This window comes from Magallana gigas, chromosome 9, assembly GCF_963853765.1.
Source record: "Magallana gigas chromosome 9, xbMagGiga1.1, whole genome shotgun sequence".
NCBI lineage: Eukaryota > Metazoa > Mollusca > Bivalvia > Ostreida > Ostreidae > Magallana > Magallana gigas.
The window spans coordinates 12922919-12995007 of NC_088861.1; the positions used below are offsets into that span (position 1 = coordinate 12922919).

At 32.6% G+C, this 72089-nt stretch overlaps 4 protein-coding genes and 2 long non-coding RNA genes across 9 annotated transcripts in view; 3 read left to right on the forward strand and 3 right to left on the reverse strand.

The window, feature by feature from the left end:
* Positions 1-4099: 4099 nt before the first annotated feature.
* LOC136271341 (uncharacterized) lies at positions 4100-6267 on the forward strand. The gene is made up of 3 exons (XR_010709275.1): positions 4100-4236; positions 4886-4946; positions 5301-6267. It is a non-coding gene; the product is annotated as an uncharacterized lncRNA (long non-coding RNA).
* A 5680-nt stretch (positions 6268-11947) lies between these two features.
* LOC117691013 (tripartite motif-containing protein 2) lies at positions 11948-14284 on the forward strand. Of its 2 annotated transcripts, none has more exons than XM_066071200.1 (2): positions 11948-12001; positions 12239-14284. In XM_066071200.1, the coding sequence occupies exon 2, from the start codon at positions 12246-12248 to the stop codon at positions 13785-13787; it is 1542 nt and encodes a 513-aa protein (XP_065927272.1). In that variant the 5' UTR covers positions 11948-12001; positions 12239-12245; the 3' UTR covers positions 13788-14284. The 2 variants fall into 2 exon arrangements, with proteins under 2 accessions (XP_065927272.1, XP_065927273.1); XM_066071201.1 differs by having other exon boundaries at positions 12000-12141.
* A 7807-nt stretch (positions 14285-22091) lies between these two features.
* On the reverse strand, positions 22092-25614 carry LOC136271342 (uncharacterized). Its single transcript, XR_010709276.1, has 3 exons — positions 25575-25614; positions 25390-25476; positions 22092-24548 (listed from the first exon to the last, which is right to left on the reverse strand). It is a non-coding gene; the product is annotated as an uncharacterized lncRNA (long non-coding RNA).
* A 2314-nt stretch (positions 25615-27928) lies between these two features.
* Positions 27929-56680, reverse strand: LOC105321996 (neuropilin and tolloid-like protein 2). Of its 3 annotated transcripts, none has more exons than XM_011420498.4 (9): positions 56491-56680; positions 44369-44612; positions 38734-38908; positions 33933-34123; positions 33213-33410; positions 32054-32219; positions 31171-31244; positions 29403-29555; positions 27929-28936 (listed from the first exon to the last, which is right to left on the reverse strand). In XM_011420498.4, exons 2-9 carry the CDS (start codon positions 44469-44471, stop codon positions 28371-28373), a joined length of 1626 nt encoding a protein of 541 aa, XP_011418800.3. In that variant the 5' UTR covers positions 44472-44612; positions 56491-56680; the 3' UTR covers positions 27929-28370. The 3 variants fall into 3 exon arrangements, with proteins under 3 accessions (XP_011418800.3, XP_011418799.3, XP_011418801.3); XM_011420497.4 differs by lacking the exon at positions 56491-56680 and adding an exon at positions 50917-51260; XM_011420499.4 differs by lacking the exon at positions 56491-56680 and adding an exon at positions 50917-51257 and having other exon boundaries at positions 27934-28936; positions 33213-33395.
* Positions 56681-63469: 6789 nt separating this feature from the next.
* Positions 63470-67740, forward strand: LOC105321997 (uncharacterized). The gene is made up of 2 exons (XM_066071643.1): positions 63470-63602; positions 63708-67740. The coding sequence occupies exon 2, from the start codon at positions 63765-63767 to the stop codon at positions 66594-66596; it is 2832 nt and encodes a 943-aa protein (XP_065927715.1). The 5' UTR covers positions 63470-63602; positions 63708-63764; the 3' UTR covers positions 66597-67740.
* Positions 67741-68637: 897 nt separating this feature from the next.
* The window catches only part of LOC105321998 (oxygen-dependent coproporphyrinogen-III oxidase), a 19557-nt gene continuing 16105 nt past the window's right edge, over positions 68638-72089 (reverse strand). Inside the window, exons 11-14 of the mRNA XM_066072333.1 lie at positions 71562-71641; positions 70982-71061; positions 70535-70664; positions 68638-69955 (exon numbers count right to left, since the gene is read on the reverse strand). Of these exons, the coding sequence (XP_065928405.1) occupies positions 69869-69955; positions 70535-70664; positions 70982-71061; positions 71562-71641 (377 nt within the window). The 3' untranslated portion in view covers positions 68638-69868. The remainder of the gene's footprint in view (positions 69956-70534; positions 70665-70981; positions 71062-71561; positions 71642-72089) is intronic.

Below are 72089 nucleotides of genomic sequence, written 5' to 3' on the forward strand. Positions count from 1 at the left end.
GGACTTTGTTTTGAAACTATAACTCTTATGGGTTTAATGGGGGTTGGTTCCTGAAATAATAGTAATGTCAATCATCCAAAACCCTTTCAGATATAAAGAGGGGACATCAAATGTTCATTTATTTTATTTGTAATCCATTTCACATGCCATTTTTTTTTTTGGAAATATAGGGCTTCAAAAAGAAATGATAATTTTCCTGAAATTATTTCTAAAATTTCATAGAGAAATTAATAAATTAAAAAAATCAAACAAATATTTATAGTTTGAACAATTACTAGTCATGATTTTAATACAGTATGAAATTGGACACATAAAGTAGCTATAAAAGTAAAATCTAAGTCAAAGTATAAAAATTCTTGCTTTACTGGTGGCTTCAAAGGCCAGTACACAATGAACACATCAACAGAAAATACAAAATTTTGGAGTAATTAACTTATAACGCAAATAAAAATAATCATAGTGATGTCATCTTTCCAAAACTTTGTATACAAGTAGACATTCATTTAATGTCTAATTTAAAAGTAAAACAGCTAGGGGTCTCAAAAATTTGAGATATAGCATGAAATAAGCTAATTTCAGGCCCAAAATTAGAGTTAACATTTTCTTAACTTTTATGAAATACAAGCTCAATATGCCAACATCTACCCAAATCAGCGAAGCGTATTGTAAAAAGCCGTAAATTGCTCCAACCCAGGTTATACGAGCATAACTTGGGTAGATATTGAGTTCATTCCTTACAATTTAATTTTTGTAATTTGCTGTACAAATTGAGTCCGTTTTAATAAATTTTCTCTATCCAATCAAAGCCACGTTACAACAAGATTTAAATTATATGAATTTATCAGTTTGTAGTTTTCAATGCATATAATGCATTTATTAGTTTCTGTTTACCAGTGTTATATAACAAAGCATACATATGTAGTTGTTTGTGACTGATAGTCGTGTTTGTTTTCAGAGACAAGGCTTTAAAAGTGTATCAGATGAAGAGGAGTGAAAACAGCTGACTGGTCTGGAGATGCGCAGGAGAGGCTGCTGACATTCAACTTATCAGCTGATATTATTGCTTTCAAAATTGCGTTTTTAGCTTCAACCAGATAGTGAAATTCTACAAAAATATTATCCTGCATCTTATATTTTAAAAATGAAATAAAGTTGTCGCTAAAGCGCACTTATAAAATTTTCAATTTTAATATCACTGTCAACAATATTAATCATCTGAGTCCTCCAACTGTGCAAAGTAAAACTAGAAACAAAAGATAAATGTTGCACTCTGCCACTATTGTGACTTAATTTTAATTCCAAATAAAATAGATTAAACCAGATAACAATAAATCATTATGTAATAATCACGTTTTATAATATCAAAATCAAATTATGAATATTTGATCCTTTCTGCACAAAATCATATAACAACCAAAATAATGATTTTTAAGAGCATGTCTACGTGAAAACCATGCAACTATAGAAAAAAGTTGTGGTGGCAAGTCTCAAGAACGAACAGAATTTTATCATAGATTTAAAGGATACCCATCTAGAGTCAGATATATGGTGTTTGTTTTTGAAATTGATGTTTCTATTTATAGTAACGGCCAGTATTGCACTCTGGTTAATTAGCCTCTAAAGGCCGGAAAAGTTAAGAGAAAAATTGTCAAATTCAGTAATTAATTACAAAATGTATAAACGATGTTTGAAAAAAATGACTATATTCTTAAAGAGGAAGTTCTAACCTTTAACCGTTGCATATTTTTTCTATATTTCTATATATACCAAGGGTGTAAATATTGGCAAGATGCCAAGAAATGATAATTATACATTTTTTTTGTCAATTTTTGAGAAAGAATTTCTCAGAGAGTTAATATATATTATGACATTGAATGATTTTAATTGCATACAAATTGTTCCGTCTTGTTAGTGTTATTCAGTATATCACACATTGAAGTTTGAAGGAGGAGACTTGTATCTAGTCTAAACTGCTATTTTCTGTCCCAATATATTTAGGCAGCACATTTGGACGATTTTTAATCAAAATATAGAAACATGTGATAGAATTTCAATTAAAATAGATGAAGGGGAAATTCTCCAAGATAATCTCATTCAGATTATCATTTTTACTCGACAAAATCCACAGAAACGAGCACTGATTTCTTACAAAGATTTATAATGGGGTATGTTGACATCATTCGGAATTCACTATGGATGTCTCGTGCACTTTTTCATCGTTATCACCAGAGTCTGTAGCAATAGACATCACATTTCTGTAAGTGTATATATCACTGGCCATCTATAAACCACCCTGCAGGTGTTAAGGTTAGACGCCTATAAGCATTAATTTTGACTGTTTGAATTTATTACGCAAACAAATTATTGTACATCTTTTCAATGTGATTTGCATTTAAATTTTAAAATCATAATTAATCACTTTTATCAATTACAACTATACCTGTACGCAGTATCATTGCAAGTTCTGATCCGCCCAATTGAAGAATTTAATGTCAGCTATTGTTCATTTCTTTAATCGTTCTTTTTACATATGTTTTATGGATCAGACTTTTTTCTAAGTTATAATATTAATGGAATCTTGAAATGCCGGGGAAGGGGCCAGGGTTTTTTAGTTCTTGAGAATGTAACACAGTAAGTACATCTGAAATAAATTAAGAGCTCTACTCCCTACCTTTCTATTAACAGTTTGTCTCCTCTTGGTAAAACTTAAAGTTTGTACCTTTTTTAAAAATTAAAATATAGTTGTAAAGGAAAAAAGGAGGTGTTAGGTTATCCTTTCCCCCGGGGATCTCAACCTACGAAAACTGCATATAAAAAAAACATGACCTATAAAAAAGTTATCCCAAATATTAATATGGACATCATAACTTGTTTTTGTGGGATTGTTATTTGGGATGATATTTAATCATAGCCCATCATAAGAAGACCTGGTCCCAGAATTATGAAGAAGTCTTATAAAATAGTCAAATTATTTACACTCTCTTATTGTCTTGTGATTAAAAAAATTGAAAAAATGAAATGCTAATAAAATGTGTCTCTATATTATATTACGCTAATATTATGCTGATATTTACAAATTTTAAGTGTAATTTATGATGTATTATATTTTTATTAACGATTTTTTGGGCTTGAAATTGGGTCCCTCCACCCCTCAAACAATAAAAGTTCAATCCTTTATCCTGTCGGACAAAAATAATTACCAAATCTGCCTTATTCTATGATTATTTAATGTGATGGACATTCACTGGCAATGGGTTTCACACTACTTCCGCATTTTAAAAAATCGTTTGTTACATTCAACAAATATATGCTTAATCATTTTTTTTCATGGAAGTGATCTTTTTGGTTTATTGTTTTGTTTTTGTTTGTTTGCTTGTTTTTGGTTTTTTGTTTTTGTTTTATTTTTGTAGTTGTTGTTTTTTTTAATTTTTTTTTTGGGGGGGGGGTGTAAAAAATTTGGTCCTACTAGTGTATCTTGTTAGTGCTAACTCTAAATGACTTTTTAAATTATATTTAAACTTAACTTAGAATTCTTAACCATAATTTGGTGAATTATGCGCAATTTTATTCTTTAAAAAGTCAAAATGCTATTTTTAGTAACAGAGCTGCAGGACCTAGTTTTGACTGACGATATCAAAAAATTTTTTGTGGCAAATTAATTCATATAGATGCACATTGTTACACACAAAATATGAAGTTGATCAGAAAATCTTGCTCCTACCACCTTTTGCATGGTTTTCTCGTAGACATGCTCTTAAATAACTCAAAAAATTAATGACGTAATAGATTTTTAATTTTAAAAAAAACATTCCTTGTGTAAAATCCTTGTATATGAGAACGTTAGACCTATTTGTCGCTATAGCAACAAGAGTCCAGTGTGTATTTATTTTTACATAATGTGGCTAATACAAATCATCGGTTTTGTTCCAATTATATTTCATATAATGAAGTTCTGCTTTTAGCACTTCTTGGAATTAGACAATTATTTTTCACTATTTTTCTAATCCTAATTGATCATAGATAGTCAATGTAAAGTATTGCTCCAATTATATACATAATGTATTGTTCGAGAAAAGGAAATACATTTTCATAAAACCGTATTTAATGTTGGTTTTTTTTTTTTTATAGCAAACAAGGAAGACTTTTATTTAGAATGTTAAATGTGATCACAAACAAACGTTTTAAAGTGTAGACTTAATCAGGAATGTTCCATAAGTTCTCTCATCATTTATCAGCGTAAGTATAAAAACGAACATTTTTAGGACTTTTTTCAAGATCAGTCTATGTAGTGAAAGATTTATAAATGAATTGGAGCTTTTGTTTTTAAAATCTTGAAAAGCAGAAATATCGCATTTCTAGGGCCGACTTACCTTATACTATGTTTAAAAAGATCTTATAATACAGTTCTTACAAATTTTTTTCTTTTTTTTTTAAATGCCCGTTTGGTTTTTTATGTTGTATGTTCTCGACTGCTCTGTCTTATTTTGAATAGGCTTTTTGTGAAATGTTCTTTTTTATGCTTTTGAAAATGCATATTTATACTTATATCAAATATGGCAGAAAATGATAAATTATTAGATATTAATTGTTTAAAATTTTCTCAAAATCCAAATGCAAACATGATTTATTATTTTTTATGATCTTATCGTGAAACAACAAGATTCGAATTTGATACATAACTGCTTTAAGCATTCAAACTAACAGGTTTAAAAAAGTAAATTAAAAATTCAAAGGAACTCCCGACATAAAGTTTGATAAATCCAGTTAATTTTCATTTAGTTTCATTTAGCCTATCATTTTAGTTCTGATGTTCCGCTTTCGCTGCCCCATTTTTTATCAAAAAGTTTAACGTGTAATAAATTTTAATAGTATATTTTCTTTTTAGATTACCTCAAGAAAAATGAGATTTCCATATGTACTAGCTGTATATGTTATAGTCTGTTCAGGTGAGTTTGTTTAAAAGAATAAAAGAGGAAAAAAACTTTTATCCAACCATACTCTAAATAAGTCTTTACCACAATCATGCGTGCGTTGAAAGAATGGATATGTGGGAAGTTCAATCGGGTCAAAATTTGTAAAATTTATGAAATTCGTTCCTGAGTGGTCGTAAATAGGATGCTATTTGGCGAATTTGACTGAATAAAAAGACGCTTAAAATATCATTGTTGGAAATTAATTCAAAAATAATGTCAATTGCAATATGCTGTCTTTGAAAAATTACGTTTAGATGTTAGCAATGAGCCAAATGGAACACTTATTGTTGTATTAAATTACAGTTAAATATTTTATTATAATTTCAGGACTTCAGCACTTATTCCATCCAAATTTCAAAGCAAAACACGTCACATTCGTAATAGATAGTCATAATATTACTTATGACTTTCTTTCGAAAAAAATTCCATCTGGAGGAAGGTCGATGGGAAAGCATACCTATATAGTTGTCTTAAAGAGAAACAACAATGACGTCGAATTATTTTATCAGGAGTTAGAGTCCTTAGTATCACGTAAGATTACAAACAGAGCTTGTCGAAAGCAGAACAAAATGCCGAAGCAGAACAAAATGCCGAGATCCAAAGGCATATGCAAACAACCTAGGCCTCCATATTGGATTTGTTCTTTTCAAATGAATGAGTTGAAAACAGAATCGTATCTAGCCGAGTTCTACGTTCAAGACAGAGGGTCTTGTAAATTTTCAGTAAACGGCATGTTTGAGTTGGGAGGAGAAATGGTGACACAAAACAGTATTTATGTGGACCACCTCGAAAAGTCCTCGTTAGATTCCAATACCAAAAGATTTTGCGTTTAAAAAAGCCAAAACGGGGGTAGCTGACTACTACTTACTACATGTCTAAATGAATAATAATAATAACCCGTTTGGTAGCAATTTTCAGTTGGATAAAATAGACAGTTGTACTAATTTCTTATACTCTTTTCTCGAATATCATTTTTTGTATCATTCTTCATGTTAAAAATTCAACTCATCCATTTCATTCAATGTTTCTATTGTATTCTGTGCACAGGAGTGATTTATCAACATAACAGTAACAACATCGTCGGAAACCCACGGCCAGTCTCCCATATGCGAGACTGGCCTTGGGTTTCCAACGATAGCAAAAAGTGGTGGAAGCAAAAACTCGGGACAGAGTATAGTCTTTTTCATAAAAATAAAATACATGTATCATTTTTCGATTGAAAACTCATTCACCAGTGAATATTGCTTATATTATTACAACAATTATTCTTTGATGATTATTGTTTGTTAATTATTACATATTTTCCTCATTATTTATGTTTTTTGTTGTTGTTTTTTTAATTACGGAATGGCTTTGCAACAAAAGCAACACCTGTACAGATTTCTAAAACACACGTGTAGACCTGGCAATTTGTTGCCGAGGCAATTGCAAAATCGCGATAGAAGAAAGTTCAGCAAACTGTGCATAAATTTTGAAAATCAAAAATTGTTTTTGAATAATAAAGCTATATAAAATTATGTTAAGAATTGTTCATGGTTAAGTATCAAGTAATGTCCAGCAGATTCTATGCAAATGCAGTGTCATTTCGCGCCTTTTGTCGACGAGAGTTGAGACGAAACTGTTAACACTGAATTTGTGTCATTGTGAGCGTGTTTGTGTGTGTTTGCTACGGTAATGAAAAACTACATACAGCGATTTCTTTGTAAGTTCGGTGTTTATAACTTCAAAATCAGCTGAACAGATTGAAAATTCAAATAATTTTAAAGTCAGATATCTTGGATACGGGGTTACCAAATTCCATTCTTGCTAAAAAATAACCCCTGGGTCTTTTTTCTTCAGAAAAATCCGCTTATTCTACAGCAAGTGGGGTCATTATTCTACGTAAAAAAATGACCCCCAGTCATTATTCTACGGGGTTCACAATTTTTTTTTTTACACCGGCACCGATTACGTGTAATAAATATTGTTTATGCTGTAAAACGAGAAAATTTGGAGCAAACGTATTTTAACGCAAAAGCAAGTGCCAATGCACTGGCGCAATTAAATTTTAGCGCGTGCAACTTTTTAAAAACAGGTTAAATAAAATATGTTCTTGTTCTAGCTACAGCTACGCTAAAAATTTTATTCTATGTCACTCAAGCACGTAAACCCAACGATTTTTATTTCTTTTTTGCAAACGCAGTAAACTGTTGTTGAAAACACATGATACACTTAGATTTGCTTAAATCGTCATTAGATAGATATTAATAAAACTTCATTTACTGTCGATGATGTATATGTTTTTGTTGGTAAACAAGTTTGAGTTATCGAACCATATTTACATTCACTTTCTTTCCCTCTATTAAATTACATTGGTTGATTTGAGTGATATTTACGCATAACACAGAAGACCCATTCACCAAATCTGGTGCGCAGGAATACTTTCAGTATTCCTTCAGTATTTCTCGAAGAACATGAGTTGACTCTTCTCGCGACTTCAAACCGGATCACGACCTGATATTATACTTACGCTGATTATAATATTTCATTGATGTAAATATATTTTGACGGTTAAATAAATTCAATTGATTAATTTCTTAGTGTACAAAAAGTAAAATCATTAAATCACAGAAAGTGAATAAGTCAGAGCTTTGTACAAACAAATCATATTTACGGGAAAGAAATAAATGTTTAAAAACGTAAATATAAGCATTGAATCATTATTCTTTTAAAGATGTGGTCTCATAACTGCAGCGGTGTGTGCAAACAAATTATCTTAACGCGCTAGCGCGCGTTATTCATTTCGTATGCACACACCGTTGCAGTTATGAGACCACATCTTTAAAAAAATAATGATTCAATGCTTAATTCAATTTAATGTACCGACTTAGATATCACAAAAAGAGTTCGGAAACTAAAGGGAGGGAAATAGAATGCTACCACTATGTTTTATATAAGCGAATCTTTTCACAGTAGTTTTACATTTAAATAACACAAACGGAGGTACTCTTATCATTTTTTAATTCGCTAAAAAGATCGCTAGAAATTAATCAATCATGTATTCTTAGCGTGGATGATCGACATTATTGATGACATTTTCACTTCGAGGCATACAATGGAAAAGACACGGCGAGAAGCCCAATTTTACGGGTGCTAAATAATAGATAATAAAATACTTACAATAATAAGCAATAAACTTGTATTATTCAATTCCCGTTTTAGTAGAGCTTATTCGATTACGCATGATTTCTGACACCAAAAACTGTACGATTCTTTAGCACCCTGTCAAATGCAAATTAGCTCACAGCTTTCCTGCCCTCTGTTTAATTGACGAATAAGTTTTAACAAATACGAAGAGGAAAGGGAAGAGGGTTACCTTCCTTTTCCGAGTTCTCGTACAAATCGTTTCGTATTCCGGATCTTGAAAAGATATGACTAAATTCCATGACCTCGTTTTAAAAAAAAATATTAAGTCAAAATCATATCCGCCATTCAATAATAATTAAAATTCCAGTTCAGTTTATAGAAAAAAAACCTTTTATGTTACACAAGATAAAAATAACAGTCACTTGTAATCACCACCATTAATTGCATTTTTTTTTTAATGTAGGAAGGTAACTGTAGTGTTTACAACTGGCAATCACACGTTTGTTTAGTTAAAAAGTTATATGCATTATTTGGTACATGTATACTTATTTTCATCATAAAGTCGCCCATATTTTGATAATGAACCTAAGCTTTCGCGAGTCTTCCGGGTTTTGGTTAAATTAAAATAAAGCGTTTAGAGCGTATAATGCTAACCGCTTAAAATAGGTTATAATTGATGCAGATTCATTCAGTGCCAATTAAATGAAAAATTAAAAAGCACGCACTTAGGTATTTAACAACAGTATACACTAAGAAGAAAACATAGTTAATTTTTCAAAAATATTGTTCATACCGAGTTACTTTGTTTATAATCTTCGCTGTGTTGGTGAATGCGTTGATTTAGTGTTTCATTTGTATGAGTAATCTCATGGCGTTAAAATTCAGTGATATCTTCTTCATTTCTTACCTAGCTAAAATAAATACTGTGGCTAAATTTTGTATTTTAAAGGTCAAAAAATGTAGTTAGTCTTGAATCACGCTGTTTTTCATCATGATAACACCCAGTCTAATTAAATAAAATCTTTGATCCGCTCCCGGTAGATCGTTACACAAAGTGTAGCGATCTACTATACTCTGTCCCGAGTTTTTGATTCCACTACTTTTTGCTTGATATTTTGATAATCATAAATACCTTTGTGCTCAAACTATACGTTCATCCACTAATATGAAAAATGTCCAGATTATCGTTTTGAAACGCCCACTCTACCGCTTCAGGTTTCAAATACACATTCAAAAATAGAAAGTCTACGGAGATTTTGCATTGCATCAGCCATTAATAAGCCCAGATTATAACGTTGAAAAATTGCGCGAGGTATCTCGAATACTTCCGAATGGAGAAAAGATGTAAACATTTCCCATTATAAATCTCTGTAAGAAATTTTTTTTCGTTCCCGTGAACTTAATGAGTAAAATGTGATAATTGCTCAATGAAGATATCTTGGATATATTCCCTTTTATCGATTTCAACTGTATTTTCTTTTACATGTATGTGTATTTTTTAATAAAAAAATCATTGAAAAAGTGATGGAAGCAAATAACTTTGGACAAACTATAGGTGCGGATCAATTTATAATTTTATATAGATTGGGATATATGCATCACTCCATATATATACTGCAATATCATTTAATTGAAGATAATCTATTTCATTTACTCTAGTACAATTTCCAGCCATTAAAAGATGATCGCCAGTCTGGATGACTGTTGAGATTTCCAGAGTGGTTACCTGTAGGGTGAATCCGAACAAATACTATATCACCCTGGTTGACCTCGACAACCACAATGCCAGTTGAGCTTCTGATATTAGAAGCACCCTCTCCGCTTGAAAACATAGCTCCAACTACATTGGAGTTCACAACAATCTGAGAAAATATGTATCCTCCCGTATTACAGTAAATATTCCAGGTAAACACGTACACACCGTGTTGTGGCGCGGTGAATATTCCAGAATGCCTATTATAATGGTTGCCGATATTTGTAACAATGGTGTCAAAGTGAATGGTAGAACCCTTGGATATTTCCGTTGTATGGACATACATGTATGCAGAAAATGCAACGTCATCTGGGAATGGCGTTGGGGTTGACTGAATTCCTGAAATACATCAATGAATTAGAATAGCATTACAGTGTGGTAAAGGTAGTTCCCGATGTTCTCAATGTTATCTGTAAGATGAAATATTGTCGAGTACATGTATATGTTGGTATTTAATATATAGTTTACCTGTCAGGAGACGTTTTTCTTGCGATACACTCGGTGTTTTCTCTAACTGCCTAATTTTGCGTTTTACCATTGAAATTTGGAGTCTTGTCTTCATCTCATTGCCGTGAGTTGTCGATGTTTTGGTAGTCGTGCTTTCTTTCCGTGAATAACTTGCTTTCAGATTCCAAAATAATGAACTTAAATAGTTTTCATCAAAACTATAGTTTTTGTTCGCTGTTGTCAATCTGGATTTCAGAAACCAACTAGAAGATTCTAAATCTGCGATCCTAGCTTCAAGTTTCTCCGTCCTGTAGGTAGAAGTAAGAACAATTTCTTCTAAAGATTTCAGTCTTCTTTTCAAATAACTATTTTCGTCTTGAATATCGCGTCATCTTTGGTGCTGTCCGTTTGATGGTTTTCGAGTTTCTCATTCAATTTTGCTAAAAGTATCTCATGATTTATCAAGCCTCTCTTTGCAACTTTCATTTGACGACAAACCATAGACATTCACATCAATTTGAAAGAGGACGACTACAAGAGTTATAGTCTTTGATGTTGCCATTTTTCTTTGCACTAGCTTCGCACTGTGTGAGGTTTGGTTCGGTTTGATAAGCATTCATGAACTTTATCTAGATTCGTTTTCCCAACTTGCCAAATGATAACACTAAAGGGGGTCATTTTTTTAAAGTTGAATATTGAGATCAAATGTATTCATGTAATTAAGACTCTTGTCATTTGAAAAATGAGGCGCGTCGTTGAATTTTATTTAAGGAAATGGTTCTAAATCGAACAAAAAAAAAACCCTGATGAGTTGACATTTTTACTGTAATTAATTATTACAAGATACGCATTGGCCACATTGCTCACCTAAACACAGTTTTCCAATCTTTTTCAAAATTTTAAGAATGTGAAACTCTAATATATTGTACAGGTCACAAACATTCTCAAATCGATACTACTAAATTAAAATAATAGACTCGAAATTTTTGGCCTTTATACCGAGATATCAGAATAGTACTGTCTTTTGTTTTAAATATTTTTAATATTATTGGTATTTGAAGATTACCAATTTATTTTTATTTTTCTCAATCAGGCTTCGCTAATTAATAATCAACGAAAATTCCTTTAAAAAATCCGGAAATTGTCTGAATTTTTCGGATTTAGAAATCTTGTGCATGTGCATTACATTCACGCTAAATCACGGGATGCTCTTTAGTTTATGTTCCCACAATATTACATTTGCATGGATAAACTAAAAAACGATAATACAAATACATCTAAATTTTCATTAAGAATTTTCTATATAGTCTGTTCATGAAAGAGAGTACGGTAGATAACTCTAACTCAGTGCGTTTCATATGAAAAATTCGGAGAGTTCTGAATGTCAACATGGTCTGCAAATTTGATGTATCTATTTCGTAAATGCCAGACATAATCGCAATGTCAACCCGTGCACGCACGGGTCAAAGTCTAGTATTCATAAATGAAACAATATATAACAAATTTAAAGTTAATAATTGATTGAAATACAAAAAAATCCCATTTTTTTCGGCATGACAACAGTATACACATACCATATTACAGGAGCAGATATTAAATATTAATTCATCAACACATTCCACAATGTGTAGATCATTCCACACGCCATTTACTCCATACATTCATGGGAGACTGACTGGACGTGAATATGGCGACTCCACTGGTAATGTTCTGAAATGTTTTTGCATGATTTTTATTTTAAGAGGGCTGAATGGCAGTGACCAGTTTTAGAATATATATCATTCTCCTTGAAAAGAAGAGCTTTGAGCAAAGATAAAAGAAAAACTAAAATCCTTAAGTAAGGTGTGTGTTTCTTTTCAAATGATATGCATGTATATATAGAAAAACCTAATTTTCAGATTTGTAAACGGAATTGTTATTGAAAGTATCTATATTGCAGTTATAGAATGGCTACTCCATCCGACAGAAGTCGCCAAATGCAGAAAACTGCCACCAGTACGTCGTCTTCTGGATATCTATATCATCAAGTATGCAAGAAACACCCCAACTTTCGTGCTTGTATTGGATGTCAAAAATGCGACGTTCCAGTCTGTGAGAAATGCCTTGTTGGAGAGCACAATGGACACAATCTGATAGAATTAGAAAAACTGTATCAAAACAGGAAGGAAAAACTAGAGCAGAAGCTACCAACAGTTCGCTCTGAGCTTACAAAATTTGAAACTGAGTTAGAGAGGGTAAAAAGGAGACAGAAAGAAGTGTCCGAAAACATTGACACAGTTAAAGGAGAAATTGAATGTCATTTTGAAAGTGCTACCTCTGCTTTCGAAGACTTCAAACGACAACTTTTGAACAGAGTTGATTTGAAAACTTCAACATCCCTACATTTGCTGAAAGATCAAGAAAAACATTTACAAACATGTATCCAAAAAATGCTGGAATACATAGTCAACTTTCAAAATGCAGATTTAGAAAAGAAAATATCATTTATTTTATACAGTGCATGTTCTACAGAAGAATTTATACCGGAACATTGCCCCTTATCTTTTAAGCCGGGAATTGTAAAATACTCAAAAGGCTGTATAGAGAAAAGTGTTATGCACAAACTTTCTGGATATGTTTTTGAAAAACAAGATAATGCCACAATTCTGGAGAAAGAAGCAATACAGGTGATAAAAACTATTAATCTAAACCAAGCAGATGTGTTATCACTTTCTTCGGATTCAGGCTTATACTGGGTCTTTTTATCAAATAAAAATCATTTTGAGAAATATAACGAGAAAGGCGTTTGCGTTGAAGAAATCAAAGTTGATCTTCAGAGCACAAGAAACAAGCCATTTTGCATCGTAGACAACACGGGTGTACATGCAATTTACAGAACCGAAACTAATAAACTCTCCATGTTGAAACATTCACAGCAGAAATCGTTCATTGATGTTGCACCTTTGAGGATTACGTGTCTTTGTTTAACCAGAATTGGTGAAATATTGGCAGGATTAGTAAAGCTTACAAAAGAAAACTATTTTGGAATTGCTCGTTATAGTCTTGAGGGTGAACGCAAACAGTTTATAACACAGATGATGAAAAAATGGGAACGAGAACCCATTCTGGAAGGTTTAGTTTACCGTACATATATCACGGAAAATATTAATGGGGACATTTGTCTGTCAGGTGAAACATCCTTGACGAAAGTTGTGAATATTATCCGACCCAATGGAGATCATAGGTTTACCTATGAAGGAAAAGAAGCTTCTATGTCTCAGCCGTTCTTACCCCGTGGAATATGTACCAATGAATTAGGTAATATTCTTATTGCAGACGAGAGCAACCATGGGATCCATGTTTTAAACAAGGACGGTGGATTCCTGACTATGTTAACCATTCCTGACGATCCACGGGCCAGTCCAATTTCTTTGTGCCTAGACCATCATAACAATATCTGCATTGGATGTGCAGATGGAAAAATAAAAATCCTGAAATATTTGGGCTAACCTTTGATCGGCATTGAAAGTACATAGCCGGTACATATCTGGCATTGCACTCTATGAATGTGACACAAAGCACTGGCTTTCCATTCGTTTGCTAATTAAATTTTGCGTGATATTATATATTTGTTTTGTTAGTCCTGATTTAACTTTTCGATGAAACCATATGGATGTGGTAGTACATGCTTACATACGTGTTTGAATGTTTTTAGCAGTGATTAATGTGAATCTAAAATACATGCCGGTACTTTCAGAATTCATGTCCTATTACTGTACGGCACAGAAAACAAATGTGTAATGTTTTATATTTTTTTAATTCATCTGCAAAACACATTATGTATTATCTTATGCTTAAATTAGGGTTGAAAATCATTGTTAATTTTGAATTGTCAGTCGATGACTAATACTATCACACGATACTTCATATCAATATTGCATGATTTATAAAATTTGTAATCAACGCTGAAGTAACGAAGACTTTAAATCTCAGTTGCAAAACTAAACCAGGGGAGTGATCTTGATTCGTGAATAATTACAACGGTGTGGAATATAACCAGCACCAATTAAAAATTAAACTGCATTTTTGTGCAATTTCATGGCAAAGATGGTACAAAGTTTAAGGTAACAATAAGCTTTTGATAAACACTAGACTTTGACCCGTGCGTGCACGGGTTGACATTGTATATGTTATCGGACATTTACGAAATAGATACATCGACACACCGTTTTGTTGCCATTTACATAATAAAGCTTAAAGCCTACAATAATGCTATTAATTTCACTACACTCTGCTTAGTTAGAAAAATCTAAATGTGTCTCGGGACAGGCACATACCACAGTTAATATGCCTCCCATATACCAATGTATACCCGTAAAGTAGCAAAAAATTGTAGAATCGCTCCGAAACGATTTTAGAGAACATTAATGAAGCTGCATTGAAAATATAACAGTCAAACCATTTTGAGGTTGTAAATACCTTTCATCTAAAAATTTAATTTATATATTAATGAAGAATTCAACACTTTCTCCAGCAACGTTTTTCACTCGCTTCGAGTTGACATTCGGAACTATTGGGATTTTTCATATTAAATGCACTGAGTTAGAGTTATCTCCCGTATTTCCTCTGATGAACAGAATATATATGTGACAAATTTTCAATGAAAATTTACACGTATTTGTAATATTGTTTCTGAGTTTATCCATGCAAATGTGCAATTGTGGTAACAAAAACTAAAGAGCCTCCCGTGATTCAGCGTGAATGTAATGCGCATGCGCAAGATTGTAAAATCCGAAAAATTCATATGATTTCCGGATTTTTAGAAGGAATTTTCGTTGATTTTTAAATTGACTGAGAAAAAATAAAAACAAATTGGTAATCTTCAAGTGCTAATAATGTTTAAAATATATAAAACAAATGATAGTACTCTTCCGATTTCTCGGTATTAAAGCTAAACAAGTATTCCTTTTAAAGGAATGATCGGCAATAATGATATATAGATAGCTAGAAGCAATCAACATGATCAGTTTGATGTAAAATTTAAAAAAATACTGTATTTTATCAAAATATATAATATTCTGAATCTGTACACCATAATTTCATCATTATAAACCGTGAACAAATTTAATTTTGAAATAAATTTGGGGAAACCCGTACGTAAACTCATTGTCTTGTTTTTATATTTTTAACGTAATTATTTAATGTTAATGTATCTTCTTCTTCTTCAGAATACTAGGTAGGGCTCTTCAAAGAGCATTAATACGTATACAAAGAAAGAGTTGTACATGTATTAAAATAATTTATAGCGACTGAAAAACATTCAACGCCATCATAACTTGCTATTGAGGTCGCATTATAACGTAACCTTGTTTATCAATCAAGCCGTCTTCCTAGCTACTATTATGCAACATCAATAGATCGAGGTCAGTTCATGGAACATCTTCTTATGATCGAGGTCAGTTCATCGAGGTCAACTGCATTACTGAATGAATCTTTCGATCGTAATTCTTACGCGTGAGACAAAATGTGCATTCTTGAATTAACAGGTCGAACTCTATTTAATGTATGTTTGCATCTCGTAAGGTAAATGAATGGAAATAAAACTGAGTAAAATGTTATCTAAATACTAAACCAAAGCTTCAAGTTTTATAAGAACTACTTGTGCAAGCGGAATGTGTGCGCACGTGGAAGCATTTGCCGGATGCCTCATATGGACACAATAGTGATCGGCCGAAGCTGATCACAAAAATTCTATTATTTTAATATAGTAGTATAGATTATTACCATATTATTTTATATCTATAGATATCACTGAATTTTGTTCAATATATTTCATGAGGAACAATTTTAAAATGTGAAACACATATACATGTATTTAGCTTTTGTATTTACAATTTAATATATCGATGTATTTTATGTAAGAGAGAGAGAGAGAGAGAGAGAGAGAGAGAGAGAGAGAGAGAGAGAGAGAGAGAGAGAGAGAGAGAGAGAGAGAGAGAGAGAGAGTTTTTTTACGGGTATCACTCTGGTTTTTTTCAACTGTGAGATGGTTTAATTTCTTTATCAAACTTATTCAGAAGGCTGGATGGTTGTGGTCATTTTTAGACTATATATATTTTCTTGAGAAGAAGAGTGCTGTATAAAAATATAGTAGATGTAATCAAATTTACAAACTAAAATGTATGAAATTTTTCCCCCCAAGGAATAGCTCATACCGTAGCTTAAAACAGCAAATCTAAACAAATTTAAGGTAGATCTGATAGTTATGTGGAATCATTTTGTGAGTGCTCAATTTCCGTGGTATTCGTGGGTAGCCCCCCCCCCCCCCAACACGAATTTAAATCCTCAACGAAAAGAATTTTAGAAAGAGTTATCTTTGTTACTGAAACAGTTTGACGCATCCACGAAATAACACCCCCGCAAATGAATAAAAAACTCACAATCCACGAAAATTGGCCCCCACGAATTTAAATGATTCTACTGTAGTTATTTGTACAACTAGCCTCCTAACAACAATTTATTATTTTAAAAAAATTCAATCTTATATTGTCAAAACTTATCAATGTCTACATGTAAAAGTATAGGTAGATAATGCGTGCAGGTGGTTTTTTTTAAACATATTCTTTGATGTATCCAAATTATATCCCCACGTGGCAAACTGCAATGAGTAAATTTTTCACAAGGAATATGAAGAAAACAAGCAAACGGTCCTCACAGTGTAATAATTGTATTGCACCATAATTATTCGTTTCCATATAAGTTCGACCTTGCCTTTGTGACCTCAAAATTAAGAAGGGTCATACACTTCTTATTGAGTTTTTGTATACTAATTTTGAACTTATTGTTGATCGGACAACAAACCTAGCAACCGATTGGCGCAAAACATTATGCCCCCCTATTTAGACAAGGCCATAAAAGCTGCTTTCAAATTATAAATATGACATGCAAATTATTTTTGAAAATTAATTAATTGTTGTACATGTATTTCACTACAGGTATATAGCAATATATTTTTCTTATTTGATAGTGCATGACATCAAATATCTTGCTTTTAAAATTTTTCAAAAACAATGTTATCTTCTTTTTTCTTGTGTACTCAATAGATTAGAATTTAAATAAATAAAATAATAAAATACTTATGAAATATGTGTTTTACTTTGATTTACACTCTGTGTATAGACCAATCCAAACTTTACAAACGTTATGTCCCTTGGCCGCCATCTTTGGGGAAAAACCCATATATTTCTCACAGTAGCCTTTGTAGTTTAGAGGGTTGTAACTTCGTCATTTGACATTAGAAATCCGTTTCCACTGTGAGTTTGGATTGCCCCAAGTTAGGGCAACCCACACATCGAAGGAATAAATCAAATTCCGAGAGATTTCCTCACAGGGCGCCCAAATATTTGGTTGCATAAAGAAAGGAAAAGTTGTTTTTTCCCTTTTGACCTTTGGGTTGACCCCGCAAAGGGGAACAACTTTTGCAAAGTGCTGATTGGACTATATTGTCATTCAGTTATAATCTAGAAGAAATGCAACACCGTGAATAAAATGGGAACAAAAGGCCCATGGGCCACATCGCTTACCTGTGCAACAGACATAATAAAACCAGCTAGAGGCACGTGGGCCACATCACTCACCTGTGCAACCGTAATCATAATAAAACTAGCTCTATAGAGTCATATACAAATTTTTGGTCAATGTAATAGAATACATCTTGTATAAAATGATTTCTAGTTTTTCTTCGGATATTCTCATGTTAAATATTACGCCCCTTTTAGGATGACCTGTGGCTCCCGGTATGAAAAAATTCAGATGGACGACCTGGGAGCTACAGTGCAGCCCATAATAAACAACTGCAATTTACAGCGCACAAAAATTGCGTTAGTTTTGGATTGAATAACCTTATTTACAAACAAATTCTATGGGGGGAAAACTGGGACCATTAAATTCTTCATTCAATTTACTACTGATATCGTATCTTTATTTGCCTCAGACTTTCTCCGAAACATGCTAACGGACCTTGGAAAATGAAATATGTTCAATTCACATCGAGATCGTGAATCGCCAATTTTACGTGTAAACAAAATGCACCACTTTTCTTTACGGGGCTGGTGATGGTGTTTAAAAGAATACTATTGGCAATAAAGAGACGTTGTCCATCCGATTTTTTTTCAGACCGGGGGCACAGATCTGCAGCTAAGTCATATCACATATTAAGCATTGCAGTTCTCGAGAAGATTTTAAACATAAAACTACATCAAACTTTGAACCCCTTGTAGGGCCCAAAATTTGTACAGGGGCTACAGTCTAAACAAATAAAAATCAACAAAATGTCAAGATGACAGCATATAATACCATATTATTTAACATTTGAGTTTATGAAAATGATTTTAAAAACTTTCCTATGTAAAATTTGACTCCCTAATGTGGCCTCCATGCACATTACCTCCAAAGATCATGATTTTGACAAACATAAATTTACACTCTCTGAGGTTGCTTTAATTGAAGTAACAGATTATTTTATGCACATGGTTTTTAAGATTGAAAAAAAAAAAACACTTTAATATGAATAATTTGAACTGAATGTAAAACCAATCAATGGTTGTGAGTTTCCAGCACAGCAATTGCTTCTTTGACCTTCGCCTCCAAAGACTCTCGGGATTCCAATAAATGCAGCAACTCTAAGTTATCAATTTCTAACATCATCCCTGTGATTTTACCAGCATAGTCCGGACTTATCTTAGAGATAAGAGGAAACAAGCGTTCTCCAATCATCTGCTTCTGTTTATCTGGTGGAACAGAGGCCAACATGGTGGCTGTTAATGCGTCTTTGCTTTGATCCGTGACAACATGTTCCGAGTGCATAGTCCAACGAGCTTGCAACACAGCAACCGCTTCTTTTACTTTCGCCTCCAATGATTCTCGAGATTCCAACAAATGCAATAACTCTGTGTTGTAAAGTTCTAGCAACATTCCAGTGATCTTTGTAGCAAAAGCAAGTTTCGGTTGCATTTGGGAGACGAGAGGGTACAAACGCTCACCAATCATTTGCTTCTGTGCCTCGGATGAGTCGGTGGTTGACATGGCGACTGTTTATGGGTTTCTGATTCTGGCTTGCGAGAATTCTGCAGCTTGATGATCTGGCTTCGAAAAAAATGTATTTTTACACTTCGATTTTTAATTTTGTTGCTTTGTTTGTTAGAAAGAAAATTAATGAAAGAGGGTTTTTTTTTAGCAATCATATACTTTTACTAAACTTTAAATAAAACAAGAAAAGTTCCAATTTAACTCATTTTTTTATTGTGTTGCAATCTGTAAGAAATAAATTTTAAAGTTGTATTCAATAAATTATATTTGATAAAATAAAGAAAAAAGATGCCTTTATTTCACGAGAAATATTTAAATTACTGTATATTGTATGCAAAACAAAAATTTAGTCGGGATCGGTTGGGGGTCCCCCCTTTTCAACTTATTGGGATCGGGTTCGTCCTTTCAAATCATCACTCTGGGCTGAAAACATCCAAAAAAGGTGGGCAATGTATTTTCCAAAAACATTAAGATCATTTTATGCATCTGTCAAAATCCCACCCTCCCTTTCCGGAAAGTCATATTCTCCCCTTTTCTGCTGTTGTGTTCTTTATGTATATTAGGTCATAGATGAGGACGAAGATGTTAAATTTGAAGAATTTTAAAAAAAGACAGTTTAATTAATCGTCGTGGCATATACCAGTGTATCGTTTGCGCGCACCAAATCAACTGATGCCTATGTATTGTTGTGCTGACTTATTGAAAAACATTGTGACAATTGATTTGTGCATGTGAAGTTGCTGAACTGTTGAACCAGTGAATTGTGTAAAGTTGTACTTGTCTTATTATATAATTTTCATTTAACAATAATTCAACATATTATTAAATAAGTTTAAAGTACTTAAATATGTGGTAAACCCGGGGTGGTCAATTTCAAACTATAATATTTATGATGTGTTGATTGTTGATGAATATTTGTTGTGACTTTTGTTTGAGTGGGTTTGCCCAGATGTTGTCGATGGCATCCCACATTTCATTTATGCCACGGCCAATACTCGCCAAATAAAACTTTTAACATAATATATTTTTGGGATAATTTTTCTTTGTGTAAATAATTTATAAATATTTATTAATTAACGGAAAGCTTTAAGAATAAAACTTGAACTTGATACACTGTATAAAAATACACAGAGAATACTTTTTTTAATCTTTCAAGTTTAAGTCATCTTAAAATTGTTCCCTATCATAACCATCCCGGTTAGTCTTTCCCGAAAGTTTGATGAATCTGTACCCAAATATTGTTCCAATAATAACACACAGACTGGCTTAAAATATTTTTATCAATATAAGTTTTATGTGTTATATTTCGTTTGTATTAAATTAGAATAGACTTAGAACTCATCAGTAAATATCTTTTTTTTGCCCTTATCTTTTTTAATAGAATTTATCTTTGTTATCAAGGTTGACAAGTACAAAAACAATGCTTGATAAATGATTGTTTTTTTTTAAATGAAAAAAAGAAATGACTGTAAATTTTAATGAAAGTGTTTTGCAGTACCGGTAAATGATTCAAATCTATGGAAAAATATATACATGAGAAAAAACAAAGATATAAATGATAATAAAATAGCTGAATTTATTTACAAAATGCTACATAATATTCTCAATGTCATTTTGCAATACCGGTAAATGATTCAAATCTATGGAAAAATATATACACGAGAAAAATCAAAGATATAAATAATAATAAAATAGCTGAATTTAATTACAAAATGCTACATAATATTCTCTGCAACAATGCATATCTAAGCAGATAGATAAAGGACAAGGGGGAAAACTGTGCTATATGCAAAGCAATTGAAAACACTAATTTAAAACATTTATTATTTGAATGTAAAAATGTTGAACATATTTGGAGAATATTAGGATCCTTTTTATTTATTGATATAAAATGGAAACATATTATTTTAGGATTTTATTTAGAACAAAACGACAAGATTGAGTCTTTGAATTTATTAATTTCTTTGATTGCTTATAAGATATATAAATACAAAATGTACTGTAGAATTGAATCTCTACAAGAAACTGAAATAGATGTCTTTAAAAGTGTCAAACATGCTCTTATTCAATATACTTCTATGTTACGTCTTATGAAATGTGACAAACGACTTCTTTTCTCAAAATTTGCTGATACATTCTGATATATACATGCATTTACATGTTTTGTTTTCAATTTGTAAATTTATATAAAGTAGTTAGCTACTTTGAGAGAACAGTCTCAAATAGCATCATCCACCGGGGAATGTTTGGACTTTCTGTGTTGAAAGGACCTTGGTGGACCATAATTGTCAAATCATATTCCAGTGCTTATATTTTATATTTATACAATGTAATACTTGGATAATAATATAATTTATCCATTATATGATTATTCATTGTTTAAAAACAAAATATATTCGACATAATATACAAGCTATCAATGTATAAATCGTCAAATTTAGATTTATGTTTTTCTAACTTATTCCTGTATTGTTAATGTATTATTGCTATCTGTATAAAAACAGAATAAATATTTTAAAAAGTGTTTTTGATCTATCTACTAACCAAAGGTTAAGGATATTTCATACAAATGGTATGCTACATAAAACAAATATATAAATATCGTTTTCTTCGATTTTTATTAACATCATATACTCTTTTTAGGCTTTTTTAAAATTTACTCATACATAGCTGAAAACTATTTAAATTAAATATTGATTCTATATCATTCTCTTAGGGATGTTTTGGCCACATTCTTAGGACGGATTGATCAGGAATTGGGTATTTCAACACATATACTCAAATAATTCAGAGACAGTTTAAAATGTTCTATCGTTAAAATGATAAATGTCCTACGGACCCGATTTAACGATAGAATGCATTCCGTGTATTGTCTCCGTAGCAAAGAAAATACGGGAGATAACTTAAAGACAGTGCATTTACTATGAAAAATCCCGAGAGTTCCGAATGTCAACATGATGTGTAAATTTGAAGCGAGTAAAAACGTTGGTGAAAAAGTGTTGAATTCTTCCACTATGGATTACATTTTTAGATGATATTATTAAATTGACTGTTATTTACAGTGCAACTTTGTTAATTTTCTCCAGAATAGTTTCGGACCGATTCTGCAGGGTATTGCTACATTATGGGTATATTGGAGGCATTTAAACTGTGTTGAGGGCCTTTTCCGAGACATAGTTACTAGATTATTCTAACTAAGGAGAATATAGTTAAGTTAATAGCATTGTTGTAAACTTATAGCTTTATAATTTAAATGTCAGCAATACGGCGTGTCGATGTATCTATTTCGTAGATTTCTGATATGCTATGTCAACACGTGCACGGACGGGCCAAAGTCTAGTTTACTTCTTTAAAAAAGTATTAGTTGTGTACATAATATGTGTAATATGATCAAATACATTATGCATTCAAATCGACAAAAACAAATGTTTTGCTCTGATCAACTACAACTACAAGTATATTTTACATTGTAATATACAGCTTTATTACCCCCCCCCCCCCAAAAAAAATTTAAAAAAAAATGGCATACTATCTTGACTGCATGATTTCAGTAGCATTTGAGTAGTCGATGAATCTAATCTTCCCATCATATCCACCGACACATAGACAACGGTTTCTATCAATTGTCAAAGATACCTGTTCGTATGCATTTAGTCCAGGTACTGTTAAAATATTCAGAAAACTGCCATTTATGTTTAAAATATGAATCTTGTTGATATTTTCTGCAATGATAATATTTCCAAAACCATCGGTGCATATATCGTGAGGGATGAACACTGAACCTTTCGAACCGTTGTAGGAAAATCGAATAATAATGTTTGAATCATACACGTCTACAACTCTATTAGAAAAACAAATGTCCCCATTTACATTTTCAGCTATATTATAGTGCATATTCGTCCACTTTTGTGATGAAATAGGAGGGAAGTTTCTCATGTCTCTTTCTATAACAGCATTTTCTGTGAGCCAAAGTAATCCACCATCTTTTTTATCTTCATCAAAATATCCTACTAATATTCCACCTTTTTTTCGCGCCCACAAACACAAAGGTTTAATGTTTCCCTCGGTAAAAAACAACGATCTGTGACCACCTTCCAAATTTCGTTCACCGAGAGTAAACTTTTCTTGTCTGTAAATAACGCTACCTAATTTGGTAACAGCGATTGGTTGCTCATTAAAGTCTGGAAGGTATACTGAAATTTTATCCAAGACATTACCATCCCGATCAATTTGCACTATTTCTACACGGGTATGTAGCCAAAACGTATCATCTTGCCATCTGTAAGCTAAAGACTTAAGTTTTCCGTATCCAGTGCCAATTGCTTTCAAGCCTTTTGGTATGTAATTAGGATGAACTATAATTCCTTCATAGAGACGTCCACAGAGAGAATTCAAAGCAGCAGCCATATTCAAATCTCTTTCATATCGAAGTAATTCTGGAAAAACCACTTCTGGAAAATGTTCGGGCATTGCTGTAGCTAAATTACAATTCCCAGACAAAATAAAACGAAGTTTTTCGTTTGGTAACCAGTTTTTGTATTCTTCTAACAATGCCTTCATGCTTCTTACGCTTTCTTCAATTTTTTCTTCAACTAAAATCAGTTCATCTGTTTTTGATTTTTCGTTTTCATCTATATCTTTTACCAACTTTTTCTTGTAATTTTCAATTTCGCATTCAACGGTAAGAAAATAGTTTTCTATATCTTTTCTTAATAGACAGCTGTTTTTTACGACTTTAAATCTCATGTCTTTAATTTCTTTTAGTTTGTCAACATATTTAGGAAGTAGAAAAGAAATTGCTGAATATTTAGCATGAAGCTTAGGTTCCATTTGCTTTATCAGATCAGTAATGCTTATCACCCGGTGTCCACTGTGTTCAGGTAAAATACATTTTTCGCAAATTGGTTTTTCACAATCACCGCAGCAAATGCTTATGCAATCAACAATGTGCTTGCTACAAACCTGTCGAGATATAATCTTATTTACAACTGACACAGAAAGAGTAGTAAAGCTCAACAAAACCACTTCATGGTCTGATAAAGCCTCATTCTCGCTGTGAATTACTTTGCACTTTAAACAAAGTCTCTCTTGGCACGCTTTACAGAAATGCTCCGCCGTTTCTTCGCAAAAAGCACAAGTCACAACACTCTGCATCTGGTCTTCCTGAGATTCTGCCATTGTCGCTGGAATAAAAATAAATGAAACTGGTTTAATGGTTTTAGTAAGGATTCATAGTTAATACTGACAAAGTCAACAGATGCAGCATATGCACCACTGTTACTGGTGAAATGGGCGGAACAAATTTATTGCATAAATTTCTTCGTGATATTAAACCTAAAATGAAACAGTGTTCTGTTTACTCTACCGAACATGGAGAAACAATGCTCAAAAGTTTCGAAATAAATTGGGAAAATGCTGAAAACCGACTATTATTGCTGTTTTTGAAGTCACTATGAAGAATTACCTCCCCAAAAAGAACAACATTTCGAGCTCGGAGGGGCGAGTATTGTATATCGAGGGTAGCTTAACATTGTACTGAACAAAAAAATAGCAATAGTTGATATGTTGTATGATTCAGTGACATATAAAATTGAATATTTTTAAGAGAGGAAAAGCGTGTCACCTTTGTTAAGATTGTCAACGTCAGGGAAAGTTGTTAGCGAACACATTCTTCCGAGACGCAAAATTTCAAACGACGATAATAATGATAACTTATTGTAGCAATGTAAAAAAATATCATCAATGTTGTATTCATCTCGTATGTTACGTTCAGGTTAATACAACGATTTTTTTAATGTGGATATTAGCCAATTAGAGAGCTAGAAATCAATTGATCATATATGATTTAATTATTGTGCATTTGAAAACAATAAATTCGTTTCAACGTTTGGTTTAAATTGACTGCAGCTCTGTTTTGAATAACTCGGAATATCAATTATAAAAATATTTTTGTCTGGTGTTTATTTGTATGCAAAAAGTTTCTCCATAACATAAGTTTGAAGATTAAGAAAAAATAGAACCAACCTTTTCTTGATGAATAGATCAAGAGTCTTCGACAATATCAAGTCATAGTAAACGTAAATTTTGAAGACGTGAAGAAATGGCGTAGTCCTGATTTTACGAAAACATTGGAGAAAGTTAAAATCATTTTATACGCTTGCATGTTTTGGTCTACTTTACTATTTCTTATAAAAACCGCGATTGCTCACCATAATCATGATACCAGTATGCGTCAACTTTCAATGAAAATGCCAGTATACTGAGTATATATAATAAGGGAACATCGTTATCTTGTCTGCATTCACTGTAGACAACAAGGTTATGGGAAAAGTCCATATTCCTCAGATGTTTACCCTTATCTTCCAGCTTAGGGCAAGGTTGCATATAACCAACTTGTTAATATATCCAGATTATCATGTCACTGGTTGAGATGAGTAATTTGATGTGTAATGTTTACTACCACTTTTAAAAACATGCGAGACAGAAAAACAGACAGAAAAAGCGAAAGAAAAGTTAGAGGAACAATAGTTACTATGAATAAGATTATATTTGAATTAAAGATTTTGGATAAGATATGTAAAAGATATAAATATAAAATATCAATATTTTGACCATGAACAACTCCAGGCGTAGTACCTGACATATCATCTTGCTACAGTGTACGGCGGCTGTGACTGGCTTTTGAAACAGTGCCTCTAGAAGTTGTAGCCGCGCCAGGTGGAAATTTTTTGTTGTCGCTTAGCCTCATGCACCATAAGTTGCGTAGAGGATCGAGTGAGAGATTTCGTTTCATTATTATGTAAAGATAACTCAAAAGTATCGATTATCTTTAGTCAGACATTTACATAGTAGTTAGCTATTTTATGTGATACCTGCACATATGATTCATTATGGTATCTTTTTGGTTTCTAACACTAACTAATTTTGAGATCTAAACAAAATATATAGAATTTGGAATAATTGGATGATATATGTACTTTAGTCTGCACCAGCCAAACGTTTGTTTTTTAGCCAACACAACGTCTGGATGATGCAGACTAAATCATCTTATAGAAATTTATTTAACGTGATTTTGATACCATGTAATTCTTATCTATAATAAGTTAAAATGGGAAAAATTTAGAATACTGACACTGGTAGCAATAAAAAACCTGAACATTTACTTTATCTAAATATGAAAGCAAAATGAAAAAAACTTTTGGAGGCCGACTTTTGTTTTCATTTCGCACGTTTTTGCGCATTATAGAAAAATACAGAGTATATTTACTTTTAATGAAATTTTCTTCGATGTCATTTATAAAATTGAACCCATTAACCAAAGATTTTTCCGTTGTACGGTAGGAGAGCGTTGCCATTGTGCTTTTATGACGTTTTGATAAAATAAAGCTTTGTAGGAGTGCGTTATAAGAAAATATTTACACTTTCCAGTGCCTTTGCCTGTGATAACACTACGTATCGATTTTGTACTATATAACCTTTAACTTCAAATGACGTATAATTGGGGCGCCAGTGGGGTTTGTTTATTTATACTTAAATATTTAATCGCACAATGGCTTAAAATTTTATAAATATAAATAATAAGAAATCATTCTTTTAATATTATGAGGTGATAGTTTTCGGTCGAGGTGATCAAACCTATTATAAAGCCCTCCGGGCTTTATTGGATTTGATCACGTTCCGACCTAAATTATCACATAATACTCAAAGAATGATTCCTTATTCCTTAATAACATTAAAAGAAAAAAAGTAAAAATCGCATGCCGTTGGAAGTCTATACACAGAATAGTGCTATCCTCGGGGGTATTTTCTTCATTTTTTTTAAAATGAATTCATTATTCCATTATACATTTGTAATACTTCAAATATACAGCAAAATACGGCGCATTTTTGTATAGATGGCCCCCACTAAAAACCAGACGGTAGAACTCAGTGATTTTTATATATAAGGTAGAAAATTGTTTTACTTATCACATATCACAATTTGAGAAAAAATGTATCGTTGTATTATTAATATATTTTATTTGCTTTGAATTGCGGAAAATGGTAATTTCCTATATATTCCTATTGTAAATGTACCTGTATTTTGAGATGGCCCCTAAAAAGAACCAAACTGTCGATTTTCTTGAAACTTTGCAAATAAACTAGGGTTGGTATAAATTACATGTAGTTAAAAAAAGAGTTTTGCTATTGTATTTTCTTCCCCCAAAAAATCGTCCTCCTTAAATTTAGCAATCTTTTAACATTTCATTATAATTGGTATGAAAACAACCATGTCATTTATCTATTGTATGTTGCTTTTAAAATAAGTTTTCTAAGTCTGTATTGTATATGAAAAAAACCTTTCAACCGTTCAATTTATATAAAGACACACAATAAATAATGATTTTTTAAATAAAATGTATGCATTGTATTTATTACTAAAATGTTGAAATTTTGTACAAAATTGCAAATATACGTAAAACACAGTTGAATAATAAATAAGGTCAATTTCGCAAATTGTTAAGCAAACAATGGTTATAATGTAAACAACTGCTATTGATTTATTTAGTATCTAAATTTTTAATTGCTCAAATAAAATAGCTTTCATTGCAGAAATAAAACCAATTATAAATATACTTTTGAAAAAATCGTTTTATTTACGATTGATATCTTCAATTATCAGTTTTATAGGTTATTGCATAAACCAGGAACGTAGATTGCAAACAAGTTCCTGCATCAATAACTATATTTTCCTACGTAAAGTAATAAAGCAAGCAAATTCTCTGCAATATTAAACTTATTATTTATGTAACCTTAATTTGAACATTTTAAATTACCATATTGTATATCATTTTGAATTAGACACAAGTTTGAAAATATCTATTAAGTTCTTACAATCAAACTGGTAGATTTTAAAAGATATATTAGATAAAAATATGAATAACAATATCCTTACAGACAATTTGTAATTCATTAAATTGAAATAAATGGCACAAAGAATAGCAAAAAAAAAATGAATGAAATCTTCATTGTAAAATATCCGTTCCTTCCATGTTAAACTCTTGCATCAAATGATAAGATGGTCTCTTCTGATGAGTTCTATAATGTTGTGGTGGCGTCCGTAAAGCGCCATCCACGTGAACACGAGTTGCTACCTCATTGACATTATTTTCACCGCAAGGTGTCACTATATGTTTCCTGTCTCTACTGGCTTCATGAAGCTGAACGCCTCCATTCACATTGTGTCTCTCTGGAGAACGCTTGAATTCTTCCATGTCAAGATGATCTACGATGGTCACACGCTTGCTGTCTCGTTTTGGAGACGACTCGGGGTTAGCGGAATGTTTGGATGTTACAAAAGAGGTGGTATGAATCAGCGGTGATCTGTTAGTGACTGGACTGTTTTCTAAGCTTCGGATGTGAGGAGAAACCCAGTGAGTTTGAGGAGAAGCGACGCTCTCCGTAGATTTCACAATGTGGAGCTGTTTCCGCTTGTGGCGACGATAACAGTACACCACGAGAATTATGATCAAAATTAGTATCACAGACGGCACTGCAGCATATAACACTATCATCAGGATCTTGTTCACACCTTGGAAAAAAGACAAGTCACATTGAATGACCAATTTAATTGTTGCTTAACGTTGTGAAGATTTCCTTCATTCAATAATCATTTATGCAATTTAAAATTGGCCTCAAGTTAAGATGTACATATGGTACTGTAAATGGACAAATAATCAAGATGGTTTTAACCTCATTATTTAAGAAAAAATAATTTTAATATTTGTTTCATTTATCAGTCTTACTGCAAAATTAAACACATCGTAAATACTATCATTAGTTTTCAAAAACGTGCCAATGCCTATATTTAAATTTGAATTAATTTTCTCACAGCGTGAAATTAAAACCATCTCAATTGGTATTAAGAAATCGTGAAATTTTAACATCGTGGAATTGAAACGACTTACATTAATAACCTTCTAAAATTCATCTTTTGAATTTCATATTGTAGAAGAGTTAATCTCAATAAAAAAAAATTGAAATATAATGTTATTTACATTTTTCTTCATCACTTTTGTCTGAGTATCCACAATTCGGTGCATCATTGCATTGAAGAGACTTGTCAATACAGACTTTCAGCTTCGACGTGCAAGACTGTGAATCTCCATCCTCGCATGGCTCTCCTTTGCACAGAAATCTTGGACAATTGTCTGGGGGAAAGTTTGAATAGAAATAGCTAAATGGTGCACACAATTTTTAATCAGGTATTCGAGCTAAGTGTATCAATAGGAATGGTTACTCAGATTGCATATTCAAAATGAATTCTTTTAAAGAGAAATGAACAAGTCATGTGTAAGTGATTTTCCCCATATATTTTTGTTTTTCTAGCATCATTTTACAAATAAAATTTATGTTTAAACATCACTAGTAAAATTAATTAGTAAAAACGCAAAACACAAGCTGATGTTAATCATTTTTTTAAATTCTGATTTCTTTCTATTTGAATTGGGGGTGAGCGGTGCCAACCCACCTCCCCAAAGAAACATTTATTACTATGCAAATATAGAAAATAAACTTGATATCAGATACATCTATACTACTATATTAAAATAATAGACTCGATTTTTGGGGCTTTAATACCGAGAAATCGGAAGAGAACTGACTTTTGGTTTATATACTAGTATTTTAAACATCATTGGTACTTAAAGATTACCAATTTGTATTTATTTTTTCTTAATCAAGCTTTGCTAATTATTTATCAACAAAAATTCCTTTAAAAAATCGGTAAATCATCTGGATTTTTTTGGATTTTACAATCTTGCGCATGCGCATTACATTCACGCTTAATCATGGAAGGCCCTTTAGTTTATGTTTCAACAATATCACATTACGTGTAAATTTTCAATGAAAATTTGTCATATTCTGTTCATCAAAGGAAATATGAGAGATAACTCTAACTCTGTTCATTTCATATGAAAAATTCCGAGAGTTCCGAATATCAACAAGGTGTGTAAATTCGAAGCGAGTAAGCACGTCCGTGAAAAAAGTTTTGAATTCTTCATTTATATGAATTAGATTTTTAGATGAAAGGTATTTACAGCTTTAAAATGGTTTGTTATGAATAATTTGACTGTTATTTTCAATGCAGCTGCATACATTTTCTCCAAAATCGGAGCGATTCTGCAATTTTTTGCAACATTACGGGTATATGGGATTGATTTTTAACTGCCGTAGAGGCCTGCCCCGAGACATATTTAGATTATTCTAACTAAGCAGAGTGTAGTGAAATAGCATTGTAAAATTGTAGGCTTAAAGCTTGGTTGTATAAATGTCAACAATACGATGCATATCTGTCGATGTATCTGTTTCGTAAATGTCCGATATCATATGCAATGTAAACCCGTGTTCGCACGGGTCAAAGTCTAGTCTATTTAATCATTTATAAAGTGATACAAATTATATGAATTCCAAACATGGTATATAGAGTTCTACTTAATGACACTTATTGTTCACTCAATGAGCTTTATATTAGTAATCTTACGTTTTCTTTGCAAGTAATCATCGCATAATTTTTAAGGAAAAACGTCGATGTCAACAATAGAATCCTTTTTTTAGTCCAAAATTTGGTTGCTTTAGAAAAGGTAGATAACTCTGCTTTACCACTTTATAATTGTTGAATAATCATTTAAACATTGAATGTAATGAATGCAAACAATAGCTCTTAACATGACAATATGATTAATAAGGGTAAAAAAACTGATTATGAAAGGATATGTTATATCATGTGAAATAAAATTCATCTTGGATGAAGTTCATTATGCCTACCATTTTCAACTAGTTCAACAGCTGTCCAAGATAATTTGAATGAAAGCATCGGACCATCTATATCTGTTTCAAATCTAAAAAAAAATGTTAAACCTTCAATCAAAAAATAAATCTAAAATCAGTTAACAGAAACTCATTTAAAATTATCCAATAAACACTTCCATCTTGCTTTGTAAACATTTTCATTAAAAAGAACTCCCATTGTAGCTTTAATATTTTTTTTCTTTTTTTTTTTTTTTTTACAAAATGTTGATTTTATCTTTTAAATCATTATAGAAACTTTTTTTTAAAGGAATAAGGATGGGTTGACCCTCAGGTAATCAAACTATCCACCAGATTCACCTTGAAAAGTTCAATTCGATTCTTCTAGCAATTTTTTTTTACATAAAACATCAACAACTTCTACCTTTAAGGACCTCATAACACCTATACTTATACTTTTTAGGACGTTACGTCACAAAATGGCGATTAGAACGTTTAGTTCAATTGTTTGTATCAATTATTTTGGTTGAATAACGTCATAGCTTATTAGTTAAAGTATTTGGCTTGTGAACTGCAGATAAGGAGGTCGAATCCGCCTGGGATTTTTGTTGAATGTATAATATATATGAATATATAATTATTTTTTTTTCAAAATTGCACATTTTATTCGCCTATTTGACTAATCTACTTCTTATCCATTATACTATCTATCATAAAGTAATTGCCTGCTTTTTGAGAAACTATATCAAGGTGTAGCGAACCACCTTAAACTTCAATTAGATATTTCAACACTACTAGAGAGCTCTACTTTTCCAGGAGGTTTAAATAGCGTCAGACATGGCTATGGCCATTCGAATTCATCCCTTTGAATACTATTAGAATACTTATTAGGGACACTGACCGGACAACCACTCTGCTGGACGAGGACCAGTACTCCCTCTTCCCGTAATAGACTTCAGCCATTGGTCCACAGTACGCCCTCTCTGGAAGCATCCCGGGTACAGCAAATCCGTTATAGAAGGCTAGGCGAGATCGTCCACATAGATGCTCCTCAGTACCTTGATTATCTGTAGATTTTTATTTGGAAAAAAAAACCTTATCATAGTTGACTGTGTTATGCTTTATAAGTATAAAATATCAACAAATCTGAATCACAGATGAATAAATATAGTTTTTGACGACGGATTATCCCTAAACGTTTCAAAAATAGAAAATCTTTGCATTAGGATGAATTTATATGGGTGCAATAGTATACAATTATTTAATGCTTGAGCAGTCAATAGACCAGAATATTTTCCCGAGGTGCAGGGAACAGCTCAGTATGATCTATTGCCCGAGGCCAACGGCCGAGGGCAATAGATCATACTGAGCTGTTCCCTGCATCAAGGGAAAAAATTCTGGTCTATTGACTGTTCATGCATTAAATAATTGTTTTATTACCTAATTGCTTTTTTAGTTTTCGGGGTTTACAATTTGCATATTGCAGATGGTTTTCGTGCCATTATTCAATATACTCAGATTTTTTTTCCATCTTTTACATGCACAAAGCCTGTTGCATGCATTACAACATCTCAATTTAATATTAGTTTACTCAAAGAAAGGGGAGTCTTCAACCCATTAGATTTTCATTAGTCTTTAACCTCATATAAAGCTTTAAACCTGTTGATTATTTGATACTCCATTTTGATAACATTTTCTTTGGTTTCACCAAGTACTAAAAACAGCGTCTATGTAAAGGAATATACATTCCCTGAGAACTATCGAAAGGATATAACATTAACATACCCGCGTTCTGAAATACGTTGCCGGTCAAATAGATCGCAGTCTATTGACCGGCGGTCTAATAGATCGCAGTCTATTGACCGGCAGTTCAAAATAGACGCAAATATTTAATTTGTAATAAAACAACAAAATCCCTTTGATTAGGTAATAAAGATATTTGTTATCATACAAGTTTGTATACAAACAATATACCTATTTATTTGAAACATGTATGAAAAGTTTTATTTTGATTCATAATTAACATTTTAGACATGAACATAAGACAAGTAATAACCTACTACTACTGGAAAGGTCAACAAGGGTCAACAGAACTTTCTCTGTGTCCTCCACAATGATGATCCAAGTACAGCTGGATCTTGGACGGGCGAGGCTGGGGTACCCCGGGGACTGGATGATTCCTCCTGACCCAAGGAGAAATTCCGGCCCACAGCCCATTGTGGATGGTCCAAAGTAATGCCAGTCTGCGGTAGAATATTCTACGATATTTGTATTAGGCTGTTAAATAGGCAAAGCTAGGGTTACTGACTATTGATAATGCATATTTTAGCTTGGTATTATTTAAACGTAATTCATTATCCTATTTAATATTGACAAACGTTTTTCCAATTTAATCAGGGTTTTTTTGTATTTAATTTTAAACATAAAAAATAAGAACCCTCTAGAAATCTGTTTGTTTGATGCTTCGAGTTACTTAGCTGTTATTAAGAAAAAAAAAAATTTCAATTCGCAAAGATCGTTTTTTTTTTTTTTTTTTTTTGGGGGGGGGGGGGTCAATACTTAAGGGATGCCCTTTTTCATAAATTCCCACAAAGGATTTCGAACACTTTAAAAAGATAAAGACAACATTAATCAGTATATAAAAATTCATCACAAAGATTTACTAACACATTGGAATCAATATGATAAACTTAAAAGCGAAATTCATACATGTACGTGGAGAACAAATACCGGTACATATACATGTATTTTGTATTTCGTCGTTATCCTTGATTACTTACTGTCTCCTAGAAAAGTATAGTGAGCCAGAAATCCGTTAGAGTGCTTGGTGAAATCGGATACAAACAGTATCTCCATTTTAGGGTGATGAGAAATGAAATCTTTCGGAGTGTTGGTCCCACAGAATCTGTCGATCAGGTCCTTGAAGCCGTTGTTATTGACGTAGTATATTTCCAGGTAATCAAATGTACACCTGTAATTAATTAAATTAAAACAATCAATCATTGGACACGTTACATGTAAGTAAAATTATATATCCCATTACCATCACCATCAATCGGAACTTGCATGCATTTTACATTTTTTATTAGAATATTAAACGTAAGGTTGAAAAAATACGTTTATTATTCCTCTTTTTGTGTGTTACTAGTTCGTCCAGTGAATATAAATTATATGATATAAAAAAAGTAATTTTGAATTAATTTTTTTTTGTTTACAAAGGTAATTTTGTTAAACACGAATGTATATGTAAGTTAAGATTTACTCCGTTTGAAACTCGACACTATATATTTTCATCCTAACTTATTGAGAAGAATTTTAATAAATATGCATGTATGTTTTTTGGTGTTAATTCTATGCAATAATGCGTATGTAGAGGTACATTGCCAAGTTTTTTTCCCTGAAAATCATTATTTCTTCCTCTTTCGGAATATAAATACATCTTCCTTTTTTGTATCCAATGATTTCCCCCCGACATTTGTACTATTAACTTTTGGTGATTTATAACATTTTTTTTATGATCCTTTTATGATCGAACAAACCACAAAACCCAGAGAACATTTATTTGTCGATTTTTTATCGAGTTCTGTCAGTTTTTATTCCCTTCTTTTAAGTAATAATTCGGGGAAAAGGGAACAATATCAGAAATATAATGATGATGGTTGTCAATAGAGTCACCATAAATATGCTAAACGGCACTAGAAAATAATTTATGGATTGCATAACAAATAGAATCACTAAACAGCTGTTTGTCCTGATGTGAACAAGTATTTTCATAAAAGACTAAGAGGGCTGGATAGTCGAAGCAAATTTTAGGACTGTTTTTAACTCCAGGGATGAAGAGCTCCGTTGAAAAACATAGGGAAATATTACAATTCAATTATATTTTTAATCATTATTTTTTTTCTCTCTCTTCTTTGTGATAGTTTATTCACAGCTAGACAATCGTATCAATATTTTTCAACTGGATCTAATCTGTTAGCTGATCGTCCAGCCTTCAAATGTATTTCTTAAAATAACCCTTTTTTTGTAACGATGAGAGATATATTATTCAGGTAGGTGGTGTACATTGATGAAGAAAAGTCTATTGCTCTAATCATACAGAAACGTATTCTTATATCCGTGGTTTCGCGGGTTTTACTTGTAATAGAATACATGTAACTAATGCTCATGTACTTTTCGAATCACAACAATATAATTTTTTTTTGTTCTAAACTGGTTACTTGCTGATTATCCTTTGTTTGGTAAAGCTATCTGTATCTTTTTTTTAAAAAAAGCCATCAAAAAACTCAAAGTGGTTTCGTTTTTTGGTTTCTTTCATCTATCAAATTATTTAGGAATAGGAAGCAATGTCATATATGTGCCCGTCTTAATCCATTATTAAAAAACAAAAACGTTAATAATTTTTTATTAGAATTAATGGCAAAGTCGACTGACTGCATTTTCCGGGGGAAAATGATTAATATGACTCTGAAACGTCCGATTTGTAGACAAGTACAAAAATTCATATTGTCTAGACCATTGAAAATGAACTTTCCGGGATGATGCTTTTCGAAAATAACTAACGTTGATAGAGTCTGCCACAGTTTTTCATTCCGCTAAGCCGATCTTTTTTAATATACTTCTACTGATTATAACGCTGCGTAATAGATTTTTGAGCAAATGAATTCTGAATATGGACGCAGAAAATGAATTTTTTTTAAAATAGAGATCAATAGCAATTCGAGTTCTCTCGACTGGAACTACAGTTATCGAATAATAAATTTAGTATCTGATTTTGAGTAAAATTTCGACTGGACACGAAAATTGAAATATTGATCTGTAAACACCAGGATTTTAGTATAATTAATCAAATAAGAAATAAAGATGCATTTAATTTGATTTTCCATAGCAATGTCAATTAAATTTTCTATTAAGAATAAAAAATGTAATTTCTTTTATGTATACATAGATAATTTTGGTCCTTTCTTGTGATATGATTGCAACATAATTATCGCAAACTTCTCCACAATTGATAATAAAAATAAATGAAAATAAGAAAAATAGGGGAAAACCGTATAACAAGTAAAATCAAGGGATAAAGTTATGTCAACCAGAGTGGTGGATCTTTTAGTTTAATGGTAAAACATGCTTTGAGACATAAAACTATTTCCGCCAAAACCTTAATCAATTGAAATAGATATGCATGACCAACTATACAAATCTGTGAATATTCTATGATCTATCAATGAGGGATACCTGAATTTCCTAATAGATTCATGGTGTATAACTTATTATGCAAGAACACTGTTAAACTGTCATTAGTCAAACTTAACCTTCAGGGTGGATGACTCAGAATGATGATACTAATGATACTATTAGTTGTAATGTTTCAAAGGTACGCCAAGAAAATGCAATTATTTAATACTGGATCTAAAAGAACATTAATTCGCCCACTAGATGTAAAAGAATACCGATTCCTTCAGAAGACAAGACATTAAGGCAAGATCTTAATCTAGTTCGGTTTGAAATTAAAGTCAGTCAGGAATTATTTTTTGCCAGACAAAGTGACCCATTTCAGAGGCTATACATTTTGATGGCGAATTATTCGAACCTTTTGTAATAGACTTTATGGTAATAAGATGATAAATTGTATCAACTTTGGACAGATTAATGAATATGTCTGACGCATCTGCCTATCCACGTATAACAGGATGTTGGCATTTTTCAATTTTGGCCACAGGAACCTAGAAAATAGTTACCATAACGTACATAGTGTCTATGTTTTAGCAACATTCACCAAAATGTTTACTTTTACGAATATCATCGTAAGCTCATTTAAACAAAATGACGCTATCATCGTAATAAAATAACAATATGTAAACCAGCTTTTATTCGCGTGTGGCAACTTTACTTCCTCTGTTTTTGATAATATATATCTTGATATCTTGACTCAATATCGGTTTTACAGTTAAGTCACTGCGAAATACATGTAAATATGCGACAAAAAAGTTGATATAATACAGAGAACAGTGTATTACTAGACTAAAGGTATCGACTCTTTAAGTATAAACCATCTGAATTGACCAAATACATGTACATGTATTTTACTTGTTGAATTTTTCATTCACAAACATTCATTCAAAGCAGACAATATAATTATTCTTTTGCTTCTTTTTAAATTTTATCTTTAAAAACTTTCACTACCGTTCCAAATCGAGAGAGAAAATAATTCATTCAAATTGAATTCATGCCGAAGAATTATTTAAATTAAATAAAATTTGTTTTATGTAGAAACACTCCTAGCTAAAATTTCTATATATTCAGGAGAATACATTTGTATCGTTTTAATTTTCTCCTTCAAACGAGGAATATACCATGGAAGTAAGATATGTATACATGTACAGGGTTATTTTCGCCTTTCTACACTTGCAAACAATTTTGCTCCGTCCTTAATTCGCCCAGACGCAATTGTGTTTAAATAGATAGTTTGATATACCGGTATTGGAATTTGTCCAGTCTTAAATTCGCCCGCTGACAACGAGGGCAAAAGGGGCTAAAAAAAGACACAGGGGTGTCGATTTCCCTGTATACAGTACATGAATTATCCCTATCAAAATAAGAACTTAACACGGACAGAAGTCAACACAATACTTCTCCTCTATACTTCGTAGAATGATAGTTTGTGAGCAATTTGTGTGCTCAAATTTCCGGTTATGGTATGGATCATTGAAGTCCCAGTCCATTCATATCGTTGTGGTTTTTATTGGATATCATCGATTGGTCAATTTATGTTGGCTAAACATGCATCCACGACCTTGCGTGCATGTTATGAAGCAATGTAACATAGAAAATTATATCACAGGATTCAAATGTTGTATGATGTTTGTTATCAAAAAGATTATATCATTGCTTTAACTGCTCGGATGAAAAATATTCTCTTCCATGCAATGTTATTGATACCAAGTTAAAACGACCTTCATATGAAATAAAAACGTTTAAAGGGGCAAGGTTACGATTTTGGTCTAATTTTACTGTTTTAATTATTTACATTGCTTTAGGGTTGTTTTACAAATGGACGTGTGAGAGACAGTCATAGAGTTATAAGCAAGATACTCAGTACATGGCTTGCAATTCTTTGTCATGTAAACAAGGCTTGTATCCTGTTTTTGTTTACATAGGTTCAATGTACCAGTAAAATACTTTTTCATGCTGATTTGTCTATCTTCTTATTCTCCATAGACATAGATAAACAGTTCCTTTCGTTTAACACATTTATTTTAGGTATAAAAGTGGAATTTCACTTCAACGTTCAAAATGTAAACAAAAGCTTTGATTACATAGCAGGAATTGTAAGCACTGTTACTCGCTTCAAACTCAACAAATGACAATCAAATTTTGGTTGCTTATTAAAATGCTTTACTGATGCATTGTAAACATTGAAACATTATAATCAGAAAAATAATTGTTGACCAAAATTGTGACCATGCTCCTTGAATATCTATGTCGTCTGCTTATAGAATGTTGTTGTGATGCACTGGAGAATCTTAGTCAAACCAAAAACCTAAGGTAACTTTTACTCTTTAACTTGTATAACAATTGTACCCTTTGTCCGAAGGTTTCTCCAGACTGAAGAAATCGAAAGTGATCTGAACTCTCCCACTTGCGGAGGCATGAAAGAAGTAGCTACATGTGACGCTGTCGGGGTATTCGCTGGGAAATCCTGGGGATGCAAACATCCCCTTTGTGTCCGTCTTATAACTGTAGGCAAAGTGGCAGTCTGTAAGAAGAAAGAGACATACAAATACGAATACGGACTTTTTTGTTTTTCAACTAAATCGGGCTCCAACAGTTTCATTAAAATTGTAAAGTTTTAATCTCAGTTTTACTTTTAAAAAAAGTTATATTTCGAGGAGGGTTATGAAATAGGATCAAAAGTATCTTCGTTTTTTGTTCTTTCTTAACAATTATTTTCAAAGGTGATGATTGATTTGATTATTTATCAAACTACTCCTAAATCTTTTGATTATTCAGATGATAATTGACAAGAATTCCACAAAGGATATATATATATCACCTTTCTAATGTAATAGCTTAAGGAAACGTAATGGTTGGTGTACATTATTAATGTTTCTTTTCTGCAAATGCTGCGTCAAATCATTTCGATGACTGAAATCGTGTGCGTGTTTATAATTAGAAGAGAAGCAATTCCATTCATTTCATTTATTTTAACTTGAAAGACTTAATAAAGTTTGGTGTTAAATGATCTCTCCTAAAGTTGAAATCCTTGATCTTATTTTACATTTACGCAATAAACAGTATACTTAAGTGAACATTACTTTATGAATATTATTGCAGTACAATTCATAAATTGCGAGAAGATGCTATGATGCATGCTAACGCATGCTGAAAAATAATGTCTTTACTTACTGAAATCTGTAGTTTATCATATCTAAATATTTTGCTAAAATATTAAAATTGAAAAAAAGAAAAGAATATACACTGCATTTATGTAGTTATGAATGCAATGGTGGCTATTTCTGGCTACAGGTTAGCCACAGACTGGCTACAGATTGATCAAAGTCATAAAACACGTCTTTGATCGAAATCATCAAAAAGCAGTGTCCATATTAGATATCAGAACATGCTGAAACATGAAAGGATGTCTGAAGATTTGGACAGAATTATCCGTTCAATAGAGGATTAGCGAATTAGTAGTTCAAACGATGAGCATGTCGAGAGATTTGATAATCGCTATCAAATAAACTAGTTATTGTGTAACATGCTCTAAGTAACATGCTTAGAGCATGTTACAACATATTACTACAAGATGGCATCAAGCATTTATTTACATGATTCTTTGATGTTGTGTTAATTGCTCTTTTGGAGTTTGTCCTTATTATGAATGATTGGATACTGGTAACAAGCATATTGAATCATCGTCATTTGATTAGAACACAATAAAGCGATTGTATTTTGAGCATTAGACGTATCTGAATACTAGTTATCAATTTACAGACAATTATAATACGTAATACACACAGCAGGAGGAATGAGTAGAAAGCACTCTGCCTAATAATCCCTCAGACCAACTACAAAAATATGACAACATATACGTTGTCATCGAACTTCATAGGGCCAATTTGTAGATGTTATAAAAAAAAAGCTGTATAATAAAGAACAAGTATAGTATTAAGAATAGTTATAACCAGCGTATGTACTGTAAAAAAAAGAACTTTCATCTATACATTTACTCTTTCCTTTGGAATCATTTAGATTTTGCGAAAATTCAGTATAGTACGATGTGATTGAAAGTAAGAAATGAACGCTGTAAGAATGACAAAATGATCTTGAATCTTAATTTAAAGGGACTTGGACACGATTTTAGATCAAAATTTTAATTTTTTTATTTTTTAGATATAAAATGGTTTACTTGCAGATTTTGAATATGATTGACCAACATTTGAATGTTATCATTTAAGTTATAAGAGAGATACAGAGGTAAGAATTCATCAATATGTAAACAAAGATCGAGTCTCATATTTGTTTACAAATAATTTAAAATATGGAATTACCATTTCTTTGACAAATATCTCGTAAGAAACAAGGCAAACCTGTTCAATGTGTTTATAAAATATATAATCAATAGAAGAAAGCAATACTTGATTGAAACCAATAAAACACATATGTAAACAATAACAAGGCTCGAGCTTTGTTTACAAAACAAAGAATTCCAAACTCTGTATCTTGCTTATGACTCAATATATGACTTTCAAATTTTGATAAAGCATTAAAAATACTCATATTTACCTTTCTTAACATTAAAAATGGAAAAATGAAATTCAAGATATTGAGCTCAAATCGTGTCCAAGTCCCTTTAATAGACAAGGAAAAAGATTTTATGAACGCACCCTATTTATATAATAACTAGATAAGTCACTTAAAAGAGGAAAAACCGTTATCAATACAAACAAAAATGTGCCCACTATTTCTCTATTTAATTTCACCCTGGATGAACGGTTCAACAATATGTTCTATACATCTTGATCTAATTCAAGCTGTTTCATTTCTTTTTTAGGTTAAAACGAAAATCAATCATCTAGATAAGACGTCTAGCTATTAAAAAGACCTATTTCAAGAACACATTGTAACATATTACTTAATTTGTCAGGTTTTCACCAGTACATAAAGTACATGAAAGAAAAAAAAATACCTAAATACTGACCGATATCTTCTATCGAAAAAAAACCCCAAAATAGAAATCTTTCTTCTTTAAATTAAGTTACAAATACAAAAAGTTTCTAAGTATGTACATCGACTTTTAGAATAAAGCTTAACTTAATAAGTGAAACAGAGACCAAATATAGGTGCATTGGCTGGGATCAATAATAGTTAGCACCTCCCCCCCCCCCCCCACCCCAAGACAAGATGAGCGATGTTCCAGCGTATTCAATCGTAATGATTCTTTGGTTGTAAATTTGTACATCAATTAAGATTTAATGCCCTTAACCCGAATTGACAAAACTTAAAAAATATTGTTAGGATGACGATGCCCTGGTCTATATATCAATGATTTATGATTTCACTACCAAAATTTGTTCCTCAGAGAATATAAATATGATAACGGACTATTTCTTTTTAAATTGACATGAGGCAACGAGGGTGGGGGGGGGGAGGGGTGGAGATGGCATTGGCGTTTGGGAAAATATCTCTCCTCTTATTTGACATTATATATTTTTTTAATATCGATGAATACTTCGTCCCCTTCTGCTGGAGTTAAAAACGATGGTAAGAGTAAGTGTTAAGTAGATTAATTATCAAACCCGAAAGAGATGACGAACCTACTCCTTATCATACCAATTCTCATAAATTAGGAATTTTATATTTATCAAAGTCTGCATGTATATTGACTTTATCAACAACAAAGAAAACTTTATTTTTGCTTTTCAAATTTTTGTAGGTCTGCCATCAGCCTTCACAATTTTGAAAAACATGTCCGTTTTTTTAAAAAAGAGGAAAATTAAGACTTGGGTTTTTTAATTCTTCCTACAAGTCATTTTGAACTGCAACAAGTGAAAGGCGATACATGTAAGAAAGTATGGCAACTGTTTCAAAACTCGTAGGTCTGGATAAAAAAAAAAATCCGAGCAAGGTTCAAATCTTTGCGGTAAAAGCTGATACTCATGTATAACATGTCGGTCTCTATGCCAAGATAAATTCTGCATTATACCGTATATAATGTACATGTGCTGAACATCAAAGAACGTCGGCCAATTAGGCAACATTATCTACTGAATAGTGATTTACTCTTTTGAATTTTCGCCTTTTTTTTTGGTAACAAGGGAATAATAAACGGCACATTCACTATAGGTTTTTCTTCTTTGACATTATGAAAACATTTGTCCGTTATCGCGTACTTTTTCGATTGTCGTAATATTTTTACGGCATTACTAAACAGAATCCTTGAAGATGATGGCCATTTATGGTAGGCCAGGATTGATTGGGGTTGATTCTTGTCCGTTTGCCTTGGGAATAGATGTCAGATGTGATTATAGACTCCCTCTCCGGAATAGTGGTCTAATATTCAGACTGTCAGAAAACCTCCAACCAAATAACCTGTATTTGCCAAAACGAAATCAGTTGATGGTTTTTTGGCGGTCGAGAGTTTTTTTGTGGTAAATAGTTTAAGTGTTTCTATGCATACTGCATCTTGCTAACATTGATTTATATATTTCGGTATATTTATATATATAATTCTAATAAAAACAACTTGCATTGATGGTACATCGATGAAAAATGGAATAAATACATATTTATATTTTTTTTTCAAATCGAGTTTGTTATTTAAGATAAATCAATGCCTTTGTACTTTTTTTTCAAATCGAGTTTGTTCTTTAACGAGGCCGAGTACAGAACGAGTACGCACGCTTTCGCGCAGCGTTTGATTTGTATTGTGACGTCATCTTTTTGCTTGGTTGACGCCATGGCGTGATAGTTTCAACTGCAGATATTCAGCGAAATTTGTTGAAAATGGCTCGTTTAATGCGTAAAATTAATGTTATATTGTGGAATAAACATAACTGTCTCGAACTATAAGCTATAGTTGGGCTCGGGTCGAAAACCTGAAGAGGGTTCAGCAGACCTAACCATCTGTCACGTTTTCTTAACCCGCCTAAATATAGCTTAATTCATATATTTCAAGACAGTAACCATGTATTTTATATTAATGACCCTTAATATGTGATGTTATATATTTTTTTATTACTTAAATATGTCTGAATGCTTTAATTATACTATAAAGATCACCTTTTCCGCCTTTCTCAAATAAAAAATAGCCATTATCTGACAAATCTGGGAAATTGGGCATACGAAAATCAACTTTGATAAGACCCCTGGAACAAACCAGGAGGTAAAAGGGTTTTTTTATTTGACCATTTGATGCCTTTTAGCAATAACTTTAATATGTAGAACAGAAAAAGAAATCCCTAGGGCAGAAGTTTAAAAAATGTGCAAAATTGATACATTTCAAGCGAAATTCCATAGGGTCCTATGTTAAAGATTAACAAACTTTGAGATGACCCCCTAAACAAACGGTCTGGTAAATGTTTTATTTTTTAATTTTAAAATAATAATTATATAAATAGAAATTCAGGTAAAAAATTTCATTAAAAAATCTAGGGCAGAACTAATTAGACCCGGCCTCGTTAAGATAAATCAATGCCTTTGTACTTGAGTTTGAAAAGTATGCATTTTCAACATGATGAATACAGATTCACAAATATTGACAGCCACTCGTCACTAACTAATTTCCTTTTTAAAAAGAAAGAAAAGAATAGGGGTAAACAGTCTCTGTTTGGACGGATAAGAAACTGAAAATGGCGTTAAAATTTTAAAGAACTTGTGCCAAATCCTCTTGTCAACATCTGGACAAGAAAATTTGCTCAAAGCAGAGCATTAGCAATGCTCTGGCATCACAAAATTGACTTTAAAAAAGTTGAAATTTCGATACCATTTTTAGTTTTGTGTTCTTCGATTCGTATTTGTTTAAATAAAATAATAATTAAAACCGGCTATACATGTAGTTGAAAGGTTTGCTCTTTCCATGTGCATATTTTTTTTCCATAGTATTGTTCTCCTCTTCAACTTAAAAGTAGCATTAAAGTAATGATTTACTATTGTTAAAGTATAAGTTTAAAAATAAAATTAAGACTAGTGTGATATAAATAGAATCAGTACGTACCCGATGAGTTTTTGATCGGCGGGTGATAATCCCCCATAGGTAATTCAGGCGGCGGCCCAATGGAGGCAACCATCATAGTCTGAACTAATAAACCAAATATCATCTTTCCATTTCAGATCTATATCCGATATATACCACAGTTCATTATCTCACCACGAGTCAAACCTTGGGTCAGCATCTTCATTAAAATCGACCTTGGTATGTGGTCCATTGAGTTATACAAGTTGTCAGTGTTGAAGACGATCTGAAGCGAAAGAAGACGAAGAAAACTGTAATGGCAAGCTCTCTCTCACTCTCTCTCACTCTTTCTTCTCTCTAACGATCAAGATGATAAGCAGTCTTGTAATAGAGTCCAAATGATGAACGAGACAATAAGAGTTCCTAGACGACGTAAGTATTAGACGTGTTAAGAGAACAGAAGAGGAAAAAAAAAACGAAATTTGCGGCAGGCTTAATGATGAAATGTCAACAAGCAAACCAAAAATGCAATTCTGTCAGAAAGTGGAGCGAGGGATCGGAATATACATACAGGAACTGCTTTTTAAAAAAAATCAATATAGAAGAGTAGTAAAGTTTCTGGAGGTGATATTCGTCAATAGGGTCTCTAGCTTGATTTATTGACAACCACCATGCAAAGATATCTGATTACATTAGTTAATAACTCAAGATCACGTTTCTATATGGTGGTATATACATGTACATACAATTCATTGTTTCATTGCAGTTCGTCGGTATTACACAGGCAAAAGTGGCTCGCATGAATATCATATGAAATTCGCATGAAGTTCATGCGAATTCTTCGCATGAGAAAGAGACGAAAAGTAACACGCATGAATTTCATGCGAAAAGGAAATCGTATGGAAATAGTGCGAGCCACTTATTCCTTGTGTATGCAATACTAATTTGCTCTCTTCAAATAATGGAGTACATGTATGAATGACCAAAAAAAAAAAGATATTTAACATCTTAAACTAATTATGTTATAATACTTCTAAATACTGTATGATTATAGATATTTAAACAAGAATTTAGCAAGATATAAAATTTTCTTACCCCCCCCCCCAAAAAAAAAATAAAATAAAAATTACATTTTCTCTTTTTTATAGTCTTTGACACAGTTCAGCATATCATGACAAACTCAATCATCTAATAACTCAATTAATTTTTCATAAAGCTTTGATAGTTGAAAAACTTGAAGCACACAATGTCAAGTAAGAGTGTATGATATACTGTGTTTAAACATTAAAATTTCGTTCGAGATATCTTTTATCTTGTTGCTGCAAAATTTATATGTTCCGCTTACATCAAAAGCGGGTTTTTAAAGTATATAGAAATAAAAGGCAAAGAGCCTTATACTGATGAAGCAGGCAAGCCGAATTGCATCAATCATTATCGGATAAAAGTTAGGTACCTTTTGGTTCTGATATTAAAGAAGCACTTTTGCATGACTTTAGTATAATGCCAACAGGAAAGATCAATAATTTTCCAACAGGCCTAATTACTGAATAATTGGGATAATAATTTCCGTTGAGTATTGTTCATCATAAACCACGCATCTTGCCTGGCTCACGCACTAGAGAAGCATCTTATATTTAATAATCGTGATGATACTCTGCACGATAATTTTAAGGAACAGTATTCATGTCAATTTGTAATTTCATTCAAAGCCAAAATGATTGACGAACATTATTTTTGTTTTAAAAACAGTTTTAACGTCCGAAATAATTAAATTTTGCGATAGCCGATTCTTTAAAGAACAAAATTGTTAATGAGCATTTACGATATATACGTTTTTAATTATCTATTTGTATTTTATTGTACATGCCTAGCATGCTTCTAATTATTATTCAGTAAATATTTTATTCGCTTCCCAAATAGTCAAAAGCTTAAACTTAAAAACCATAGCTTCATGTGCCTCGCGACTTCCGCTTAATTTGACACAACAACGATGTTCAGTAATACCCCATTGTTTGAAGTGTGAATTAGAAAAAAATCCTATTGACCTGAAAGTAACGGAACCAAGAAAGCTCCCTCCCCCCCCCCCCCCTCTCTCTCTCTCTCTCTCTCTCTCTCTCTCTCTCTCTCAACACCGCTTTTTAAGTGCCCTGTCTTACACATTTCCAAAGTGCTAGACACCCCCAAGCTTTTCACACCACTTTGAGGGTAAGACTCTTTATAGGGTTTACAGTACATTGCCATCAGTCAAGTCCACATTTCTCAGAACCAATCTGACAAGTGTCGAACGAGCGACACAGAATAGTGCCTGAAGTCTCACAACACATAAGAACCATGCAGATATCGTGTTCTTCTCAGTATAAAAAAAAATTGCCATTATACAGTAATAAATGGACATCTTAATGAATGCCTATAAGTGTAGAATGGTTAGATAAAACACTTTGATGCCACTTAAGCACATCCATAGCACAAAAGCCTTGGAACAAATTTCAATTCCTTGAACTTCATTTCTCAATCTGTAATTTTTTACTATTTCAAGACGACACAAAAGCTTAGAACGTCTTGCAACACTGCTATTGCAGCGTATTGTATCTAGCTTGTATGACATTTGGTGAAAATTAACTATGATTGTATTTTTTTGTTTATATATATTCAAATAAATTTGAATAAAATATAAATAAGCACGATATTTGGTTATGCACTTGATTTAGTGTAAGCTGAGTTTCAACCGAAAAATCTTTAAATAAACACACAACTTGATGTAATACATTTAAATGCATTGCATATAATATCCTTCACCTGTGTTAATTTGTAAAAATTCTTAACCTTAATCGATTTTTATTTTTTTTGTCTTTTCCAATTTTTTTTTTTATAAATGCAACTTTATATTTTTATGGATTGCAACTTTAAGTGGAAATATATTTATCTGCAAGTACATGTATACGCATACCCTGTATGAGAAACTTTTCCGATGGTTTTGATGACTCTTGAGTCGCTCTTCAGGGGTCAAGATTAATATTGGAGACCCCACCAAAAGAACATACATGTAGATTCAATGAGTTTAAAAACTTTATTCAAAACTTTAGAAAAATTAAAATCGATTAACTTAAAATTTCTGAAAAATAGAACGAAATTCCTTAAAATAGCCGATCTACAAACACTACTTCATCTTCGTGTAAATGAGATATTTAATTGTGTTTGCGAGAATAAAAATTCTCGATTATAAAACTTGGCATTTGAAGTGAATTGCACGAAAAGATTAAATACTTATTTTTGTCCTTCAATTTGCCAATACACTTATTAGGTTTACTCGAGCAAGAACTTAGAATTTATTTCAATTATTAGCTTCGATACCACCATGAAACGAGTGGAACGAGAATGTCTATTCATGCCAAAACAAATAAGTATTGATTTCCTTTCAAATACACACACAATAGTTGAAACAAAAGGCTGATTTCAATATCAGAGAGAGAAAGGGAGAGATAGAAAGTATTACAAATGTTGCGTAATTCTACAGGACAGGAATAATACAGTGGCAGACTGTAAGATGGGCCGACACAGAACAAGCAATAAATCCTCGGAACAGACAATGATAGTTATGATAAAACTCTAGATAAAACAACGACTCTATTTCAGACTTCTATTATGAGTTTTCTCAAAGTTTTACAAAGAGACATGTGTTGTTTGTTTGATGAAAGATAAAATTGACTTGCACCAGTGCAAAAAGGGTATTAACTGAATCTACATTTTCAAGGCTTACTTGAGAACGACACAGCATCTGTTGGACATTTTATTAGATATAAACATGTTACATTGACGACAGATCGAGAAGAAGACAAAACTTTGACATCTAAGAGATGTGTTTTAATTACATTTTATCATTTAGTCTAAATCTTAATGAAACCGGCTTCAAATGAAGAAACCTCCAAATTTGGCTTATGATTTTGTCAAAAATGTCAAAATGTATTTAAAAAATCGGAACTCCTGTTCTGGTATTGTATACTAATTCTACCAATTTACACGTATCAACATGTAGTACCAATTAGTCTTCCGAGATGTCATTAAGTTGCTAGTTAAATTTCGGAAATTGCAAACTTTCTTGAAATAATAGATGATAGAGGTTATATGCATACCATACAGTCCATAAACTTAGGGATCTGCATGTACATTTGATCTCGTATCTATTTTGACTAATGCAATTTGCAATTATATCACTATACACGGCATATTGTATTTCAATGAGTTTCTTTATCAAATTTGCAGTGAGAATGGTCCCAACTTTATCGTAATATCTATGACATTCAATTACATAACAACAGCTAATAATATCACCTCTTCTGATAAACATCATGAAGTTGCACCTTCAATCGCGTTTGCAGGCCCGAGATTGATAAAATATTTGATAAAAGAGCATTTCAAAACATTAGTCTTAACTGTTGTCTTTCTGGTTTTGTTTTTTTGTTTTTTGTTTGTCAGACATTCTGTCCCAACTTTGTTTTACAGACTGTTTTTCTTTATGGTATGGTGAATTGATTTGAAACTTGCTGTTTAGCCTCATAATGATACACTATACAGATCATATTTGACTAGTTATTTTTATCCTAACGTATTTAAAGGAATATTTTTCAAATGTTGCTCGAATTTAGATCGGGTTAGAGCTACACTCGAATGGTGTTCCACTTAAAACAAGGTGAGCAAGGGGAGAAGATGCATTTATCATGCAGACCCTACTGTACAACCACATGTACGCCTGACACAGCAAGTACTTCTTATCAAGTTCGACTACACCTTGCAGATCTTTATTAATTTTTTAACGTCCCTTATAAAATTATGTTTATGATGGGCCATGCAACTCAATTGTAAACTTTCGAGTACAAAAGCCTCCAGAATTAAGGACCAGTGCTATTTTTTACTGAATAAACTAAAGTATAGCCTTGTAACAAATATCACATTCGTATGTTTCTCGTAACGATAGACAAAGGAGTTTTGATTCATATATGTACATATCATACAGATCTTGAATTTGGGGAGTTGCATGTAAATCTGATATCATACTTATTTTGACAAACTGTGTAGAATGATTTGCGAATAATGCAATTTGCAATTATATCATTATACACAGAATATTGTATTTTAAGGAGATTCGTTATCAAATCTCCAGTGAGAAAAGTCGATCCCAATTGCATCTTAATATCTATGACATTCAATTACATCACAACAGCTCTTAATACCACCCCTTGTGATAAATATTCCGATGGCTGCACCTTCCACCGCGTCTGTAGGATTGATAAACATTTATCATGAATATACGGGCATTCTATTACATACAATGTAAGTCTCAGGGTATACAAAAAATTGCAAAAAGTACCAGCAAACATCATCAATAGGCTATATTTATTCTATATTTTGAAATTTCCTTATGTGGAAAGCCTTTTAATGTTGCATATTTGATTGAATTATCAGAATTAGATTAGAGTTTCAAGAATCCTTCTATTGAAATTTACGTCGAGCCGCAAATCAATAACTCTCCAATTTGGAAAAACTATAAAGGGAAACGAAGCTGAATATTTGCTCCATGGAAAAACTCTCACTTTTTGTTCTTCAACAGTTGTAATAACATTTTGGTTTAAAATTCAGCAACATATTGACTTATTTTTATTTTATTATTTTGACATTCCCGATTTTTTATTTCCTTTGCTTGCTTGTCAAAACAACGTGTTTTATGCAACTATTCTTACAAAGAAAACTTGACACATACATTCATGTATAAAATATGAAACCAACCGTCACGGAAATCGGGACGTGTCCCTCGTGATTTGGCAAAAGAATTAATTTTTTGAAAGAAAAAAATAACACTCTAACTCTATGGAACGTGACTTATTCGGCATTCAAAACAATAGTATCCTCTTCGATGATGATGGTAATAGGATATAATTACTGATAACGAAGAACAATCTTGGGCATCAAATTGTTCTGGATTTGCATGTGACTTGTGCAGGTTTTTTTTATTATTATTGGCATGAATCATAGCAAAAGATGGCAATGTATTTTGATGATTTAATTACACTGTTTCACGAAATCATGATGTTTTTGTATTAAATGCATGAATAAATTAGCAAGCAGATGGTATGGTGTAAAAAGGGTAAAATCGACTAAGCTTATTGAGAGAGAGAGAGAGAGAGAGAGAGAGAGAGAGAGAGAGAGAGAGAGAGAGAGCTAGGGAAAAAACCAAAAACAACCAAATCATGAAAATTTAAAAGAAAATCGTACAGTCTTCAACAACCTATCTTATCATAAGAGATTATATATGTCGGCTGCATGCGTAACGTTGAGTTCAAATTAAAACTTTGCCCTAAAAGGCAGCAAATATGTCAGACATTTTGGTAAACCTGAATTTAAAAAGCATAACTCAATTAATGAAATTTAGTTTATGATACAAAGCTATTCGATTAGTGACTCTATGCGAGTGTTTGATACCAAGTTTCGTCAATTTCTAACAATAACATCCTTTAAAAAAGAAAGTCAGTTCTTGTAAAGAAACAAGCTTTCGTCCATGTTTCTTATACCAGTTAACCTTTAGTTTAAAAGCTTACCTCGCAATAACGCGGTATCTGTTAGGATAAAGTTGGTACATGGACGTCTATAGTCCCTTCAATGGTTCTCAGTCAATTTGTTAACTGTACGGTATATACTGTCTGACTATTCTATCCTGCTACACACGATCAATTTTTCACTAAGTCTAGACGAACCACCTTGAACCAAAAAAAACCAACAGCCATCCCGATAATTTGTTTGACACAACATATCAGTCCTCCTTACTGTAACAGCTGACTCGCGGTGCATTCTGGGATCAATCGCTCAATGTACAGATGTACATGTAGATTTTACAAACGCATTACTGGTGCATTAAAACACATATTTCAAATCACGTCTTACTTCTTTTGTATCCATAAATGTCATAATTTCAACACACAAAAAACTGGGAATTTCCGAATATTTATTGGGGATCTATTTTGCTAAAGAAGATTGTCGGTTGCAGCAAAAGGTTTTGTTTTGTCTTGCCGTCTCTTTTTCCGTACACCAATACTTTAATAGTCGATTATATCTTTAGGACCTCTGTCGCAAAATAAACTAGTAATATTCTGAGCCATGGTAGGTTAACACTTAATGTTTGGCATGCATGTCCAACTTTGAAAGTCCTTCCGAAATTATTCACGTCTGAGCTCTAGATTCTGTGTTTGTCTGGTCATCTGAAAACTAAAACATTCTAACTATACTCGACCGGGATCGCACAACATAAGAAGACATATTCGATCGGGATCGGCGTATATTTTTTGTAACATTTGGTAGAAGTGGAATTCTTCGAATGATCAATAACTTAACTGACGCGTGCAATATAGCAACATCTTTATTCATTATAATGATCCTCATCATTAATTCTTTAATTGCCTATTTTCGGGCGCATTTGCTTTTAGCAAACACAATATGTTTTCTTTTACATGTTTGCACATGACATCAAAACATTTTGCTATTTATTGATAAAATAACTAGCCATGCAGTTTAAAATGTGTTTAGTCTACTATAAATCAAGGATTTATAGGAAAAACAGGGAAAAAATCAAGCCAGACTTCGAAAAGATATAAAAGATCCATTTTCCTTATAGGAAATCGTGTTGAGAACAAATAAAGTTTTACCCAGCATCTGTGTATTTAAGAAAAGATTAGGTGGGATCGACTGGTGAATAAAAAATTAGCTTTGTTCTTGAACAGTATAAGTATATCTTAAAACAGGATCTAATCAATATTAAAACAAACACAAATTGCAAAGCTTGGTAACAGATTCCCCAACTCATATCGTGAGTTTTGTCTTTGTGTCAACTACAAATTATCGTTGGCTGCATGATGAATGAAGAGTTTCATTTTAATCGCTCTTTGAAAATTGCTATTCAATAAAGAAAAGGAAGAAACATTCCCCATAGGAGAGTCGTATTGTCACTTCGTTCATTAGATAATTCGTACATCATCTGTCTAAATTACGGGAGATTGAATGAGAAACATGTCGTTTATTGGACTGATAAAACATTAAACAACAAGGCTTGTATTTTCTTGTGAGCGCTCCATAAGAATTGGTCTTAATTTCCTCCGCTCTTCTAGCAATCGACAACTAGCAAACATGGTGCTAAATGTGACATCAGAACAGAGCGACATAGCTTTACATGCAAAGAAGAAACTGATGAAGAATTCCCAAACTCTGAGTATTTTAGAGAACAGTTTTGCACATGTGATGATAAAACTGCATATATTCGACTGTAATGATTACAAATATCGTATTACACTATTCAGAAGCTCAACGGTTTTTTTCTACCTAGACAGAAAACTTTCCCATTATAAAGATATGATGCCGAAAGACAATCCTTTTTATGACGATCTCTTGCTGAAGATATATGGTTTAAATCTCGTGATCTTCTCACCGCTTTTTTCAGCCCAGGTTTAAAACATTTCAGAGAAAACGATACATTGAGTTGCATGAATGAATACGAATGAAAAAAATATACCTAGTATATACATGTACCACCAAACTGAGAAGTCACAAAAAAGAAAAAAAACAGTTTACAATTTGATGCAAAACCTTCGATATGAAAAAAAAAAATCAATATAACTTAAGTTAACTAGTACTAGACTATATATTTGTTTGTGTGTGTGGGTAAGCGTTTCAAATGGACTACACAATCAGATTTTTTTAATACTGTTTAACAGGGGTTTTTGTTCAAATCGATTTTTCTTCATTAATTCATGATGGTCCCCTATTGTGTGTTTTCTTTCTTTCTTTGTTGTGGAAAGAGACCGTTTTAGACAAAAGAAACCGATTGTCCTCGGTCTCAGCTCATTTTAATTTTAAAATAGAGTGAATGGAAATCTCAAGTTCTCTCGTTATGCACGACAAATACAGAAATTGTCCTAACCACGTTAACATATCCTTGTACGAAAAAGGAAGAAAACGGCTTGGAGAAAAAAAAATCCCGATAAACACTGATACTGTATTTTTCTTTACATGTACGGATAGCAAATTTTCTTAAATTGAACTGCAATCCAACATAAACGGAAAACGAGTTCATTGATGTTTGTTGATTATCTTGATGGATTAAAGTGTATTTTCCCGAACACGTTATTTAGAACCATTTACATAGAAGACACAAAAATTATGGCAAATTGATATTTTTTTTAAAATAAAAATATTCATTAATCAAACGAAATTGAATATCGATTTTTCGATATTATACATATAAATCCATATTTTTTAACATTACGAAAAAATGGTTGTAGCGGAAAAACTCAACCATCACATGGTCATTTATTTTTTTTCGTATAACACAGCAAAATGAACAGTTTTATATTTTTGTGACGCTTGCAGAAACTTCAGGTTTGATACTGTTAGTTTGATTAAAATCAAACCTTCAAGTTCCTTAATTATTTTGATGATGACCGATTTGAAAAGGTTTGATTTTAATCAGACTGAAATACTGTAAAATGAGTATCATTCTTTAATTATAGCTCGTAAATAACCAGTTGATAACGAATCCGCGACGACTAATTTCCTTATTTAGTGATTCAGTAACAGACAATGAAACTGGTATCAGCATCAGTTGCTCGCGTATTTTTAGCACACGTATCACATTTTACAGTATTTCCATTGTAAAACAATGCTTAGCACAACGACCAGTTAAACGAATTTGCACGGTCAGAGAAATGAATTTGTGTATTTTACAATTTAGTACAATTATGTAGGCTCCAAGTAGATGGTCAACATATTACTCTTCAGATCTACCCGAAACTTCTCGATATAATTTGTTTGGCTATAACTATTATTTAGTAAAGAAAAATTCTATGTATTTTTTAGCTTTAAAATTCAAGTATTATTTAGTAAAGAAAAATTCTATGTATTTTTTAGCTTTAAAATTCAAGTATTTTCGTAAACCTTTATACAAAGCTCTTCTTTCAAAGGAGATCAATACAGTCTATCAATGACCACAATCATATTAAGCACTCTTAATAAATAATATTTCTTCCAAACATAAGGAAGGAGAATAAACGATGAAACAATGACCGACAACTGCAACTGAGCTCCATACAGGAAGTTGATGACTGGTCGTGACTCTTGTCGTCTGCTGTTTGGGGAGCCCCCGTCAGACATGATTAAAGATTCTTGGCTTCAATTATATGGACAATAAATTGCTTGTCATAGAACGTTCGGCGCGAATTCCCCAAGAACAGAACCCCCGTATAACGATAATACACCATTCTTTGTTTGCTAAGGGAGGGCCTCTTTTCTGTGGACTTATCATTCAGACAAAATGTTTTCTGTAGCTTGAATGAAGCATGATCTCATCAAAGCTTTCACTTCCAGAAAAAAACCAAAGTGCTTTTTTTTAAAGCGCGGGGTTTAATTTCGAAGTGCTATAAAGGACAATTCTGCATTTAAATAACATTGCATGCTGTGCTAGGAAATTAGAAGTTTTTTTCCAAATTCAAGGAGTTGCTCAATAAGGCAGACTATTGCAAAATGCACCATACCCTGATTATATCTTTTCGTATTTAGAAACCTATTGTTTGTTGTAACCCAGGCGACTTGTGTCTATACAGATTTGCCGTCTTACAGACGGCAATCCCTTCACCCGAATGAATAAAAACTGAGATAGCATCCCCCATATTTTCGCCAGATACATTGTTCTCTCCGGATTGCCATCGGTAATCCTACAATGATTGCTGTACGCTATGGAGTCTGCATCAGTTTATGTCAAACCTCAGGAGTGAGTGAAAATTAAATGTTCCCGTTGAGCTACTTTTGATGAGTAATACCGGCCCATGCAATGAGATTATAAATGAATTGGGGGAAATGACATAATTTGATGATGAAATAAAAGTGCATTGTAGTCAAAGCTAGATTTTCCCAAAAGATATTCATTCAACGATACTCATACTCTCTCTCTATCTCTCTCTCTCTCTCTCTCTCTCTCTCTCTCTCTCTCTCTCTCTCTCTCTCTCTCTCTCTCTCTCTCTCTCTCTCTCTCTCTCTCTCTCTCAGATAAACATATCAAGGAAATATGGTTGAAAAAATATACCAAAAATAGACTCTCCCAAAAGTTATTCAGTCAACGGTACCCCCCCCCTCTCTCTCTCTCTCTCCTCTCTCTCTCTCTCTCTCTCTCTCTCTCTCTTACATATTAAGGAAATGTAAAATGAAAACTTAGCAATTAACAAAAATAGCAATCAAATTGAGCATGTTGTGAATGTTTTAGTGTCAAATGAGTTAACGATGCGGTAGTGGTTCTGAGTTGTAAGGCTTAACTGCTGAATATTTTATCCTTCCGGTGTATTGTGAACAACGATTACTAGAATAAAATGACAATGAAATAGTTTGCAAAAAATATACCTTTTTTGTAAACAAAGTCAATAAAAGGAATAATTCTGACATTGCTCAGGAATTTCACCTGCCAGGTGGCAATTCTTTACAAATTTTTCAATTAATATTTCATGCGGTATTCCAAGCAATACGTTATGGCATTGTTAATCGGGAAATTGGGCCCTATGATTATTGCTTGTTTCATATAAGAGATGACTTTGAACAATAAACAATGCAAGGAAAAACACCCCCCCCAAAAAAAAAAAAAAACAAAAAAAAACCCGACTCTAAAATTACATATATGTAAGTGCACTAAACCATTCAAACTTTTTACGGCAAATTTCGTTGCACTTCTAAAAGAATTCTTGATCCGTATAGGCAGTTTTTGGTTATGAATAATATGCAATATTACGGCCTGAGCAGCGAACTGCAACGTGACAAAACAGTTATTGCATTTGTTCATCGTTTAAGTGTTATTAGTACTATTATTTTGATAAAGAGGTTTAGTAAATAATATAGGAGGGATTGTTTAAATGCTAGACCGAACATGAAATGGTAGAACAAGTACAGTGTATGGTGAAACAAGCATTTATTAAAATTTTACAAAATACTTGCTTCTAAACAAATAGAAACCAATGGTTAAAAACCCACATACATAACCTTATTTAAAAGAAATATTCATCATAACTGAAGCATTGAAAGTTCTTTGACAAACAAAGAGTGAAAAATAATGACAAAAAATTATACAAAAACTGTAAATCACTTACTTCATAATTCTCAGTTTTCACAAACCACCAAGATATTTACTTTAGGCACAAAAAAGTGTGTGAAATCCAATTATCCTAAATTCTCTATGACGGCAAAGAGAGGGTCACAAATTTGGGTCCAGGATTTTTTTTTACGAGCTTGATAATCAAATTTGCTAGAGGATAATTTTTTTGCGTTTCACAAGTCTAGTGATTGAGATGAGCCAAGAGCGCTTATCGATTGGACGTAACGATGGAAGCCCCCTAAAATGGAAAATGTTTCGGGAACCACTTGCACTAAACAAAAGGAGCAAAAAGATATGTGTTTGGTCGGTTTTACAGGCTGTGTCTGGTCGAGGCCTATATTGACATGCAAATTATAAGTCTCCGGAGGAAATTTGACAGATACGTGCTAGACTCGGTCGTGTGATGCGTTTTTGCAATTTATGTCAAACGTTGATACCCATGTCCATTGAGACATTATACATCAATTTACACGTATACAGTATCACCCATTTTGAGCAACCATAAGCATAATGTTTATACCTACTGCAAAGTGCTTTATAAGCACAACGAAGATACTTTAACACATAATAATATGTACATTTTCTGTATGTAAATTTTATCTGCATATTTTTTTGTAAATTCCATATCCGTATGCAAAGGTCTTTATTTGAAGAAAAGCTTTCATAAATAAAGGCGATTACAAATCTGCCTGGTCTCAAATATTATTCTAAAATCAATAATAACAAAAGAATGCGCGGATCTAAGAAGGCGGGACTGGGGAGTGTCGGTTTGGTCAGAACCCCCCCCCCCCAAAAAAAACTGGAAAAAAATTGTCGAACTTTTTAAATTCCTATTTTAATGAAGTTAAGGAAAAAAAGGCCTCAGACCCTCCTTGCAAACAAAATTATCCCTTTGACTACCCCCCCCCCCCATAATACTCGAAGAATGATTCCTTAAAATATTTCTTAATAAAACTCTTGGATGAATTGCTAGAAGTAATACAGAAATATACTATACAGGTCAAGTAAGTAAGATATAATTAAAATAGATTTAGTAAAAATTTACTGGAAAACTTTCAATGTAGAATTGATATTGATTTGGTTTTATTACAGTGTATTAATATTTTTATCGCTTATAATCTCAGTTAACTGGTGCATTAAAGAAGTCATCCATGTAACATAGTTTTATAGAGAGTAACAATATCATACAACAAACTGTTGTGGTAATCAATAGCCTAAAAACTTCCTTAGTTAATTGTTGTTCTTGTCTCGAAGGGAATTGAAGCAATTTTAAGCTTTGAGCTAGAAGTTGCTTTATCTATTTTTGATAAGAGAGAAAAAAATTACATTGTATCATTTATGTCAAGTTTTTGTTTACATTGCTTCAATAAACCGGTAAAAGGTCTTTTTCATGCTGATATTTCTTTCTGCTAATTCGTTTTGAACATAAATAAATGTCACTTTAATTTCAGGTATAAACCTAGAATTTCCCTATCAACATTCAAAATGTAAACAAAAACATGACATAAGCTTTGTTTACATAACAAATAATTGTAAGCTCTGTATCTCTATTATAATGCTACGACTGACAGTCAAATTTTCGTCGACTATTAAAAGTACCTTATTTACTGAAGCAGAGCATTTTTAACATTAAAAACGGAAAAATAAATTTTGGCCAGATTCGTAACCATGTCTGTTTATTTAGGTAAATACATAGATCATATTAACATTTTACTTTCTTTTAAAACAATTATAGCTGATAAGTTTCTATTAAAAATTGACGTGCATGTGTGTTTTTTCTTTGTTCTTTTTTTTTTCTGGGTTTTTCTTTTAGTTTTGTTTGTTTTTTTCCTTTTCTTTGGTTGTTTGTTAGTTTTTTGTGGTTTTTTTTTTTTTGGTTTTTAAAATTCTAATTTTAATGCAATTCAAAATCAGCCAAATTCTATAAGCAGTTTTTCCCTGAATAGAATTAACCAAGGCAACTAATCGCTTTATATAATTTTTTATTTGAGGTACAAGATTATTTATAATAGAAGACGAATACAGATTGTGCTTTATACTTATGGACTTTTAAAGTGAATCCACATTTATAGGCTACTGTTATTGATTTAGATTTTGGAGGGGTCAATTTTCGTTGATTGCTAGCAATTTCGTGGATTCATAAATGAAGAATGAATTTTTCATTATTTGTTGAGGATTAAACACATTTAAGTATATAATCGTTATCAACAAAATCCACGAAAATTAAGCTTGAACGAATATTAATAATTTCACTGTAACCATAAAGTCTCTAGATCCAATAAAATTGCCAGTTATTGAATAAATGATATACAAGAACAGGTAAAAGAAAGGAACAAGAGCAAAGAGAAGAATGGGTTTCTTATAAAGAATCTTTTGTACATGTATTCTCGAATTGAAAACAAAACATTGGAAATAAAATAATTTTACACCAAATCTTAAATGGGGGAATTTTTAACACCTTCTTCAGCAAACAGGGACCCTGATGAGTGCAAGGAGGGGGTGTGGGGTGTGGTAGTCATACTTAATTTACTAGATACCTGTCGTGTCAGGTAAAATTTACCTGTGCATGTTCATTTTTTGTCTTCGTGTAGTTTGAACTTTTATCATATATTTCAACTCTCGTGTTAATACTTTTATTAACGAAAAATAGAAAGTAAGACTGCTGTACGCAGAAAATGTTTGTAAATTGCATAGGTTACTTCTTGTTGTAGAAAACAGAAGAATCGTGGCTATATATAGCAATAAGGAGAGATGTATTTCAATGATAACATTTCACATGAAGCTCTAGAATCCAGATAAGATTTTAGAGGATGGCATGGGAATAATTCTTGTACTCCATTCGACGGAAAATAGCAAAAATTAAAACTCAGGGGACAAAATGGGAATATGCAATTTGATTTAGACAGAGGATCTTTATTCGAGGCTCTTGTTTTTTTTTCCCCAATCAGTTATTCTGGATAATATTTTGGAAATCAAATCGTTCGGAAATGATTGAAATCTTGGGTGATGCCATACAATATATTGTGTGAAAACACTCTTGTCTGTCTTATTTCGAGGTCACTGTAATTGAAGCTTTATTTCATTATCTCTAACGGCGAAATAAAGTGAGTTTAGGTCGTTTGTTTTCCAAAATGCCGATGTTTTACTTGAGACGAAGTCGATGCATTACTTTCACGAGACTTCAATTCAATATCGATGTTTTGGGGTTTTTTTAACTCTTTTTTTCTAAAATAATTTAAGATCAAATTTCTACCATACACTGCATGGCTTTTATTATGATGCAACAATCCATGGTAATAATTTTGACTCTATGGAATTAACTCATCTGTCATTTCCTTCAATTGCATGAATTTCACAAGTGGAAGGCACGCTCTAAAGGAAATAATTACGTGTTGAAACCTATTTAAACATTCTCAAGTGTATTATTTCAACAAAATTGCTTTGCATGATATATATATATATATATATATATATATATATATATATATATATATATATATATATATATATATATATATATATATAATGCTATTTCATCCATATATATTTCACGTATAGTTTCCATGTAAAATTTAATGTTAAATACATTTTCGCGAGCATAGCTTAAAGAATTCCAGCACATTTACGCTCAGACATCTTCTTTCTCTTTGACCAAGAGCATAGAGTGTATAATATACACAACACCTATTTTGGACGACCACCATGGATTTAGCAAAATCTCTAACTTGCTTCGCCCGCGCGATCTGCCACTACAATCCAATATAGCTCCGAAAATTGTGCATAAATCGATATTAATCGTCAATTTCCTTCAGGAAATTGGGATGATTATTGAAAAGAAGAATCGCCTTAACTGTTTTGATGTCTGCACTTTCAAGAAACAATTATAGAAAGCAAGTATCATTCCGTAAGAACCTTATCACTTATTCTATGTTGATGAATTCCTAAGAATTTGATAATTCTGTATTATTTGAATCGTTTTTGCAATTTATCACACGCTTATGTTAGAAAAGCGTGACGTTAAAAAAGTTATAAAATGTATTATAATATGCAATGCTGTATTATTTTTTTTTCGTTAAAAAAACTTTAAAAATATAAGATAGACTTGAATCAGACTCGCACAGAGGGCTCTGTGAAGAGATTGTGATGACAATAGTTTTACTTACAATGCCGAAAAAAAAATTCCAAATTAGGTTACAATGTATCAATTGTAATATATATTTAAACAGTTATAATTTCTCTCTGAAACAGAATTGGTTTAAACACATATCTGTCAAGATGTTAGGACAACAGGATCATAAGTTATATTGAAGAAACTAGAACATCCCATTCTCTCCGTTATAGTTTTAACACAAAGTAACATTCAATATTAAAATAGCACACTGATACAAAAGGTCATTAGAAATGCAAATAATTGAAACAATCACAGAGGACATTACGTGTAGAAAAACAGCTTTGAAAAATATATTTTTTAATTAAAATCAAACATGAAAAAGTTTATGTCAGTCCAATATCTCTCACAATTATTGAGCGTCAAAAATATTACATATAAATAAATAACTGTACAGTAGAACTCCACTCAATAGCATGTTCCTAAACAGATGTTTAAAACATAATTCAATGAGGACAAAAGACATGTTTACAAAATAAACTGAGTTATTTCTCTTTTACTTACCTTTACACTAATATAATATTACACGTGTAAATTGTCGCCATGAAACTCTTCACATATGAAGATCATTGACTGTTTGATATTCCTTTCTACGCTTATTCAACGCAATAAAACCACGTAATTGGAAATTGTTTCGTGAAATTGAAATAAAAACTCCATTTTGGGATGGAAAAAAAAAGATGGATGAGAGGCACATGGGAGTGGGAATCCCACTTATGATCATTGTGACATTATTTTATTACAAATGCTATACTCTGCGAATGTAATTGAAGTTTACTAGAGTAAAACTGTCTTAAGACTTACAGTCCCTTGCAAAAGGGGTTGTTGGTTTTTTGCACGGCTGGTCAAATCGCCAGTTTACTTTAAATAAAAGATATCACCTTAAATCTTTTCTTTGAAAAGCTTACGATAAAAAAGCAAACAGAAGGCTATATACTTCATTTTTATATTGATAGTTTCACGATTCTATATCTATATCGATGAATTCTGCAATTATTATTCAAGTTATTTTATTTACATATAAAAATCATGGAGTTGCCCCCCCCCCCCCCACTTTTTTGGAGAGTATGTAAAAAATTGATATGAAAATAAGAAAATTAGGAGTGAAATTATATACTACGCCAGCCCCCCCCCCCCCCCCGGATATTAGGTTTTTGAGGATTTTTTTTTTTTGCTTGTCAACATTTTTTGGATGAGTCTGACCCCCCCCCCCCACTTTCAAAAACGATGCTACGTGCCAGGATTAATATATATCCTACATTATTTATATTTGGGATTTTGCAGGAGCCCCTATCCAATGGATTTTCATATCCAAAAATGTACATGCATAATGAAATAAAATCTTTATTTATTGTTAAAAAAGGGTCCAAAAATTGATGTCTTAATAAAAAGAACAGACAGACCGGCTTTAACCTAGATTGTAAAATTTATTACACCTGAACAAGGAATTAGAATACAGTGTATTTATGATCCATGTTTCTTTGAATTTTTTTTTTTTCAAAATTAAATTTATTATACACGCTATCTCAAAATGAAGTTTATGTTTTCCACTATTCTTTGCAATTGGATTTGGATACAGGCTAAAATTAAGTTAAATTATTGAGTTGACTTTCCAATAATAAAATTCATATTTTACCTATAGTCCGTATATATGCGTGGCCTTCGAATCCTTTTTGTAACATTGAAAACATTTAATATGTAAAGGCAGAACGAGAATAAAGGGATGGTGAATGTATAAAAAATACGTGTAGTCTTCAACAACCCCCACCCCTACCATTTATCTTTTTGAGAAAAAAAAGTCATTATAAAAACGTCACATGCTAAAAGCATGAAATTAGAAAACTAGGACTCCAGATCGAGTAAAAGTTTTATGGGGTGCAAATCTACGGTTAAAAATTTTCTAAAACGTCTCAGGGGAGATTTATGACACAATTTCTCTAGCTACTGTTTATCAAGTACTTCAAGAACATGATGTCTAGAGGATCGGGGACGAACTTTCTAAAGTTACACAATTTATATTAGGGTCACCTTGTACAGATATGTGTTTCTTATGATTTCATTTCTCTCTTAGTTTCGCTTTAAAAGATACAAGGGGAAAATAAGATAAATTTCTATTAAATTTGGAAAAAAATATATCACAAATTTAGAATTGTGAATGAAATTGTATATTCACGTGTATACAATTATCTGTCATACATGAGCTGGACAGGATATTATTTAATAAGTGGATATGAAAACAGAAAGAAACATACTTCATGCGTAATTTATTAATTTAGATAAAGAAAACCACAAATTAACAACGCAGAACAGAGGTCGCCGTTTTCTTCACCTAATGTCTGAACAGTGTGTCTCCATTACTGTGCACTTAACAACACACTATATAATTAGCAAAAACTTTGCTCCTAAACTTTAATAGTGGTGATAAGATACCATAACTTTTTTCTGCGGGCAAAGACATGCTCGGATCCAGAAAATTTTTCCGGGGGGGGGGGGGGGGGGGGGGTGGGGGTGGGGGTGGGGGTACGACGGTCATTTGAGTTTCCCAGGGGGCTCTGAGGCATGTTTTCTGGTAATTTTATAATATAAATAAATTTGAATTTTGCAGGAGGGGGTTGGGCTGTGCATGAAAGAGACACTTTTCTTATCAAACATTCATATAATATACACCAAAATAATATTAAAATAACATGAATTTAAAAATGGAACGCAATGATCTTAATATAAATGAGATAAACCGCAAGCACAGTCATAAATCCATCAGACCGTATCAAAGGAGAATTGAAGAACACGTGTTCTACGTCATCCCGTGACGTGTACGTTTATATTGCTGTGTCAGGGAGACTATTTGGATTTGCCAGGACATTACATAACGTATAGAGGACATAGAGAAAGTCAAGGAACAGACAAGCCGCCATGTCGATCTGAAACTGATCACAAACGTAAGTTTTATTTTTTACCGTCTTCTACAGCTTTCTTTGAAAATGGTATGATTAATAAAAAAAGGGACACGTGTACTGAAGATTATTTTTTAATTTTCAAAATAGTGTTAGAGAGAGAAAGGAAGAGAAGTTTAGCACTACTCTGCCGTCGAAAGTTTCAAGATGGAAAATTCAGCGGAGGAGGAGGTGAAATCGTTATGTGGTCATAAAAGTGACATGCCTGTGTGCATGAACTGCATTCTGTCAAACAAATTACAAGATTCTCACTTGGAACTTTTGTCTGACATATGTGAGTCGCTGAGCGTCTCAAAGAAGGACAAAATCCGGAAGGACCTGCTGGATTTGGAGGACAACATTGGACCATCGTATGATTCCAATTTAGGTAAAGTTGAAGAGCTTCTTTCCTCGGTCACAAGGCAGCATAAAGATAGAAAGAATGTGATTCTGGATCTAGGTGACGAGCTGCATAAGGTGGTTGACCTTGTCATTAACAAATATCTGTCCGAAGCTGGAAAGATGGAAAAGGAAGACATCGACTTCCTTCAGTCTCTTAAATCGAAATTCAAATCGTCCGCCTCTGAGATAAAGGCAGCTATAAAAGAATATCGCGAATTTCTTGCGACAGACAACAATAAAAAGCTGGCGAAATATCAGTCAAAGAATGAACATTTTAGAAAAATGCCCGCCAGTTATGATGTGACGGTCACTAAATTTCAACCAAAACATCTCACTGAAGACAAGCTGTGCCAGATCATCGGAGTTATACCATGGTCTGTCAAAACGGAAATAAAACCACAGGAAAATGGCATTTCCGGTTCAGAGGCAAGCTCGGTCGATAGTTCTCCGGTTGCCAAAAATGAAAGCAGTTCATCAAAATCAAAAGATGACAAGTTATCGGAACTGAACGAGCTTATGGAATCCATATCAAAGGCCACAAAGGACCTTGTGGTTGCCCTCAGTCCTAAGGTAACGAGAAAACTTGCTGTACCTAAAGAATTCAGCTCAAAGGCCACAAGTCAAAAAGAACAGGCCGCAACAAGCCCAAGTTTTGCAGCAACGGTAAAAAGTCTGAAGGAATCTAAATCAAAATCATTTTCCAGCATGAATGGTCACGCTGAAATAACTTCAAAGACCACAGTGCAAACTAACACATCTTTGTCTTCCAGCTCCAAGATACCAACACCATCTAGTCCTAAGACATCTATACCCTCTAGCCCTAAAACACCCACAAGCTCACAGGATCAAAAGGTTGATATTTCCAATCCCTCTAGTCCTAAAACACCCACAAGCCTACAGGATCAAAAGGTTGAGATTTCCAATCCCACTAGTCCTAAAACACCCACAAGCCCACAGGATCAAAAGGTTGAAATTTCCAATCCCTCTAGTCCTAAAACACCCACAAGTCCACAGGATCAAAAGGTTGAGATTTCCAATCCCTCAAGTCCTAAAACACTTAGTGGACCAAAGGACAAAAAAGCTGAAATTTCAAGTCCGAAAGCTAAATCCGAAATATCTGTAGCAAAAAACATGGAAATTGATATCCCAATAGAGCCGATGAATGAACCATGTGTAGAAACTGATCCGAAGTCCACATTAACACCTTCCAAAGAGCCGAATTGCATTTTGGATCCAAAATGTAGTCCAGTGAATGAGCCATGTGAGGAAACTCATCAGTGGTCCATTTTAAAATCTTTCAAAGAACCAGATGGTCTTTCGGACCTAAAATGTAGTCCTGAGAATGAACCCTGTGAAGAAATTCATCATCAGAGGTCCATCCTGAAACCTTCCAAACACCCAAATGGTATTTTGGATCCGAGGTGTCATTCTGAAACACAAAAAGATTCTGGTTGTCTTGACGACTCGCCACTGCTCATAACGAAGCACATAGCCGGTATACATCACGTGAAGTTCAGTTCGAAAGCAACAGCAGAACTTAGCAAAGAGAATAAAGAGGCTAAATCTACACTTTATCATAGTGAAGAACTCAATAATTTATCAAATGCAAGCAACGGTGCAGACGATGAAGTCGTAAGCTCTGTAAACCCAACTCCACATACGGCTCCAACAGAACACAGCAGCGTGATGGAAAGCACCAAAAGGGAAAAGAGAGATGATGGTCCATTGTTGGATTTTTTCTCAAGCACAGATCTTGAGGCGAACATGGTGTCTGAAGAAACCAACATCTTTGCTAATGCCCCGTGGGTCATGGACACGATGGAGACCGGATATACCTATACTTACAAGATCGCCTGTGCATCGAGCACGAATCAGATTTTCGTCTGTGGCAATAACAAGATTATTAAGCAGATGAATTCAGAAGGAAAGTTTGTAGAGAAAGCTACCACCGAGTCTGGAAATCAGCCATTTGATCTTGCACTGACCAGTGATGCACAGCTGATGTACAGTGATCACAACGGGAAGTGTGTCAACGTGGTCAGAAATAACGGCAAGATAGAAAACCTGATCAAATTCCAGAAATGGTTTCCAATGGCCCTTTGCACGACGGCTGCCAACGACTTACTGGTCACAATGGAATCTGAGGATCTAGTCATGTGTAAAGTGGTTCGTTACTCGGGATCCAAAGTCAAGCAAGAGATTCAGTTCAACGTGAAAGGGGAGCAGTTGTATTGCCGAGCGGATTTCATCGACGAGAATGCCAACCTCGATGTTGTTGTGTCTGATCTTGGAGCTCGTCGCGTCGTAGTGGTTGACAAGTACGGGATCTTCAGGTTCAATTACTCGGGCAACATGCAGAGCAACAGGTACAAGAGCTTTGGTTGCTCGGGAGTGGCCACCAATAGCAAATGCCACATCGTTGTAGCAGACGAGTACAACGACGTGTTGCATGTTATTGACCAGAACGGTCAGTTCCTGACCTACGTTGATAACTGCAAGCTACAGCGTCCGGGGGATCTGTGTGCAGATGGTGACGACATTTTATACGTCATCCAGCCTGTTACCAACCAAGTCAAGAAAATCAAACTTTACCGGTAGATACATGCAAAACAAACTTTACCGGTAGATACTTACAAAATCAAACTTTACCGGTAGACGCATACAAAATCGAACTTAACCGGTAGATACTTACAAAATAAAAATACCGGTAAATACTTACAAAACTAAACTTTACCAATAGACACATACAAAACAAACTTTACCGGTAGACACATACAAAATCAAACTTTACCGGTAGATACTTACAAAATCAAACTTTACCGGGAGATACATACAAAATCAAACTTTACCGGTAGATACATACAAACTCGTCTTATTCATGCAATGTAAATAGGTCATACACTACTAAATAAGTCAAGAAAAACAAACTTTACAGACTGTTTTCAGTGACAAGTGAAAGAAAACCATCGATATAAAATCGCCTCATTCACCCGATGTAAATACCTCGTAAAAAAATACATAACTACATGTAACCAAATGAAGAAAAGCAGACTTAACCGTTACTAGTAACGGGCAGATTCAAATGAAATTGTCTCCTTCATTCACTGTAAATAGCTCATAACCCATAATCAAACTAAACAAGTCAAGTTAAACAAACTTAAACTTTATCATTAGAGTCATTATGATATACAATCATATCTCAGTTCATCCCAGTGTATTTAACTCACAGACAATAATCTGACTAGGCCTCTCCAAGTCAAGAAAAGTTAAAAAGACGCAACATTTGTAGAAAGATCAACAAGGTTCAATGAAGAACAATTCTCACGGAGAAATTAAAATCTCCACAAAGATTACAGCAAGTATTTCAGAGTTTAAAAATTTAGGATATATTGATCTATGGTCTTTAATGTCAATAACAATACACTTGGTTAATTATATTATATCAGAGCACTTTACTTGTAAGGACAATATAAAAGTTCATCCGGTTTTCTTATTGCCACTACGTACGCTAAAGAGAAACTCGACAGGTGACATTACCTAGTACAGAAAAAAACCACCTGATTACTAATTAAGTCAGAAATAAACCTAGAACGAATTCACAGCCAGAGAAAAGAGAACTCGATGACATTTAGTTTATATGGGTCGTAAAATATGACATCAAAATGTGAAAAGAAATATACAGAGGACTATTGACTATCGCAAGGACTTAACCGCGCGCGTTTGTTCCTTAAAGTATTTTCTTTCTATTTGCAGCTCTCTCGAAGCTTTCCTGCAATGAATATACATCATAACCCAAAGATTTGATTTTTAAAACAATCATGAATGCCATGTATCCATAGATTTAATTTATATAATGTGCATGTAAAAATCAGTGGAAACATTCCAATTTCTTGTGAGATAATGAGAGACAGCCCCAATTTTACCTTACTTTATCACAATGATCAAACATTTGTTTCATTTTCAAATACACATCATCAACATTAACCAGAATTGCTTTTTTTTGGATCCGCACAGGTAATCCCGATTTGCGGTCACCGTGGCCTTTTAGAGTACTCCAGGAAACGGGAACTGACAATAAAGGTCGCGCCATTTTGTCACCGACACTGCACTTGTATGTCATAGTGTAGACGCGCGTTTCCTTGTCAATGTTAAATCGGGTCCATGTTTTGTCATCACTCCAGAAAACTGACAAGTGGAGGTCACCATTTTGCACTGTCTGTTCTCTCGCTTTTACCACAGATCTCTGTGTAATTTCATATTTTTTTTTTCATTACTATGTTATGATTGTCATACTGTATTTTTTAAATTTTTGTTTTGTTTCTGTTTTTTAATGCAAAGTTTTATGTTTATATGCAGAAAAAGAGAAATAAATAAATAGATAAACATACAAAACTATTATTCTTGTCCCGACTCTGGATCAAGTTTTCCAAAGAGAAGGAAAATGGTGTGGCATGCGCGGAGCTAGAGGAGGGGGGGGGGGTCAGGGGGTTCCGGCCCCCCCCCTTTACCAATTTAAATATCTTTAAATTTACGAAAAATATGCCTTTGACACCCCAACCCCCGGAAAACTCGATTAACCGTCGGACCCTACCCCCCCCCCCCCAAATTTTTTTTTTTTAAATCTGGATCCGCGCATGTGTGGTGTGTTTGTGTGGTTACCACATTGCTATTTTTCAGTCCAAAATATCACTTCATGAAACATGAAAGTCAATAAATGCAATACTGCAATAACATAAGCTACAACTGCAATGAACCATTGTCTCAATAGTCTCAAAATAGTTTATTTTTAGAATTATTATCAAGAGATAAAAGTTTATCAATTGAAAATGAATACATGTGTATATAAAAGGCATTTAGAAGTTTCTTCCATAATCGATTTTTTACAGATGACTACTAGATGGAATAAATCTATAGTCCAGTTTGAGATAACGAAGTTTGAATGTTATTAAAATGGTAAGAATATTCATACTAGTATTCAAAATATTCAAATTGGTCTGATAGGTAATTAGCTGACTACCTGGTTTCCTTAATTAAGAGGATGAATGAAAGTCAAGGATGTAAAATATAAAGACATGGATGCAGCAAGTGAGGAAACATTCATTTGAAAGACACATAATACAGAGATCTTTAAAACTATAATTTTCAAGATATACAGATATCATGCCCAAGGTATATTTTTACAACTTCATTTTATGGAGAGAAAAAAGTTTATAGTGGTTTAATAAACTGATCGTCTTATAAAATTTTCTTCCATAATTTAATCATCAACTTATCCTATGAAAAATGCCACTGGGTAAAAAAACTATACCAGTATTTCATGTCCAATAAAAGCAAACCTGATTTCAAGATTTCGAAAACATTAATATGATACATGTACCTTAATAAATGCATACTTAATTTACTTGATTCAAATCAAACTTATTTCAAAAGCATTCATATATATTTATAAAATATATACTATAAATATGGAACTTTAAAAAAATATATACAAAAAACAAGTATATTATATATCTGAAGCTATCAATTAATAAACAATAATCAACCAACCATCATACTACATACGAGGAAAAGAAACCAACCAATCAGAGAATACACACAAGAAAAATTCAACCAATCAATCAATAACCATTGAGATATAAATTAACATGTAAGCCTATATAACATTATTATCAGAAAAAAATGAAAATGAATGCATATATAACATAGAACAAAGAATCACTTGCTTATAGCACCAAGTCTCTCTTATTATAGATCTACGTTCAGAGACCGAAAATGGCAGTGTAAATGATGAACTCCTTTCCTGAGAGATAATCCTATTGCCTCATCTTATCTATGTCATGTCTAACGTGTTATTTCTGTTTTCCTTCCCATTACACCCAGTCCCTGGGTTGTTTAAGCACCTTCACGATTTCTTCCTCCGCTGAATCGGGGGCTGGTTCGTTCCTGTATTCCCAATTCTGTAAATTAATTTTTTTTTTTAATTAAATGATAAAGAAGTTCTGTCAGAAGTCATGTAATTTGAAGAAATTCATCAAAACAGGAATAATTGCCTCACAATTCATTTTCAATTTTTTGGAAGAGGGAGGAAGGCAAATCAATTTTTCACAAAATGAATGATTAAACTGAATTTCATTTTTTTTCATGTTTGTTAATCCAAATCATGATAGATAGCCTGTTTTTAAACAAAAACATTCATTTAAAATCAAACGGAAAAATTATAAAATCATTTCTTCTGACTACATGTTTAAAATAGATCACTTGCAAGGTTTAAAAAAAAAAGGATGTATTCAACCTATATTACAATATTAATGATCATCATATCAATTGTCGCAAACAACATTTTTGAAAATAACATTAAATTTTTAACTTTGGTGGTTGTAAAGTAAATAATTGAAAGCTAAATGGCAAAAGAAATATTACAGATAATATCATAACTGAATATAACCATAAAGTAGGCAATGAATTTACTTCATTAAATATGAAGAACGAACATATGTCCATCTGCATTTTCAGGACTTTAATTTTATCAACCTTACCGCTGTGTTGGGCAATGACATCAGGATGCTCTCATATCTGGCCCCAGGGGTCTGCAGGCCAAACTTGGTTCCTCTGTCATAGATAAGGTTAAACTCCACATATCTCCCTCTCCTTAACAGCTGCCATTTCCTTCAAATGAACACATAATATTACAGTACATTTACTTGGCTGAATATAAAGTAAAATTTGTAGAGGTGAAAACATTCAGTTAATAATACCAACAATAGCAGAGTAGACGTTTAATAGAAGCATGATTAAATACAAGAACGTTAATGTACATGTACATATTCAATTATTTACAAATAGCTTTGATAATAAATTTTGAGTTATTGTCAGTAAAAATACATTTCCATATGTTTACTAAAACAAAATTTATTTGTTTCTATATTCTTACAAGTAAATTTCAAATTTAACATCTGGGTGACCTGTGTCGTTACCATAGTTACCTTTCTCTGTGTGAGTAGCCATCATTCTTGTGCTTCTGTACGATTGGAATGTAGGACGGTAATACAGCATCAGCACAGCTCTAGAACAAGAAAGACAACTCTGTCTCATTTACATTTTTATGTTAGCCATCTACAAATTGCCCTGCAGTATGGGTGATATTAGCCTGTTTGGGATACTGATTGTTAGAAATTAATGTGAATAAATAATAAAGATAAAAGCAGTAAAGTTTTCTTTAAAATTAAGACATTCAGTATAATAAAATAAATTGTGCCTGTTTGGGAGGGTAACAGTTGAAATTGACATCCCTGAAAAACCATTGTCAACTTCCCCTTCCTGTCAGTTGACAATGGTTTTCTTAGGGGTGTCAATTTCAACTGTTACCCTCCCAAACAGGCACTATCTATAAATAGTGCCTGTTTGTGAGAGTAACAAATGCAGCTAAAATGTTAATGCAGGCAAAAATATACATGCAGAAAGTGTGTGTATGCTTCGTTTTGTACGAAATATGTGATTCATCAACCATTTTTTCTTTGGGTTTTTTTTACTGTGTCAATTAATCTTCTTGGTCTTGAAACTTACCTCAACAAAGTTATAACAATCACTCTGTGGTTCTTTGTCTAAATCATCGAAAAAAATTCCCCCTATTCCACGGGTTTCGCCTATTGAATTGAAAATATATCAGAAAGTCATCAAATTAACTTCATGAATTCATGCAAAAAACCAGTTCTACCACATTCTTTGCTGTAAATTTTCAACCTTATCATAGGCAAAAAAGTTTTAATTAAATACGAAATTTATTTCAGGTCTATGAGAGATATAGAATGATTTTCATATCAATTTGTCTACTTTAGTTGCTAAACTGAGATGTTAATATACAAAAAATTTCTTGTTCTTAAATAAAGCTAGTCTGAAATATTTTATGTTTTCCTGTTTTTTTTTAAAGCAATTTTAATATTTTACCTGCCACCAGGAAAACAAGTAAAATATCAAAATAGTTAAAAAAAAGCCAGAAAAACCTTTGATATTTCAGGCTAAAATGAATCTAGAAAATGAAGTGCATTCTTGAGGTTTATAGTAAGCCCATCTGCATATCTATAACTGTATTAA

Excerpts from the sequence above, each read along its gene's own strand:
- LOC117691013 (XM_066071200.1), top strand. The coding sequence starts at position 12,246 with ATGGCTACTCCATCCGACAGAAGTCGCCAAATGCAGAAAACTGCCACC.
- LOC105321996 (XM_011420498.4), bottom strand. The coding sequence starts at position 44,471 with ATGATATTTGGTTTATTAGTTCAGACTATGATGGTTGCCTCCATTGGG. Across the intron at positions 34,124-38,733 it reads GAGAAACCTTCGGACAAAGG|GTGTACATTTGATTACCTGG; the intron begins GTACAATTGTTA and ends AATTAATTACAG. Across the intron at positions 33,411-33,932 it reads CTATACTTTTCTAGGAGACA|AATATTCTACCGCAGACTGG; the intron begins GTAAGTAATCAA and ends CAAATATCGTAG.
- LOC105321997 (XM_066071643.1), top strand. The coding sequence starts at position 63,765 with ATGGAAAATTCAGCGGAGGAGGAGGTGAAATCGTTATGTGGTCATAAA.